Source organism: Ipomoea nil, unplaced genomic scaffold (assembly GCF_001879475.1).
Source record: "Ipomoea nil cultivar Tokyo-kokei standard unplaced genomic scaffold, Asagao_1.1 scaffold1652, whole genome shotgun sequence".
NCBI lineage: Eukaryota > Viridiplantae > Streptophyta > Magnoliopsida > Solanales > Convolvulaceae > Ipomoea > Ipomoea nil.
The window spans coordinates 399,293-471,381 of record NW_017618080.1 but is presented as its reverse complement, the minus strand read 5'-3'; the positions used below and the strand labels follow the sequence as shown (position 1 = coordinate 471,381).

At 36.5% G+C, this 72,089-nt stretch overlaps 2 protein-coding genes, 2 long non-coding RNA genes and 1 pseudogene across 8 annotated transcripts in view; 2 read left to right on the top strand and 3 right to left on the bottom strand.

Moving 5' to 3' along the window:
• Positions 1 to 1,487, top strand: part of LOC109191494 — a 1,556-nt gene extending 69 nt beyond the window's left edge. The window contains exons 2-4 of one of the 2 annotated variants that reach the window (XR_002055928.1): positions 931 to 1,054; positions 1,137 to 1,224; positions 1,420 to 1,485. This is a non-coding gene — a long non-coding RNA (uncharacterized LOC109191494). Of the gene's footprint in view, positions 1 to 930; positions 1,055 to 1,136 lie in introns of both variants that reach the window. The other variant, XR_002055927.1, reaches the window with a different exon arrangement.
• Positions 1,488 to 10,720: 9,233 nt separating this feature from the next.
• Positions 10,721 to 11,485, top strand: LOC109191492. Its single transcript, XM_019342150.1, has 2 exons — positions 10,721 to 10,906; positions 11,096 to 11,485. Exons 1-2 carry the CDS (start codon positions 10,721 to 10,723, stop codon positions 11,483 to 11,485), a joined length of 576 nt encoding a protein of 191 aa, XP_019197695.1.
• Positions 11,486 to 18,395: 6,910 nt separating this feature from the next.
• Positions 18,396 to 39,739, bottom strand: LOC109191503. The gene is made up of 3 exons (XR_002055930.1): positions 39,559 to 39,739; positions 21,902 to 21,905; positions 18,396 to 18,409 (listed from the first exon to the last, which is right to left on the bottom strand). It is a non-coding gene; the product is annotated as an uncharacterized LOC109191503 (long non-coding RNA).
• Positions 31,046 to 38,880, bottom strand: LOC109191502 (nucleolar MIF4G domain-containing protein 1-like). Of its 4 annotated transcripts, none has more exons than XM_019342160.1 (14): positions 38,173 to 38,880; positions 37,061 to 37,095; positions 36,797 to 36,891; positions 35,575 to 36,631; positions 35,414 to 35,481; positions 34,634 to 34,716; positions 33,988 to 34,087; positions 33,762 to 33,847; positions 33,316 to 33,398; positions 32,970 to 33,097; positions 32,758 to 32,859; positions 31,894 to 32,193; positions 31,691 to 31,813; positions 31,046 to 31,617 (listed from the first exon to the last, which is right to left on the bottom strand). In XM_019342160.1, the coding sequence occupies exons 2-14, from the start codon at positions 37,062 to 37,064 to the stop codon at positions 31,237 to 31,239; spliced, it is 2,610 nt and encodes an 869-aa protein (XP_019197705.1). In that variant the 5' UTR covers positions 37,065 to 37,095; positions 38,173 to 38,880; the 3' UTR covers positions 31,046 to 31,236. The 4 variants fall into 4 exon arrangements, with proteins under 4 accessions (XP_019197705.1, XP_019197708.1, XP_019197704.1 ...); XM_019342163.1 differs by having other exon boundaries at positions 36,797 to 36,888; XM_019342159.1 differs by lacking the exon at positions 38,173 to 38,880 and adding an exon at positions 37,388 to 37,574.
• A 207-nt stretch (positions 39,740 to 39,946) lies between the features above and the next one.
• On the bottom strand, positions 39,947 to 40,856 carry LOC109191490 (annotated as a pseudogene).
• Positions 40,857 to 72,089: the final 31,233 nt, after the last annotated feature.

The following is a 72,089-nucleotide window of genomic DNA, read 5'->3' as shown; positions in this document are numbered from 1 at the left end:
TTCGATAAAAAAGAAAGTTTTGCATCGTCTACAGATTAAATTGAACGCTAATCGTTTGACTAAAAAAAACATTTTTCTGAAGAGGTGGACTGGGTTGAAACACTGAATTATTTGTTGTTTAGAGTCACATGAATTATTTAAGCTATTGGTAATGTGACCTCTGCAATTATAGTTTCATTTTACAAGTCTCAAGCTTTTTACAGTTTCAGAAGTTTAAGTTTAAGTTTAAATATGAATATGTGAGTTCTAACTTCCCTATTGACAGTAGGACACTTTCAATTAATATTTGGAAATGTAGCTTGCCAGGAATCATCTTGTAGAACCTTAGGGCACTGAGGATCCTAGAATCATGTCAACTACTTAGATCATTAAGGCTTTTCCGTAGAAAGAAAGGGAATTTTCTCTCTTTGGATCAGTTATGTGGATTTATTTGTTAGGATTGACAGTTTACTTGTGGAACTTTGTATGTTATTCCTTTTAGAGTTTTCCTAGAGGGAAATTGATGTACTAGCTCTTGATTGAGGGTTTGGTTAGAACCAAGACATTATTTTAGGTTTTAGGATCCTATATAATTTCCATTGGAAAGGAAGAATATGGAAACAATTTCAAGTTTTCAGTTGAGCAAACAATCTGCAGGACTGGAGACTAGCATTATAGACAACTCTGTGCCCCTTTCCTGTCTTTTCTTTTTGTCATAATTTGGCTGTTATCCAACAATGCAAGTCGAAAACTGAATTAATGGCCAATGCTGTATGGGATTAAGTAATTTTGCATCCTTTGTTGTCGTTTACTACATGATTTTCAGTATATTGCATTGCCAGGTGTTACTAAAGGAAACATGTTCTTCCTATTTGCTTTTCAGCATTTATCTTTCCCAACAACATTAATTAACTGCTTCATCTGCAACTGTTTGCTCCTTTCTTTACATAGACTCTAAAATTTTGAAAGAAGAGAAGATGGAAGAGTTGTTTGAAGAACTGAAGACTAATGGTTCAATAGGATGGGCTGTTGATGTCATAGATCCTAGAGATCTATCTGCCAAAATGTTGAAGAAGTACCGTCTATCTCCTGCCACTTCATATACTCTTAATGACGTCAATTTTTTTTTTATATTTACCTTTTTCAACTGTCAACAGGAATAAAATAAACCTTAATGAGATATGGCATGAATCTGCCATGGGCCTGGTCAGGAGGGCATTGGGCATGGGTGTTTTATTATCAGAGGTAAATTTATAGAGTATAAATTTGACACAATATGCATGCATATGGAAACTTGTGTTGAGTTCTCAAAGTCCAGCTAATGATGTATAGTTCACTTTACATACAAGGAAATCATTTATGCTTCTTTTTCTTCTTCATACATATGCTCATCTTTTCATTATTTGCTTCAAACTTTTTCTGTTTATTATAAATGCTTAGATTGGGTAGCTCAAAGCTAACATTCCTAGGGGAAGCAGGATGATGGTGAAAAACTATCTATCCAGTGCATGTATTGGGAATGGTGTGAAGGTTCAATATCAAATATTTTTCTGCTCTTCTCCTCTTTTTGCTTTTAAAAACTTGGCCATTAATCTAGTGAACAAGTGTGCTCAATCTTCCTCTGCACGTGTAACATAAAGAAGCAACTAACTTGACTCTTGATTTTTTCAGATCATTAACAGTGAAAATGTTCAAGAAGCAGCTAGGGAAACTGAAGGATATTTCATTAAAAGTGGAATCGTCACAATCATCAAGGATGCATTGATTCCTAGTGGAACCATCATGTAGAAGTATTTGAAAATCATGTGTACATGATTACTGTAATGTAGTCGTTAGAGAGACTAATGATGCATCCTGTTAAACCTTTCGTTTTAGTTTTGAAATTTTAAATAATAAAGCATCATCGTATCTCTATGTTGTTTTTTTCCCAGCCTAAGGCGTTAAATTGCTATTATTGAGATATAGGACATTAAGATATTTTAAAAACATTTATTACTATTTAAAATCACAATTTTATTTTAAAATAATTCAAAAACGCGACAAAATATTTGTTGCAAATGATGTGGCGGAATTATGGTGGGAAACATTTCCGTTGCGAAATGGGCGACGGAAAAGATAATATTGCGATGGAATAATCGATTCAGAAATAACGACAGATTTGCGACGGAAACAGTTCCGTTGCGAAATGGGCGACGGAATATTTCCGTCGCTATTTGGCGACGGAAATATTCCGTCGCTAAGTCCGTCGCCAAAAGTTGCGACGGAATTATTCCGTCGTCTATCAAAATACGACAAGGCGATAGACGACGGAATAAATTCCGTCGCCATTCCGTCGCGAAACGCGATTCGCGACGGAATATTGCCCATTCGCGACGGAAAAATTCCGTCGCGATTCGCGATTTTTCTTGTAGTGTTAGAAAGTGTAAGGGAAGAATGAAGGTGGTCTACTAGGTTAGGTTACAATACTAACACCAAATGAAAGGTCAAGAATACCCTTACTAACATAAGGAAGTGTAAGGAACAAGGGAACTCCTTACAAAGCTCAAGGTACAACTTTGACTTTGGGGTTGACTAGTCAATTACTAGTCCCCAACTATTAAATTTTAGGAATTTAAGGAATTAAATTACAAATTGAAATAGGATTAATTACTTAATTAATCCCTTAAATGAATTTGGATTTCGGGGTGTCACATATATGCTCCTACGTACCTATGCATTTATCTAATATATATATATATATATATATATATATATATATATATATATATATATATATATATATATATATATATATATATAACTAGGAAATAATCCAACATTCATGTTTAAGTATAGATTGTTATTCACATATTAAACACATAAGGAATCATCAAGGAACACATACAAGCGCACAATGGATCAATAAAACGAGAAGTCAAGGAATCAACACACCGTACCAGTGGGAACGCGGTGGGCGGTCGACCGCCTGCCAGGGTCCCACTGGAACGTGACAATGGGCACGCGGTGGGAGGTCGACCTCCTACCAGGGTCTCACTGGAACGTAACTGTGAAGAAGGAATCACTTCGGGAAAAGTCCCAAGAATGCACAAATTCAAGTCCAAACAATTTCACACTCGTATGAACAACAAAAGGGACTTAAATACATGGTAAACATCAAGGAATAACATTATTATGATATCAACAAGGAACACGGGAGATTTAAACGAAAGTTCAAGACATCATAAGGATCACACATCACATTCCTCCCCTCCTAAAGAATAAAGCTACGTTCCCACAACTTTCAGGCAAAGTCATGCAAGTACTTATCAAGCTCTAAGTAGGTTAACCATCAAAATAATCGAACAATCACAATTAAAAAAAAAAGTGAGCAATTATCGGTCAAATAAAGTCGCCAATTGCAAGTCCCAAAATATTCCATCAAATAACAAATATCCAAATAATGCATATTGGATGAATGAATGAATTAATTAGGAAAATATCCAAATAAGCAATAATATGCAAGTCCCTAGCCGATATATTAATGAATTAATTAGGAAAATAACACAACTTTCATGCTTAAGCAAATAACCAAGTCCAACATTTATTAAGAAACAGAATCAATAGCATGTCAAGGTAAATCATTAATAATCAAAGAATGATATGTGACAAAGCATGTAAAAGTATGCAAGGATATCATAACTTTAGAGCAAGCGTAGGAAACAAGAAACAAGTATGGGGAACTTAACAGAAAGCGATAAATAAACTCATAGTCTCACCGCGTGTCCTAAGATTCTTATATCCTAAGAACTTAAACGCCTAGAGTTCAAGCTTAATGACCTAAAGTCTTGTCTTAAGGGCTTTATCCTAGGGTCGAACTTAGCCTCTGATACCAACTGTAAAACCCCTAATTTTTAAAACTTTTAAAGCTTATGGGATAAAGGCAAATCTATTATTAATTCCCAAACAGAGCATAAACTAAACATAATAGTTGGGGTGCTATGCCACATCTGAGTTAGAAAACTCAGATGCACAGGCTAAACTATCTAACAAAGCATAAACCACGATTAGTATCTAAGTATAAGTCAAGGCATGCAGGCCATCTCATCAAGGCTAGAAATATCTAAACTAAGTCCACGAATCCAACTAGCGCGCTCCGAAGCTAATCAACTATTCCTGAAAAACATTCGGTGTAACAACCGTCAGCGAATAATGCTGGTAACCCACTCCAACGCGTTAAGTACAATATAGGTAGATATAAGAAATCATTAAGAAACCGGAATACATATATACTTATGAGACTCTAATTTAAATCCAAGATCAAGACTCAAGACACAACAATAGACCCGACAATATAGAATAATCACAAAGGCTAGCATGCGTCCTAAGAACACGTTGCAAGACATAACAGACAGATAAGCATATAAATAGAAAATAGAGACAACAAAGGCATTCAAGACAATCAGTTAGCAAGCAATCATCAAAGCACACAATTCATCTTACAATCTTATACCAAGTTCCAACCTTGTAGCTCCCCTCCGTCCTTATATCAGTTCCAACCTGAACCTCCAATCCACCCTTATATCGCCTCCCTTATTCCTCCAGGCAACTACATGCCCCCCACCGACAAACCACCTATCAACCACCAAATATCAAGATAGCGCGGCAGTGTCATTCGCATGATCCGCACCTCTAGTGCCAATATCAAGGGGTCAGCGCATATAGCCCTGACATGACACCGCAGCACTTATAACATGACCCATGCTCAACGACAAGCTAGTCGAAGGTGGGTTTGTGCCTTTAGCACAGTAACCGCTAGGCTTGTACCTTTGGTACAATGACCGGGCACAAGTGGTGCCAACCGCCAACAATTCATTTCCACCAATCACAATCTCATCATCGTCATCATTAGTCACACCGGCCATTGCGCAATGACCACGATACCCATCACCATTCAATCAATCAACACATAATCAATCAATAACAATCAAGACATAACAATAATGACACGTACTACACATAAATTCCTAGAACGGTATTCAAAACATCAAACGAGACTTGTACATGACAAACGGGGTACAACGGGACACGGGGAAACATCAAATGGGGAAAAACACCAAGACCCATAACCACTTTCCAGCGGGTAGGTGGCGGGTGGAGGACCACCCGCCGGCGGCCACTTGCTATTCCAGCGGGTGGCCGGCGGGCAGACCACCGACCGCCGGCTGCCCACTGGAACAGTGCCTTCGGGCAGCGGGTAGGTGGCGAGTACCCGTGCCCCCACCTACCCCCCACTGATACTCAGGCAACTTTTTGGTCTCGGGATCTCTCGTGGAACCCGAAACCATGTCCAGACACATTCAAACACGTAACAACAACACCACGTATTCATTTAACGGGATTAAATCAAGAATCACACCAAATACGTTCTAACAGGATTTCTAAACATGCCAAGACTCAACATTAATCATATAATGGTTCAGGAGCACCCGGAACCACAGGAACATCAAGAAATCTATATGCAAAAGTCCTAAAGACAAATCTTATGCTAGACTCAACACCCGATCATGCATAAACCCACCCAAATATACCAAGAACATCACACAACGAGATTCACGATATAAACCCTAGGGCTCTAGACATGATTAAAATACTAGATCACACATATAATCAATCCACAACATCAAGATTATCAAATAAACACAATGTAAACCCTAGGTAAAGCTCAATCAAGACTCAATCACAGAATCACGCATCAAAGGAGCCAATAGATAAGATATATCAAGGAAAGTAGGTTTTGTCGAGACATGGGTTACTTGGTAGTTTTAATTAAAACTCCTTACAACTTCCTAAGGTCTTTCCTCAATCGATCCTCCCTAAGCTTGGTGATGGGGAATTCCTTGGCCTGGAGGGAATTTCGTGTGGGGAGAGGGAGATATGGGTGATAGGGTTCTAATGCCTTCTAATCCCCCCTTTATATAGGTTACGATCCCTAATACGAATCTACTAGGTAAGAGGTTTAGGATTCCTAATTAGACTCTGATTAATAATGGGCCCTCTTTCTTTATTCCTAACAGATATATAGGTCTAGGATTCCTAATTAGAATCTGAATAGTAAAAGGTCTACTTTCTTTATTCCTAACCGGATTAAAGGCTTAATTAGAGATAAGGGTCCATGGTCCATTATGGACCACATTAATTAATCAAGGGAATTCTAACCAACCTAAATTCTTTTTAATTATTTGTTAATGGAATTAATCTCATAATTAATTCGGATTTGAAAGCCGTAACATGGGGTGTTTACATAAACCCCGGTGTCCAGCACCATAAAAAACATAGGGTAGTCAACTACAAGTCTCAAAAGAGTAAATCATCATCAAGAGTTTAGACTACAAAAACTACTAATGCTAATCTAGTCTAACCCGTACTCTCTCTCACGAACTGGGCCCACCTGAAAGGGGTTAACAAACAACAAGTAGAAAAAAAAAAACCGTTAGCACGAAGCTAAGTAAAACTCCACTCAACCCTGTAAAGTACTATTGTATATACTTTTGGAAAACATTTGTTTCACATACTAAGATCAAACATTCTCAATCACTCAACAACAGTTTATCATGCTCAACAGGGTTTCTAAATGCTTGCAACCTGATCACCAAATAGGCATGCTTTCACTATTATCTAGCTTCATCAAGCTCATATTATCACATACTTAACTTATCGATAATCTCCAGTCTATCTAATATCTCAGTAGCAATCTCATGCTAACACATAACTCAATAAGCAATCTTGTGCTATCATATAACCTTGAGTCAATCTCATGCTATCATATACTCATCATGCAATCTCATGCAATCATATACTCGATATGCAATCTAGTGCAATTATACTCATTATGCAATCTAGTACAATCATACTCATTATACAATCATTCATATACTCATCATGCAATCAGGTCCAATCATACTCATTATGCAATCTAGTGAAATCATACTCTTTATACAATCATTCATATACTCATCATGCAATCTAGTGCAATCATACTCATTATACAATCATTCATATACTCATCATGCAATCTAGTGCAATCATACTCATTATGCAATCTAGTACAATCATACTCATTATGCAATCTTGTCCAATCATACTTGATTCATGCAATCTCGTGCAATCATACTCATTATGAAATCTCGTGCAATCATACTTGACCATGCTATAAAAATGAACACGATGTTTTTAGTATAAGTATAGATAGATATACATAAACAATCTTTTGTAAAAGAATACTTTTTCTTGTGGAGGTTTCTTAGAGTCACAATGACTCGCTTTCTTTTTCTTGAGTCTCTTGACTCGATTGCTTTCTTATTCATAGGCGAGGTAGGACTTCACCATAAGGTGGATATACCTATCTGGGCTCGGCGTCTAGCCGTCCTAATACTCATCTCGCCAATAGAACCACTCTCTTGGTTCTTTTCTCAAACCCTGTGGAATCAGGTATCGAACTATCAGCGTGCACACCCCCTGACCAGGATTCCGAGCCTAGCGGGCAGTTTCCAACCTAGTAACTCGGGAATATCTACCTCGTTACTTCATATCGGATCGCAATGTCCGTTTATTGCTTTGCTTTCTTTCTTTCAATATTACCGGTTTTTAACCGAACTTGCTCTTTTATTCCGAAAGGACATAGTCCTAACGGGCCTCCAAAATAATATTTGCCTCACAATACATAGCATATATATCTCATGCAATTTCTTTACTTATGCAACTTATGCACATAACTTCTCAACAATTTCTCAATGCAACAAAAAAATGACTTTCTAAAATAGATGTGAGTCTTTGAAAATAATGTTTAGGCTCACTTTGGCCATTTATGCATTTTAAAACATGATATGGTCAAATATGCATTTCACTGTAGAATGAACTTCAATTATCTTTTCACTGTGAATTCTCGACAATTCTATAAACATGCTCATAAATCATAATTTAGCAAATCTTCATTTGGCAAACACTTAGAAAGTAATCAACATGCTCTTGAACTCAAAATGATCAACATATTCTTATTTACTGTAAACATGCTCTGTAAACTGTAATATTCTTGGCAATAATCTCAACAAGTCAGTTAGACATCTAGGCATGCTTTTATAGCAAAACTTAGCAAATATTGATCATATTTCATTATCTAACATTCATATAATTTTCATGATTCTCAAATAAATAGCCAAAACCAACACTTAGCAATTTCCTTCACTGTAATCATTCACAAACAACTTCTGTAGCATTCTTATTCACAATTTCTATCACAAAATGCTCAATTCTACTCCAAATTCCATGAAATCAATTTCTAAACGTGCGTCGTGACCACCCCGAGTGTCCGAGCCTCAAGGGCCCGCGAGTCCCGGTTCGAAACGATACATAGCTGAGCCACAAGGGCCTGACCACTGCACTGTAATCTGCTAGGCAAGGCTTGTGGCAGGGCTTGAGGAGCCCCGCCGCCTGGAGCCGCCAAGCGGAGGCCTAGGGCCATGACTCTTGCCTAGAGCCGTGCCCTAGGGCCACTCCTCCACGGTCCTAGCCAACGGCTCCCTCCTAGGATCATTGGCTAGTCCCGCCTCTCATCTGGTGCACACTGTGTTGTGCACCAGTGAGCTTCTTCTTCACCTGTAAGACATTTTCAGGCAGATAACCACTCCTAAAACATCACCAACACATATAATCTCAGCAATAGCACATTCTACTAGCTCAAACACACATTATTCTAACATTTCTACTCATTTCTAAACACAAACAATGACTTCACAGAGTCAAAAATAGATTTGGGAGTCCATGGGGTTATACCTTTGTAGATTCCTCCTCTTGGCTGGGATTCCACCTTCTTCCCAAGCTAGCTACACCCTCCTTCACCTCCTAAAAAACTCAAAAAAAACCACACAACCACTTAATACTAAGCTTCTCAGAGATGGAAGGATAGAAGGATTGTAGAGAAGGGAAACTATGAGAAATGGAATGCTCAGACATGAAGAAAACTTAATGTGCATTCCTTTGGATTTCTACAGAGCTCTTTGGGGAAGACAAGGTTGGGAATCAAGAGGCAATAGTCTGGAAATGGTTCATTATATAGTCGCAAAAAACCCTAGGAAGATACTCAATGATTGGTGGATGACAAAAGAGTAAATTGTTGTTTGTTCTAAAAGCATCAGGCAAGAATTTTGGAGTAGAGTGGTTCACCATGCTTCATGGACCATGGTCCAAAATCAGGATTTTAAAAGTATTTTGGGGTTGAAAATGAATTTCCCAAAAATGATTTCTAAATAGACACTTGCTTTAGGTTTCTCTAATCTCTCTCGGTCTCACTCAAATGAAATTTTCAGTTCAAAACTTAGCACGCAATGTACCCAAGAATTTAGGATTTTTGTTCCAAATCACGTTCCGGTGTTGTACTTATTTAAAAGTGGCTCAAAATATTTTATTCTAACACTGATTTTATCACAAAAATTTTTATGGAGTGAAAAATGACTATTTTGGAATTTCTTAAAACTGAATTTATAAAATTAAATTTTGGGTTGTCACAGTTACCGTTCTTCAAAACCTTGAGGAAAGTCAGTGGTTTTACATGGGATGATGAATGTCGGATAGCGTTTAACGACCTCAAAGAGTACTTAATGTCTCCCGTTGTTCTTTCTAAGCCTGAGCCTAGAGAAGATCTCGAGTTGTATCTGGCGGTTACCGATCTGGCCGTTAGTGCAGTGCTGTGCCGGACGGACGCCGAAGGTATTCAACGACCGGTGTATTACGTTAGTCATGCACTCTAAGGGCCCAGCTCAGATATTCTCGTTTAAAGAAGGTCATTTTTGCCCTCTATACAGCGGCCAAGAAGTTGACGCCGTATTTTCAAGGGAGAACCGTCCGAGTGCTTACAGATTAGCCGATCAACGCTATTCTTCGCATGACTACGTCGTCAGGACGGTTAATTAAGTAGGCCATGATGTTAACACAATTTGCGATCGAGTATAAGCCTCGACCGGCAATTAAAGGTCAAGCCTTGGCAGATTTCGTTGTGGAATGCACAGCCAGAGACTCTCAGGCGTCGGTCGTGACTGACCCGAACGCCTCTTGGTGGGGGGTAGCCACCGATAGATCCAGTAGTAAGCACGGCTCGGGTGGCAGAGTTGTAATCACCAGCCCAGAAGGCTTTAAGGTCTACTATGCACTCATATACCAGTTCTCGCCAACCAACAATGAAGCCGAGTATGAAGCATTTATTGAAAGCTTGCAGCACGTCAAAGATCTCAGTGCCGATTACATTCGAGTCCAGACCGACTCCTCATTGGTTGTAGGAAAAGTACTGGGAGATTATGAAATCAATGGTGAGCGTTTGTACCAGTATAGAAATTTGGCTTTGGAAAAGTTGACCGGGTTCAAGGCGTATGCAGTAAAGCACGTCCCTCGATTAGACAACGCTGATGCTGACATCCTTTCGAAACTCGTGCAAGAAGCCCCTGAGCACATCTCCAAAATCGTTCGGGTCTTGGTGTTCCCTGCCCCAAGCATTGATCGGTTAGAAGTTTCCCCGATTCAAGATGTACAAGAGGATTGGATATCGGATATCATGACCTACCTTCGGGAGGACTGTTTGCCAGAAGATGCTGACAGAGCTTGCAAAGTCAAACTCCGGGCACCAAGATTTCAGGTCGTTGATGGTTTACTGTACCGACGGTCTTATGGTGGACCTTTGATGCGTTGCCTCACGGATTTCGAAGCATAGATAGTCATGACGGAGCTGCACTCAGGTCTTTGTTCATCTCACCAATGGGGTAGATCATTGGTTTGTAGGATAATGGTGATCAGCTACTATTGGCCTTCTATTCAACTTGACTGTGAGAAGCTTGCTAAGGAATGCGAAGCGTGTCAGTTATTTGCGAAGATGCCCGGACGGCCGGCAACTTTCTACCAACCGGTTAGTACTGCCATTCCATTTGCTTGGTGGGGCATAGACATTATTGGCCCTTTCCCTCAGCTATCCGGTTGACTACGATTCATTATCGTCGTCATCGACTATTTCTCCAAATGGGGCGAAACCGAGCCGCTAGCAACCATAACGTCTCAGCAATGTGCACGTTTCCTCTGGAGGAATGTGGTCTCTCAGTTCGGAGTGCCGGTTCAATTGATCATGGATAATGGCAAACAGTTTGAAGGCCAATATTTTCAGAACTTCCTCGCAACGATAAGAACAAAGTCGTTGCGTTCGACCGTGGCCTACCCTCAGGGAAATGGCCAAGTTGAGAACGCTAACCGCACTATACTTGATGGTTTAAAGAAGAAGCTATACATGTTTGGGCGCAGTTGGGCTGACGAGCTCCCCTTCATCTTATGGACATATCGCACGACTCCGAGGGAAGCGACCCGAGAGACTTTGTTTGCCTTAGTCTATGGTGTAGAAGCTAGACTACCCATTGAAGCTTGGATCCCGACCGCACTGGAGAAAAATTATGACCCTGAGGGGAATGAGAGCTTATTGGCGATCTGGATTGCCTAGAAGAAAAGAGAGAGCTAGCGGCCCTACGGGCAGCGGATTATCAGAAGAGAATAAAAGCTAGTCGAGATGTACACGTCAGACCGTGGTATTTTCAAGTAGGCGATTACGTGTTGCGGCGACGTGAGGCTAGTCAACCACAAGAGAGTGGCAAATTCACCCAGAGTTGGGAAGGCTCATATGTTGCTTCAGCAATTGTCCGACCGGGGACATACCGATTGGAAACCACGACCGGTCGACCGATCGAACGAACATGGAATTCTGAAAATTTGGTGTTGTTCCGTCATTAGACGTACCTTAACGGCTAAGAGTAGTCTATTTTTCTTTATCTAGATGGAGGTCGGGAGTTGTCGTTAGATGGTATGTACCCGACCCCTAAATGTGTAATCTATTATATGTCGAATGTAAGTGTTTCACTAACATTTGATGAGCGCCCAGCCACCAAGCAATTAGTGTGTTATATGTTCATATTTTGAGGTAATTTTAATCGACCTAACTCACCCCTATTTGTACTCGAACCCGGTTGGATATGATCCCGACCTACGACCGCAATATCGATAAACTTTAAGTCCCGGTTCCATACCGATGAGGACAAGGCTCCGACCTATGACCGCAATGTCGCGTAAACTTTATTCCGGTTCCATACCGATGAGGACAAGGCTCCGATCTACGGCCCCAATGTCGAGAAACATTAAGTTCTAGTTCTATACCGATGAGGACAAGGCTCCAATTTATCGTTGGGTCCCGAGTACGAATGAAAAGGGGGAGGAAACTAGTCAAAGTATAGATTTGTCAAGATTTAACCGCATTTGTGCGGCTTAGCCCGATCACTTCGGTCGGGAACCTTGTGGGCCAGGCATCTGAAGACCTTCAAGTCGAATCCTCCACTCGGTCTCAAGCTTTTAACCGCATCCATGCAGCTTAGCCCAATCACTTCGGTCGGGAACCTTGTGGGGCAAGCATCTAATCTGAAGACCTTTGGGTCGGATCCTCCACTCGGTCTAAGATCGGTCTTCCGATCTCGCATTGTCTTAAGTGACATAGGATGAAGAAATTGGCCGGGACTTTGTGGCCAAAAGTATGAATATGGTAGCTCGGCACCAATTATGTGTGCCCCTTACCGATCTCACAACATTTTAGTAAGCCACCGTAAGAGTCTCAATCCCGATCGACTAAACTAGCCATCGGTACAACTCTCTTAGATGGCACTTTGCAACTAAGAGAGTGGGGGGCTAGGAGGCTGTATATATCATACGCATCGTGTTAGGGCGCTAAGGGCCCTAAAAGTTAGAAGTAAAATGAAAAGATAGAAGTAAAACGAGCAGGCAAAGTTAACAAGCAAAAGGGTACATGTTAAACAGTCGCTCGGTACAAAGACCGAGCTCCCTCAAAACAAAAGCGAGAAAAGACAGAGCGTATCATAGAGTTTTCAGAGCTTAAGGGTCCGGATTAAGTTGATTCCGGTCGACCTGAATAGGCTCTGGGTCGGAGGTCGGTTGATCAGCGTAGGGGTTGGGCCCCGAGTCAGCCACCTCGTCCGGGAGATTAGCCAGAATGGTCTTCAGGTCTTCGCCTTCGAAGACCTCGGAAAGAGACGCCTGGACGTCTCGGAACATAGTGCGTTAGCCCGAGGCAAAGGCCTAGTCGCCAAACACCCAAGCCAACTCTTCGCCGGTTTTGTGCGTTAAGAACGCTCGAAAGAACCACTCGGCCATGGCCCAGTTGTTGCAAAGAAACTCGGCCAGCTTCTCCAAGTTGTCCAGCCTTTGCTTTAGCTCGTCGGTCTCTTTCCGAGCTGCATCCGCTTCTTTGATCGCCTTTTGGGCTAGGGTCACGGCAGTGGTCAGAGCCTCCTCCGCGGTCATTTTTCCGTCCTGTGCTACCTTAAGACGACGCTTGAGCTCTTTGTTTTCCTTCTTCAAGGCATCAGTCTCGGCGTTAGCCTGGGAACGATAGTATAGAGCAGTCAAGATCCGAGTGATCTGCAAGAAAACGCCTTAGGCTACCCGGATACAAATGAAAACGGACAAGGGTTGGTTGTGTACGAACATTAATTAGCTCCTGGGCGCCCGCCTCAGAAATTTGCTCGGGCGTCCAGTCCAGCATGTCCTCATCGGAGGGAAAGAGAGCGTTGATTTCGTTCAAGAGTGATGGATGGTGCACCCCACCCCGGACAGTGTCGCCCGGGGAAGGAGGTTTGCGAGTTTTTTCTAGGGGGCTATCTCTTCCACCTCGGATTCGCCCACCTTCTCCATTCCCCTCTTACCGGCTGCTCAGACGACCTGCACCTCGGGGTCATGCTCACTTGTGATGGCAAGTGCATCCGTTGCCGTGGTTGTGACCATGGGGACTGCGGTCGGGACAGTCTCTTCTAGACTGGCAGCACTCGAGTCGCTTGGTCCCACTACTTTCTTCCCCCCTAGCGCCACCTTGTATCGGGGTGCACGGGTACCAGCGCTACCACTTGGAAATCCTCGGCTTGATTTCATATATGCATAATGGAAGCATTAAACGATTAGTAGGGTAAAAGAGACCAGAGCTAAAGTCTCAGGAGTCAGATAAATTGTCTCGGTCAAGTGACCTTTGTTGGAAGGTCCCGGCCTAGGACGAAGGGTAGCGATCGTAATCTCTACCGGCCGAGGAGTGTATTTCCTATCAAGGTCATATCTTGGAGGTGGGAGATGAGCGTTGGTGTAAGCTTCTACCGACCGGAAGAACTTGTAATTGTGGAATTCTACAGAAATTCTTGTAGTAGCTTCTTGTAGTTCGTCCGTCGGGTCACGCTGGACGTTTTCTGTGAAATGCGTCGCCCAGGTCCGCTCGACGGGAAGAGGCCATGTGTACTCAACTGAGAAAATTCGATCTTTCCACCCTTTGTTATTGGCTGGAAGGTGAGCGATGGAGCAGAGATTCTCTCGGGATTGAACCATTAAGAAGTCCCCTCCATGATTAGCAGGGAGTTTCTTAACCTGGTAGATGAAGTTGAACAGCTCTATATTACATGGTGCTTCAAGCTGAGGGCAAATTTGCGGAAAACACGCTATTATCCGGTGAGCGTTCGGGCATATTTAGCCAGGTAGGACTTTGTAATAACTCAAAAAGGACAGCAAAAACGGCATGAAAGGGAAAGATATTGGCACTTTTAGAGAGTCGAGGTGCATCCCGATCCAATCGCCGCTTGTTTGATCTACTACGTTCCCGAACGACCGGTTTGTATCAAACCTAACCTGCCCGGATAGCAGAGTTGCGATTTCAGCCATCTCCTTCCGTTTGAGAAGGCAGTCGTGTTGTTTCACTACTTCGCTGTTCATAAAGATCATCTTGGGACCTTCGGGTATTGGCCTTGCAGCTTCGCCGATTACAGGCTCGGTTAAGCGCGCTAAAGATTGAGGAGAAAGGTCGGGTTTCAAGGCAGCAATAAGTGTTCGGGGGGATTTCCCGCACCCGTGTTTAATCTCCGATTCCTAGTCGTGATCGGCTGTCCTGGTCCTTGTTTCCCCCGGTCGCTCCTCTGCAGACCCGATCGTTTTCTCTTCCCAAGCGGTCTCCTCGCCGCTACGAGAAGTCTCGTCTTTACCCGATCTGTCCTCGACCTCGATCTCATCAGTATCCGTGTGGTCGGTCAGCTCCTCTACCTCGTTATCGTAATCAGCGAACGAGGGGTTTTCACTGTCGGAGCTAGTCATATATCCTTCAAAGATGATGAGGGGTATTTAGTGCGGACCCGGGTAGGTTTCCCCGGGCGAGGGTGCCGCATGGCACATTAAGATGAACGCGTAAAGAAAGAAAAGTGAAGTAGCGATAGGGGGAGCTTACCGGTTGTATGAGTCCCCGGGCGGAAAATCTTTAGATGGGCTAGAAAGCAACTAGAGTAGTAGCTCGGGAGTATCCAATCGCAAGAGCAAGAGAAGATGCACAAATGAGCTTCCATGAGAGGCCTTATATAGGACACAGAAATGGCGGGAAGACTAAGTGTCTTTTAGAAGTCTGGTGCGGATCCCCAAGATAATCAAGAAGTTGATAAATGCGCCTCCACGCTTTCGAATGGCCCGCGGTAGATCTTATAGTGCACCCGCATTGCACGGAAGCGGGGCCGATGTCAATGAAACGGTAGTTAAGCCCGATTTTTTTCAAAGAACCACTTAAGCCCGAGCCCTTCCTCGTGAAATTCTCGTCAGGAACACGGGCTGGGGGATCTTGGTAGTCACATACCCCGCCATACTCGGGTCGGGTGTACATCATGACGGTATGTTCGGTTGCCAATCTATGTCCGCATCCAAAATCGACCGTGTCTGAGCGCTGAAACCTATGAGTATCTTCCCTGTAAACACAAAAAAAAATAAACTTTGTATATATTCCACAAAATTCCTTGTACAGTGTATGTATAATTCAATATGCAGGTACAAAATCTCTGTCTAGTCCTCTGATTCTTCACTGACGTTATCTATTTAAGTGCCTCCGGGATTCAAATAGCGTAGCCTCCGGGATTCAATTGGCGCGTGCCTCCGGGATTCAAGTGGCGTAGCTTCCAGGATTCAATTGGCGTGACTTTCAACAACGAACGTCAAGAATTTAGAAATAATCAACCCTGCAAACTTTCAAAACACATGCAATGGATTCAAGTCGCCTTAAGATCCTCAAATGCCTTCAAAAGACTTCAAGATCTTCGAGACAATCAATTCTGCAAAGCTCCAAAGTACCTGCAATGGATTCAAATTGCCTGCAAAATATTCAAAAGATGCCTTCAAGCGTTCTTCAATGCCTTCAAGCTCTTCAAATGCTCTCAACTCCTCAAGTCTTTTAAGTTGTTCAATGTCTTCAAGCTCTCAAGCCTTCAAGTTGTGTTTTGGAATGAAAGTGAAGGCTCTATTTATAGTAAGAGCCTAACCAACATTCCTCAACAAACTCCCCCTTTAATTAATTAATTAATTAATTAATTATTCTAGAAAATGAACCTTACCCAGAATCAAGTCCAGGTTCATTATTGTATAATTTAATTCAAATTCAAATTAAATTATAATTATCTAATTCAAATATAATAAAATTATATTATATTTAAATTATAATTATAATTCAAATTCAAATATGAAATGGGCTTGGGCCAATTAATTAATTAATTCAATAGCCCAAACCAAGTTTAATTGGACTAATCAAATTAAATTAATTTCTATGATCCAATTAATTAAATTGGCTCAATAATTAATCTCGACGTCGGTCCAATAACCATTTATCAGTCCATTTGTTAGATTCAAATTTTTCGTGTCTACAAATTACCCCCTCGTGACGTGTCGGAACATGCTACTTATAATGGTTGGAACGAGAAAGTCTCGAACATTTAAAATTTCAATACGCCCCCAACCAATAGGTCAGAATAATATATCAAACTTTAATTAGCACATTTCCGTAGAATGCATCCATGATTCATGTTCAGGCCAATTTGCTTGATAAGCCCATTATTCAAAATTTCATTGCATTATGCCCCAGTCAAATTGTGATAAGATTAGGCATTAACTCCAGAAACAAACAAATGACTATGCGCAATTCCTGGCAGCTTCAAATCCAATCCTCATCGTTCAACCATAACAAAATCAGGAGTGTAGAATCATAGTTCAACTCTAACACCTCCTCGTACACTATATATATGATCTCAATCATCCCCACATTCCACAACAATCAACGACACAGAGACCAAAGAACAACTCTACTTCTCAATCAGGTAATTCCTCAACTTCGTATCCTTCTTTTCCCATATATATTTTTTATTTGCAGGAATGGGAATACATACGGCTGCAATACAAAAGTGAGAAGGAACGGAGCAACATGAACGATGCCGGAAAAGTAACCTGGCAGCTGTTCACTGAAGGACGCCGGAGTGGAGTCGCGGTGCTGGAGAGGATTATTGCTTAACTGTTGATGTCGTTCGCCGCGGACCGTTCTTCGTTGAAGTCACCGGAGGTTTTTTTGTTTTTTTTTAGGAGGTTACAGGACTGCTGCCCGCCTGAGTTCTTCACAGAAGTCACCGGTCGTAAATCGCAGTTGTTGGAGATTTCTACCGTGTCGCAAACCGTCGAAGCCCGTTGCCAATGCTGCTGCTGGAGGTTCTTCGCAAAAGTCACCACTCACCAGAGACTACCGGAGCTGCTACGTCTACTGGAAGTTAACCGGAGCCGGCTGGTGGGTGTAGCTGGAGATCGGCGCTGCCAGGAGTGGATCGTCGCACCACCGTCGTTGCCGCTTACCGGAGTTCGCTACTGGAGATAGTTTGGAGCTTGTCACTGGAGCCTTGTTTTCTTGTTGTTTTTTTTTTTCATGTCACTGGAAACTAATGCTGCGAGACCAGGAACCATGGATGTTGATCTCTGCTACTGCCGGATGCCGATCGTCGCCGCTGCCGGAGTTGCCGAAGGTCGCCGGACTGCTGAAGTTTCTCGCATAACTCTATTCTCTTTCGTGGGTAGATGTCGCTTGTCTCTGTTTCTCACAGCTGCTACTGGAAGCAGTCGTTACTCTCAGTATGATGAAAGAAGAACCACTGCTTTTATTCTTTGGAGAGACGAAGAAGGAAAAAAAACTAGTGACCAAACTACATACGTGGCACTTTGTCCTCTGCTCTCTTTCTTTTAAAGCGCTCCCTTAAACCATATTAGCTGGAGGTCTGAAAGCACTCTGACCATTCTCCTATATACATAGAATGCATATTCCACTATCAACTTTTACTTAGGCAAGTTGGAGATGGGATATGTGGTTGATTGATGGTGACAGCACATGCAGCCAGGACCCAACATTTCTCCCTTTTACTTTCTTCCTCTTTTTGTTGTTTTCCTTTTCATTTTTTTTTTTCTTGTTTCTTTACTTCTTCTTGTTTCGTTTTTTTTTTTCACTTGTTTCTTTACTTCTTCTTTTCACACCTTTTGTTTTTTCAATATTCTAATAATAATAATAATAATAATAATAATAATAATAATAATAATAATAATAATAATAATAATAATAATAACAAACTAACATTGTGTATATATGTACATGATATATATAATCAACATGTAGTGATGTGAATGTGTATATACATATGGCATATATATATACGTACGTACATAATATATCATTATTATTTTTTCCAGCGACTTCTTCAATTGGACATAGTTCAAAATGGTGCACTTTCAAGATAAACGACCATGGTGATGTCCAGCAACAAGGACATACCAATTAATTCGACACCTCTAGTACAACATCCATTGCAGTGCTTGAAATTCATGACCAAAAACCACACTTGAAGCTGAACTATCAAAGTAACTTAGTCTTGTAATTTAATATAATAAAACCTCCTTTCATTACCACTGAACTTGAAAACAAACAATGTCAACTACAAATGAATTGTATCCTTGAAATATTCAAATAAAATTTGAACATGAGCAACTATGGACAGATTCGTGGCCTCATTTCGCCTCAATGTTTGACCCATTAAATCTCAAACTCAAACTTTGATGTCTTCAAGAGAGTTTTAACTTTGTAAATTATCTTTCCAAAGACACTTAAATTGCATTAATCGGACCACTGTAGACCAAGATAAAATCAGAATGCTAAGCGAAACTGCTACGGGAGTGCATGCCTTGATAGTTGTCTTGTAATAATTTCTACACTTTTTCCCCATCTTTTCCATGTCAATAATTGACGTGACCTTAACTTAATCACAACATCACCATTATACGCAACGTGAACGAAACTTTTTTTGTTATGACTGAACTTAGAAAAAGAAGGTGTTTCTAAGCTGCTTACGTACTCCCACGAAGGAGATCAGGTCAAACGTAGTTCAAATGATTTTTTTTTTTTAAGTAGAGCCGTTCACAGTTTAGGCTCATGCGAGCCAGGAGCGTCTATGACTTAGGCCCACCCATAGACAAGCGAGATGCATTAGCAGTTTAACCACGTGCTCATTTTTGGTGGATCATCAAGTAGTCTCGTTTACTTAATAGGGCAAACTTGTGCATCATTTCCATCAACCAAGTTGTACATGCCCCCCTCAATCGGGATCTTATTATGTCAATTAATGTGGAATGAAGACGCCTCCTCATCTTGGGTTGGTGTCGCTTCATAACCTGAATCAAGGTCTTCTTCCTTTCTTTCACGGGTGTATATAATGGTCTTTGGCTGGACCTTCAAGACTTCGCTACATGAAACATGGAAATCAACTTCTCATCTCATGCGAGAGGGAACTATACTTCTAAGACTTTTTTAAGACTCTATTTCAATAGAAGTATTGGTGTGTTCTTTTAAAACTTGAGCAGCTCCGAGTCTGTCATGTATGGACTTCCTCTTAGCAGGTTTGGGATTTGACCCAAGCCTATAAAAGGCTGACCGTTGTGGTTCTACCTCGCTGATCCTATCAAAGACTGGTTGCCTCTTGTGGTGTTCCTCCTCATCGATAGACGTGATGCAATTACTTGCGGCTCTGTTTATGAAGATTCGCACTGGTTTAGGGAGCACATAGCCCAATCTTTTACGTTCATGCGGTCCCGGCTGATTTGACTTGCCTTTACCGCTGGCTTCTGGGATGAGCTTCCCCAACTTCTGCGGCTCCTTGGGGTTGTAGCCAACTTTAGCTAGAAGTTTATAAGCATTGGGGTCGAAGCCATTAGTGCGCTTAGCGGGCAACAATTCATTTATTCCATCTCGAGCGTCGTTATCTTTGGTTTCTTCTCCAAGCGGTTTGGCTGGGGGAGCTTTCAATGGTTCAATTCTTGTAAGCGAGAAAACAAGTTCCTTATTGCAATGAGCTTGGTCTACGACTTGTTTGCCTTTCCACTTTGGATCGGGAGGTGTGTCAACATTGATTTTGTCAATCTCTTCAACAATAACTTGTTTCTTCAAGTAAAATTTTGCATCTACAAAGTACGACTCTGCTTCGGTGAATGGACTTTCATCAGCGACCACCTTTTCTATCACACTGCCTTTTTCAAACATGAGGCACTGGTGCCATGATGAGGGGACTACTCTGTTCTCATGAATCCAAGGTCGACCTAGCAACAAATTGTAAGACGTCCTTGCATCTATCACATAACATAGTGTATTTGAGTTCAACGTTCCAACCCTGAGATTGAGTCTGATGGTACCTAGTGCCCTTTGCCCACCTTGATTAAAACCTTGAATCATCAGGCGGCTTTGAGAGAGCTCGTCGGTAGAGATGTCAAGTTCTTTCATAGATCGGAGTGACAGAATGTTCACAGCCGATCCTTGATCAATCAAAATCATTTTGATTCTTTGCTCGCAGGTATAGCCTTCTACAAACAACGGACGATTATGTGGTATACCGCCAAGCAATAGATCTTCATCTTTGAAAATTATCTCTGTAGTGTAAGACGCGACTTTGCGAGTGCAGACCTCGTTGCTTCCTTCAATCAAGGGGAATGAAGATTCTCCCACTTCAACATGTTCTTCATTGGTATTCAAGCAAGTTCCAAGAATGTATGTGGGAAGTCCTTTCTTCTTCGAGTCATGGACGGGGTCCCTTGCCGACTTCTTCTCAACCCATTGCCTTGTCATTTTCTTTAATGGTCTAATATGACTAGCAGGATCAACTTGTGATGGTTTTAAATACTGGACGCCAGCATGCTTTACTCTAAATGGAAGTGTGCATTTATGTTGCTTGCCCCCATTATTCTCCTCATCTTCTATAAGTAATGGAGCAAACGTCCCACATGAAAATTGATTTGTGTTTGCGCTAGCATCCACAAGCTCTATCTTTCCATCACGAGCAAGCCCCATCACTTTATCCTTAAAGACGAAGCATTTTTCAATCGGGTGTCCGAGGAGACGATGATACTTGCAATAGTTGAGGTCATCCACCCTAAAAGCTTCTTCGGGGCGCTTCATCTTAGGCAACTCAATTAATTTGAGTTTCAGCAACTCGTCAAACATAGGAGAAACATCAGAATCCAAGAATGGATATTGTTTCTCCTGCCACTCTTCAACAATTGTTTTTTTAGCTCCCATTGATGGGCCAGGGAATGATCTTTGCTTGGGCTTCTCATCCACTTTGGTGAAAACCCGCATTGGTCCTGTCATCACGTTCATCGTCTCTTTCTTCTCTTGGTTTGGAAAGAACTTACTCCATTTGTTGACATCTTGGTTTGCAGGTGCCTTTGATGAACTAGGCATACTTGACATGCTTAGTCCCCCATTAGCTTCAATACTCAATTCCATGTCATGAGCACGACTAGATAGTTCTTCAAACGTTTTAGGCTTGATTCCCTGCAAGATGTAAGAGAGCTCAAAGTGCATGCCTTGGATACACATTTCAATTGCGGAGCTTTGGGATATCCTCTCTTTACAGTTGAGACACAACTCCCTCCATCTATCGATGAAAGCGCCTGCAAGTTCACCCTTCCATTGGTGGGTAGTGGTGAGCTCCAAGAAGCTGACAGTCCTTCTTGTGCTGTAGAAGCGGGTCAAGAACTCGCGCTCCATATCATTCCAGCTATCAATGCAACCATGCTCCAGGTCGGTGTACCAATCAAAGGCAGTGCCCTTCAGAGAGCGGACGAACTACTTGACGAGGAGATCTCCATATGTTCCTGCATCATTACAGGTTTCAGTGAAGTGGGCGATGTGCTGCCTTGGGTTGCCTTTTCCATCAAACTGCTGGAACTTGGGAGGTTGATAGCCCGGCGGCATCTTCATTTCTTCAATCCTCTGAGTATAGGGCTTAGTGTAAGTGTATGAAGATTGTCCTCCCTCAAGCTTCCCTTTGATCACTCCCATGATGTAGTCATTCAACTAGTCTACAGGTATCATGCCTTCAGAAATTGGGATACTTTTCTCAGCGGGTGTTGGACGAGAGATTGTCTCTTCCATTCTTGGCCTACTTTGATGACGCGGTGACTCGACATCAGTCTCATCTTCTTGGGTTTGAGGATGCTTCCCGAAAGCTCGACTTGTTTCGCCGTTTCTTCCGCTTTCAACTTTTTCACTGAGCTCATTGATCGTCCTTTCTTGGTCATGCATGAGCATAGTTATTCCCTCGAGAGATTTGGCGGTGTTGGCTAGTTGTTTCTCCACCGAAGCCGCGTTCGTTGTCGTAGCGGGCATGATTGTGTATATGTGATTCCATTCTGGTGAGGTTCTCCGCAGAAGTGATGACTGTGATGAGCTTCCACTGCTTGGGGTTTTATTCGAGAGAGTAGGGCTCGCAGGACTCTTGTGCTGGGAGCTCCTTCGCTTGTAGGATTCTTGTTGCCAACAACCTCCATTGTAGCGGATGACCCCTTGTTACGTATAGCTCTTCGTGACATGGTGAAGCTTCTGTCAATCCTTCGAATGATGTGGCGAGCGATGTCCTGGGCCCCGTGCAGCTGCACTCCCAGGTTCCTCACTCGGCTCCGAGTCATTGCTCCATCCACATTTTGGCTGTCACCGGAACCGGCCACAGATGATGCCTTGGAGCGGTTAGCTTGAGCGTAGGTCATCTTGGAGGAGGGATTTCTTGAGCCATTTGGATTCCTCTTGTATAGAGCCCGCGAATCAACAGTGAAGAGATGAGAAGCAGAGTTGTCCCACTAGGCGTGCCAAAATCTGTAAACATAAAAAAAGTAAAGTTTGTATATATTCCACAAAATTCCTTGTACATTGTATGTATAATTCAATATGCAGGTACAAAATCTCTATCTAGTCCTCTGATTCTTCAATGACGTTATCTATTTAAGTGCCTCCGGGATTCAGATAGCGTAGCCTCCGGGATTCAATTGGCGCGTGCTGCCGGGATTCAAGTGGCGTAGCTTCCGGGATTCAATTGGCGTGACTTTCAACAACAAACGTCAAGAATTTAGAAATAATCAACCCTGCAAAGTTTCAAAACACATGCAATGGATTCAAGTCGCTTTAAGATCCTCAAATGCCTTCAAAAGACTTCAAGATCTTCGAGACAGTCAATTCTGCAAAGCTCCAAAGTACCTGCAATGGATTCAAATTGCCTGCAAAATATTCAAAAGATGCCTTCAAGCGTTCTTCAATGCCTTCAAGCTCTTCAAATGCTCTCAACTCCTCAAGTCTTTTAAGTTGTTCAATGCCTTCAAGCTCTCAAGCCTTCAAGTTGTGTTTTGGAATGAAAGTGAAGGATCTATTTATAGTAAGAGCCTAACCAACATTCCTCAACAAACTCCCCCTTAATTAATTAATTAATTAATTAATTAATTATTCTAGAAAATGAACCTTTCCCAGAATCAAGTCCAGGTTCATTATTGTATAATTTAATTCAAATTCAAATTAAATTATAATTATCTAATTCAAATATAATAAAATTATATTATATTAAAATTACAATTATAATTCAAATTCAAATATGAAATGGGCTTGGGCCAATTAATTAATTAATTCAATAGCCCAAACCAAGTTTAATTGGACTAATCAAATTAAATTAATTTCTATGATCCAATTAATTAAATTGGCCCAATAATTAATCTCGACGTCGGTCCAATAACCATTTATCAGTCCATTTGTTGGATTCAAATTTTTCGTGTCTACATTCCCGACCGCATATCCCGAGTTTAGCAACGGATAACATTGGGACATTCGTGGCACGTGTAGATGATTCCTCGGATAGAGTGCCGACAGTGCATATAGACCACGTGTCCAGCATGCCAGGGGCCCAGAAAGTGTCCCCCTACCCCCTATAAATACCCGCATTTATTGCTGGGAAGGGGACTTTTGGAGATTTCAAGGCTAGAAGGGAACTTCCCGACCGACTGTCGTCTGGTCCCGAGCTCTAATAGTATACGAGCCCGTAGTGTAGGACAAAACATCGTATTTACACTATCAATGTGTATCGTAGGATCATGTGAAAGTATTGAACAAAATATTAATATTTATTATATTTGTATAAAATACTTGATAAATATATATATATATATATATATATATATATATATATATATATATATATATATATATATATATATATATATATATATATATATAACATATTTTGTATGATAACTTTGATATTTAATTACAAGATTATTTTATTTTATTTTATTTTAAAAAAAAAAAAAAAAAAAAGAAGACAATGGACAATGTATAGAATATAATAGATATGAATGTAAAGAATCTTTGAATTGTAGAAAATAAAGATAATATAATTAATGAAATTATATCTCTTTTTAATTTACCAGGACTATGTGGTCTAATGGTATCCGGGTTGGACTTCCATTTGGAAGATTGTAATTTCGAGCCTCAGTGGAGGCATTATTGGCTCTTTGTGTTTCAGTAGGTTGAGAAAGTATATGAACAGATACTACATTGTAATAGAGCTAGTAGCATTCAAAAAAATATCTCTTTTTAATTTTTTTATAATGAATATTTTTTTAAAATAAAAGCATATAGACATCTAATTTTAAATTAATTAAATGCATATATATTAATTTTTGTTGTAGCTACTAATTTATTTCTACAAATCTAATAAGAGCCAATAATGTTAGGCTTTTAACTGGAACAAAAAAAAATGTCGGTATAATTGTTTCTTAAAATGAATGATTCATATTATTTTGATTTTAGTATTATTTAATGATTTTCCTTATTTATCATCTATTATAATATTTTCTTCCCTTAAATAACCATAAATTCTGTTAGTATAAATTTTAGTAACGGAATATTCTGTTAACTATTTATTATTCTTAACTTACTCATTAATTTCTATAAAAAAAAATAAAAAAAAAAGTCTTAGGTTCGAACTCCATCCCAATTAGAGTTGGAATAATTGTTAAACATATACTACAAATATGTTAAAACGAATTAATATATATATATATATATATATATATATATATATATATATATATATATATATATATATATATATATATATATATATATATATATATATATATAATTTAACATAAACTTTGGTCAAATAATTAGCCCAACTAAATACATAGCATTCAAAGTTAAGCATCAAATATTATAAATCAGAAACTTTAAAAATATTTTTATTTTTTTGAATTTAAAAAAAAAAACAAATTTAAGTTAACTTTTCTTTTCCGTTTAATTAATCTTCTTTTTATTATTTAAAACAAAACTTAATATTTCAATTATGCTTTTGCATTATTAGAATGATTTTTAGGTCATTATGGTATTAATATTTTTTGTATGTATTTAAATAATGGTGCAATTGTACATTATTTGTCTATTGTTATAAGTTTACACATCAGAATATTATCAATGCATGAAAACTTCTAAAGAAATTTGTAAGTTAATTTAATTTTTACTATATCATTATTACAATATCTATTGTGACCATATATTTTGAATTATTTATTATCATTTGACAATAATTGTAGCAATTGTCATTGACAAACTCTCAAAACAATTTGTCTCTGAATGGAAATTATAAAAAATAAAAAAATAAAAAAATAAAAATAAAAAAAAAATCAATGATTTCATTATTGTTTATGAAAAGTATGTGTGCCACTTTATTACTCTTACAGCACGTTTGGTTCACGGAATAAATTTTGAGGTAATAGGAATCACATTCCATAAGGAATGGAATAGGCAAGGAATAGAATAGGAATTGTATTTTATTGTTTGGTTCGCGGAAGGAATAGACTTTAGGAATTATATTACACTGTTTGGCTGATTTAAGGAATAGAAATGAAATATGTTTTAAAAGACATAAATATCCTTATAAAAATATGTGATGGTGGCGATGGTGGTGGTGGTGGTGGCGGTGGTGGTGGTGGTGGTGGTGGGGTGGTAGTGGTGGTGGTGGCGGTGGCAGTGGTGGGGGCAACGGTGGTGGTGGTGACGGTGACGGTTGTGGCAGTGGTGGTGGGGGCGGCGACGGTTGTCGCGGTGGTTGTGGTGGTGGTGGCGGTGGTGCTGCTGGGTGGTGGTTCTGGTGGCCATGGTGGTTCTGGTGGCGGTGGTGGTAATGGCGGCGTCGGCGGCGATGGTGGTGGCGGTGGTGGTGATGGTGGTGGTGGCGGTGGTGGTGCTGGGGTGGTAGTGGTGGTGGTGGCGGTGGCAGTGGTGGGGGCGGTGGCGATGGCAGTGGTGGGGGCGGTGGCGACGACGGTGGTGAAATAGGATAAATTTATATATAGGATAAAAAAAATTAGGTTAAAGAAAGGGGTAAAAAAGAAAATAGATTCTAAAATCTATTCCTGAGCGTTCACTAATAGGCTAATACCAGGGGGCCCTTAGTAATAGTTATTACCTTATTTGAGTTAATAGGCTATTACCAGGAATATTATTCCTGGTAATAGAAATGGTTACCAAACAAAGGAATAGGCCTATTACTGGGAATGTTATGCCATTCCCGGCCTATTCCGTGAACCAAACGGGCCATTATTTAATTAAATAAATTTGTAGCTACAACAAAAAATAATACATATGCATTTAATTAATTTAGAATTAATTGTTCATTGTCTTCTTTTTACATTGTCTTGTAATTAAATATCCAAGTTATAATACTTTTTTTTTAAAGCTATCAAAGTTATAATACAAAATATGTTATATTTATTTATTTACCAAGTATTTTATACAAATATAATAAATATTAATATTTTGTTCAATACTTTCACATGATAACCTACGATACACATCTTACAACACATGAAACATATAGGGGAAAAACTATCACTACCAAATATCAATAGGTGCTTGTAAGATAAAGAGTTCATAGTACAACTAAAATCGCAGTCATATACACAGCAAGGAAAATCTAAAGCTTCCTACACTATAATCTCATTGCACGATGTATCCCTCTATGGTACCACTAGTAACCCAATTGCACGTGACACACTACCGATAAAAAAAAAAACAAAAAAACAAAAAAAACAAAAAACAAAAAACAAAAAAACAAAACAAAAAAAGAGGACATATACTAAAGATGAAGATAATGATAATGATACCCAAAAGAGAATTAAGAATAATGAGAGAAATTTAAATCAAAAGTAATATTTATTTAGAATATCGCTTTTAGACTAATTATTTAGACTATCGTTATTTCAAAGTTGCAAACATTTATTTTAGTGACAATTATAATCAATCTCTCATATATTATCTTGCATTTATATACTTTAAATTACCAATTTAAATAAACAAATTCGACATTTATTTACCTATACATGAACGTCTCATATATAATATTGCATTGATATACTTTAAAATACTTATTTAAAAATAATTATTGGGCATTATTCCATTCGCGTAAAGCGCGTAAAAAAACTAGTAATTTAATAAGAGTAATAAAGTGGCGTACATACTTTTCATCAACAATAACGAAATCATTGATTTTTTAAATTTCCATTTGTTATTGAGACAAATTGTTTTGAGAGTTTGTCAATGACAATTGCTACAATTGCTAATAAATAATTCAAAATATATGGTCACAATAGATATAGTTATAATGATATAGTAAAAATTAAATTAACTAACAAATTTTTTTAGAAGTTTTCATGCATTCATAATATTCTGATGTGTAAACTTATTCAATTGGGGCCTGGGATGTCAACATTGTCAATTGTTTGAAAAATGGTCGTACCATTTTAGAGTTCATGTGTAATTGTATTTATGATCAACAAATTTGTAGTTAGGTCGCGCAGGTCTGACAATGATGTAAGAATAATTTTGTCCGATAAAAAAAATAATAGTATAATATTTGTAAGGTAATGTACAATTGTACTATTATAAAAATACATACAAAAAATATTAATACCATAATGACATAAATCATTCCAATAATGCAAAAGCATAATTGAAATATTACGTTTTGTTCTAAATAATCAAAAGAAGATTAATTAAACGAAAAAAGAAAAAAAATTAACCTAAATTTGTTTTTTTTTTAATGCAAAAAAATCAAATGATTTTTAAAGTTCCTGATTTATAATCTTTGATGCTCAACTTTGAATGCTATGTATTTAGTCGGGATAATTATTTGACCAAAGTTTATGTTAAATTTTATATTATATATATATATATATATATATATATATATATATATATATATATATATATATATATATATATATATATATATATATTAATACGTTTTAATATATTCATAGTATATGTTTAACAATTATGTCAACTCTAATTGGGATGTGGTTCGAATCTGAGACATTTTTTTATAGAAATTATTGTGTAAGTTAAGAATAATAAATAGTTAACGGAATATTCCGTTACTAAAGTTTACACTAACGGAATTTAGGGTTATTTAAGGGAAGAAAATAATATAATAGAGTGTAAATAAGGAAAATCATTAAATAATACTAAATTCAAAATAATATGAACCATTCATTTTAAGAAACAATTACACCGACATTTTTTTTTGTTTCAGTTAAGGGCATAACATTATTGGCTCTTATTAGATTTATATAGATATTGAAACTTACTATTTTAAAAATTATAAAAGTCTTTATTAAATGCATCCCCTAGTCCCATGTGGAAACACCTAATAAATGTCAAAATATTAATAAGAATAAGGGTCAAGTAGGCTACTCAACTGCTCACCAAAATGCAATTAGGTCACCGAACTCAAAAGCAAGACTGTTCCAATAAAATGGGGGTCCTGTGCGACATCGTAATTTGAGCCCCTTTTCAACTATTTCATATATATAAATAATAAATAGTTGTTCAATTGTATAAATACGTTGCACTACTCTAAAGGATCGAATCTCTTACTTTGCCACAACTATTTGCAATATCACCATAATCGGTGGTCTAGGCGGCTGGCAGGCTAGGCGGCTGACTAGGCCGCCTAAGTGCCACCTCAGCCTCCTAGGCGCCGACAAAACCGCCTAATCGACCAATTAGCTATTATTTCATTCCTTTTAAATAAGTTATTTCACTCAAAACGACATCGTTTTGAGCGAAATAATCGTAAATTGTTCAAACTCATCTTTTTAAAATTAATATTTAATATTTTAGTATTAACTATTAAAGTATTAAATAGTTTATAATTATCTAGTTTTAAAAAATTTAAGAAATTTAAAAATTTTAAACAAATTTTAAAAAAATAAAATATAAAATACATGAACATCGATGTTCCCTAGACGCTAGGCTCCCCCGAGTGCTTGAAGAATGCCTAGTGATTTTTTCAATCATGTATATAAGTATACAATTTTTTTTTTACAATTGTGCTCCCAAATAAAAAAAAATTTATATATATAACTCATATAATATATGTATATAAGTTTTTGTTTTTTTTTTTTACAATTCTGCCCCCAAATTTGGGGGCCAATTGTAAAAAGAAATAATAAAAAAATTATATATATACACATACTATACAGCAAGCAGCACTGCCTGCTGTATAGTATATGTATATATGTTTTGTAATTGGGCCCCCAAATTTTGGGGGCCCTGTGCAAGGTTCCTGGGCAAACATGCCCAGGGACGGCCCTGCTCAAAAGAGATGCAATTAGTTTCCTGAACAAATACAAAATTATGCACTTAGATCTAAAATGACCTGTTTACCTGAAATTGTAGATTACCGATTTTAAAAATAATTTTTAAAACTAATTTTAAATAAAATAATTAATTAAAATTTAAAAAAAAAAAAAAAAAAAAAAAAAAAAAACACACACACACACACTAAACTGAACCTGCCAGAGACAGGCTTCGTCTCTATGGCCATGGAGACGAAGGTCTCTTTGTCTCCATGGCCGGAGACCATCCGGAACCTTCGTCTCCGACGTCTCCGGCCTTCGTCTCTATGGCCAGGGAGACCAACCTTCGTCTCCTGGCCATGGAGACGAAGGTCTTCGTCTCTGGCCATGGAGACGAATTGTCTCCGGCAGGTTTTTTTTTTTTTAATTAATTATTTTATTTAAAATTAGTTTTAAAAATTATTTTTAAAAATGGTAAGCTACAATTTTAGATAAGCGGGTCATTTTGGACCTAATTGCATAATTTTATATTGTTCAGGGACCTAATTATACCTTTTTTTTTTAGTTCGATGGTCTAATTGCACTTTGGTGTGCAGTTGGGTGGCCTATTTAACTCTTATTCCTATATAATAATTAATTATAAGAGTATCCACATCAATTTGATTTTTGCACAATTTTTTAGAAGTCAAAAAGGCAATCGTTATACACTTCACCACGACGCGCGCAGCACTGTGCGCCCCGTGCCTCCCAAAACGACGTCGTTTTGGGAGGCGCGGAAGGAAGTTGACGTGATTATGTGTATTTGTTTATATATACAATTATGTGTATTTTTTATACAGTTATGTGTGTTTATTTATACAATTATGTATATTTGTTTATACAGTTATGTAAAACGACGTCATTTTGCATCAGGGCACACAATGCAATGCGCGCTCTAGTGCACGATATAAATTGCCAAAGGAAAGCGATGAGGAAAAGAGAAAATGTTAAGGTAAAAAAACAAGAGAAAAATTATTAGGTAAAAAAAAAATGAAACTAGTGATTTGCGTGCTAGGCGTGTGCAGTACACACCTCTCCTGCGCTCAACGCGCAAAAAATGCACAGATTTTAAAATTTCTCCTCCTGAATTCCAAAAAAAAAAAAATGAAAAAAAAACTAGTGTGGATGCTCCAAATCATCATATCTCTCTAAAAAATAAATTCTTTCTAAAAATAAATTTCTCCTCTCTCCAAATCATCATCTCTCTCTTCTTTGTCATCCAAAAAAACTAGTGTGGATGCTCTAAAGCAAGCAGTATAGTGTACCAAAAATGTACCTCAACTAAACTTAACAAAATTTTGCTATTACATATATAAATAAATATAATCTCATCAGCAGCGCTCACATTAGTACTCCTTCAACATTGTTAATGGCCTTCTTGGCAATCTTGAATTTACCTGCTAGAGACTTGTTACCATTTGCAACATATTCTCGTATAAAGATGACAATCCCGTTACAAAGGGACTCATGCTCTGGCAAAGCAATTCGAGTAAAAATGTTCCATACTAGTTTATCTGGGAACTCAAAGATAGCTTCGAAAAGCATACGGAAATGCATAATCCTTTTTGGAGTTAATTGTGTGACATCACCTAGATCAACCACCTTTAAGACCGAAAGGGAAAGAGTATAAGATGCGAGCATCTCTGCAATGAATTTTGAGAGGTGCATTGATCTCATCAGTTCCATCGATTCCACTTCCTTGAAATGGTCCCAAAGGCAATACTGCATAACAACAAAAGGAGGATGAATACAACTTCAACATCAATTACATACTTAACTCTTGTTCTTCCCATACCTGCAGAGTAAACTTATGGTTCTTATCGTGGCCGCATAACTTAGATGCTAGTGCACAATAATACTTATTAAATACTTTCTCCTGTAAGCAGCATTCTAACAGAACTCGCATTATCTCCCTATCCTGCACAACGGAATAATATGTTGAGAAGCTAAATCAAGTTGGTTGCTATTTAACTGTAAAGTGGAGGAATCCTGACCCACCTGCTTCCCAGGCAAGTCCAATCTTAGAAGCTTCTCAAATGCATCAATGTAGTCCTCACCGCTCATTATTACACAGAAAATTGCTCTCCTCGCATCTGTGTTCATCCTCTGTGTGGCAGCAAGCTGGAGCATTTTTTGAGTCTCAACGACCTCCATGTCAATTGTGTTTGCAACCTCCCTAATATTGTTTTGATTGGAATTCACATTGAAATCCCCAGACAACCACCACTGACCTCTCTTATCTGGATCAACAAGCTTGCTCCACCTTAATCCTCGAAGTAGAATATCATCCACTCTGAGCTGTAATCAAAAGAAAAATTAAGATAGGGATTTAACAAGTGGAAATCATTACAGATACAGAGATAGACTTCTGTGGTAAGATGATTTGACAAAAGGAATTACAACTGTCACTACATCAAACTTCAGTTGATAACTTGTGTTTCTCCAAATAAAAAGGTTTGCTCAGAACAGTAACACATGTAAGATAATCCAATGCATACTTAAGCAAGTGGTAGAAAACATAGAAATGATTATCACCTTAATATCACTGTAAAGCAAGAAACATAATGAGAAAATGAGTTTTGGTTGCAACAAAGTTCCACCAAATAATGAAGCTAGCTTTCTCTAAGAGTGTTTACATGTCTACCCAAGATAAAGAGGATGGTAGAAACATTAACCACATCAAAATGATGGCAGCACTAAATACCTTTCAAAATACTCAGTTATCATTTATGTAAACATAAAGATTTCATGCATTGCACAGCTGGTGCTTAACTGAATCCAGTGCACCAGATCTCTTTTTCTGCAGCATATATAGCATTATAGCATACTTTCTGAATAACTGATATAACAATAGATGCACACCTTCTGTAGCCATTTTTTTATTCGGGTAAGCTGCATGGTTTCCTCCTTGGGCCTCTTCTTATTGTTTTTTATATCACATATTGTCTCAAGCATGAACTCCATCTGCAGCAACACAATTAAATATATATACTCAGATAAATACATAGAAAAAATATGTCTTACAAAGAAAGACACCATAATGGTAGTATAATAAGAGCAGATTGCAAGTATACCCTTTTGCTGTCAAGACTGGATTGTGCATCTCTAGATAAGGTTTTCAATTCATTAACCCTGTTCTGAATGCTAATTATAAAGTTCTTCATTCCAACAGGATCATCACCTCTCAACTTCATACCACAAGCTGTTCAGTCACCCGCCAAAAAGGATAAAAAGTGAGAACTGTTTCCATACCAACTAGCCCATTAGTGGGAAATTTTTGCTAGAGACAACTGTTTTCAACAAATTGAATACAACAATAAAAAAGATAAAAGTGATTTATTATGAGTAACACTACTCTAATAATAATAAAACAGAGTAATAATAAAAATAAAAATAATGATAATAATAATAATAACTTACATTGTAAGACTGCTAAAATTGTAGAAACATCAGCTTCTGTCAGTCTCTTACTCAGAATTACCAAGAAGTCATACATTAAGTCACTGCAAAGCATAATAAGTAGCTTCAAACATTGGTCAAATAGCCAGGGATAAGAAAATATTTATAACCAAACTGAATCATAGATAAGTCGATGAAAATCCAGCATCGATTACATTTCTGAACAATACATAACATGCTAAAATGTTGGTTTAATTTGCATGGACATGGGATTCTACTAAAGAAAGGTTGTCATCCATCTTTGTTGGTTTGTACATTAGACTAATAACAAGCACAATGAACCATGAGTGAGCCAATCCACTAGAAAGCAACAAAAATAATGTAAAAGTAAATATGTGACTTGCAGGATTCTAGGCTCCATTTATACCTGTAAATGGAAGAAATGAGGATTCAAAATTTTCACTCACCTAGAGAAAACGCCAAATGTGTACAAATATGAAAATAGAAGAGTCAGATTCCGCAATGACATAGTGTCTTCTTTCAGGTACTCATCCTATATACAAAGAACACAACACAAAAGAAGAACAGATAAGAGTTTAAAAGTGCTTATAGGTTATACACACACACTGGAATTTTTGCTGTTTAACAAACAATTTATAATTAAAAAAAAATACTTGTTAACATGTCATGCACCTCAAAATTTCTTGCCAGAGAAGCTAGAAGCTTGGCACTGAAGTCAATACCAACTAAGCTAGCCATGCCAGCAACAAAAGCTGCAAATACTGCTGCATATCTGTCAACATCAGGAAACCACGATAAATGTAAAATTAAAACAAAGGTGCAATAATGTTAAAAAGAAAGGGAATAAAACATTATTTAATTGCAGGACCGCACCCACAAAAAGGAACATTGAGATATCAAGGTGCCTAAAGAATACAGAGATATCAAACAACTATGCAATCCATGGACAAACTTAACTAATTGTAGTTACTACAATTGTCCAGAAGCATTGTGCACTAGCTAATGCTAATGTTGGTGATACAAATCACCATGGATTCATCCTACTATTTATTAGGAAACTTTATACATTAAATTGGCCAATGATGGCATATCAAATTCCTCCCATTTTTTACTTCAACAGTTTAGAACACAAAAGATGGAAAGAGTTTGGTTCTGCATTTATCAAAATATTATCCTCTATTAAGAAAGAATAAACTACATGAAAATCAACCTGATATTTTTTGCATGCATAAATAAGATAGGAAAGATATGCAACCAGACAGACAAGCTACATCATGAAAATTTTGAAAAGAAAAACACAAAGAGTTGCATTCTTAACTGTTCATTGCCGCGTGGACCTCCGGAACATGATGCCAAAACCTCTTCAATTATAATTAATGAACGAAGACTGCAATCAACCGTCTGCAAGTTCAAGAGACAAGGGAGTTCAGGTACAAATTTGAATTTCCCGTGAATGATGAAAGACCAATCTACACAGAAGACATGAGCTAAGTTCAAGACATAGAAAAGCTTTTAAGTATTCTATACTATTAAAATGAATGTCAGTTCGGGAAAACACCAAGTCACCAATACTGAAAGGACATATACAGAGAATGACAATTGTGTTTAGCTCTCATAAATGATTGCATGAGTAAATGACAGGTCAGAAAAATCATCTTGTGACACTTGGAAGCCACTAAAACCGAAGGAAATACCTGGACAAAACCTGTGTAATCTATCAGTACTGGAAAAAATTAACCATTTTTATCCTGCCTAACAATACATTTGCAGGAAAGGTCTATTGGAACTCTAATACATTAACAAATTCTTTTTAGCCAATCATAAACTAAATAGTATACACACAGATCTCATCCTATAATAGAACTACATTTTAAATGAGACCATCATTTAGAGACATGAGGTGCAACTCTTTTTTATTAATAACACATACCATCACACTTGCCCAACATCCATGCACTCCAAAATACACTACTACCTTACTTTCTGGGCACACACATAATAAATTAGCAATTTTTTACTCTCAATTCTAATAAAGACAATATATTCTTTTGCCTAAATTTAGTGTCAAGTCAATTGTGTGAAGGGTTTAGTAACTTACATGGAAGATTGTAGACATATCACCAGTAATTGATTCCACATTAGATTCAGAGAGCCTATTCAAAAGACCTAGAAGAAGTTGAGTTAGGGCACCAGAAATCCGAATAACAGGAACAAACATGTATTGTGCAAAATACCGAAACAGTTCCTAAGACCCCATACCTCGGATTCGTCTACGAATTTGAGCATGGTCTTGTGATTCATTTCCCATATGAGATCTCAAGTGTGGGGCAATATATTTTGTATTTCCTCCAAATGCAGCTTGAGCAAGTCTTCCCAGTCCCATCTCAATACCTGAAGACGTTGCTGGGTAAGATGCTCTAAGTGCTTTATCAGTTGTCTTTACAGACACCTGATCCTGATCTTGCTCTCCTTTTATGACTTGCTTTTGTTTGACTGACTTCAAGCTTTTAGATTTTATATGCAATGTTTCATCCAAGATCTTTCGAGGACCTTGGAGTTTTTCACCCTCAAACAATTCAAGAGCAGAAGGAATGCCATCAAATAACATATTAATACCATCATCATCTCGATTTAATTTCCCTCCCTTAACCTTGAGCTTCTTCACAAGCTTTTTCTCCAAAGCTAGATCCTCCTCAGCTGAACTTGTGCCATTTTCCAATTCAAGGTACTTTTCAAAATTTGTTTTTTTCTTTTTTGGCTTATCTAATTCTTTTAACCCATCAAATTCCTCTATATGATTATAGCCATCGCAGCTAGCAGATATAGAATCAGATTTTCTAACCCTTTTATCAACTACTTCACCCACTACATTCACATCCACATCCACTAATTTCTTCTTCGTGCCTGAAGTGCGACTCTTTTTACCCTTTGAAAATTCTTGTACTTCACCAACAGAGTTAAGAATAGACGGAATTCCTTCAAATAACATATTAATATCATCACCACCACTCAGTTTCCCATCCTTGACTCTGAGTTTCTTTGCAAGTTTCCTTTCCAGTCTCATATCATCCTCTGCAGAATTAACCCCTCCTGTCATCTCCATTTCCAGATATTCATTGAACCTTGTGTTTGAACTTAAGTCACGTTTCCTTTTCAAATTGTTTGTCTTAACTTCTGTGTTTTCCACTACTGGAGAAAGCTCAATGTTATGTTCTGCTTCACTATCAGAATCCTTGGACATAGCCTCACTACTTTTTGGGCCTACAATCCCCTGCTGTATTTTTGCATGCTTTGACTTCAAAACTGGCAATGATTTCTGCAATTTATTGATGTAGGAATAGAAGACTAAAATCAATATTTGCAATCTGTGAAAAAGATTATTTAAGAAACTGCTAGAAAATGATTCTGCATAACCCAATGAGTTTCTCCAAAGTCCAAACCAGCCTAAAGGACTCCTATGTTATTCCAATAAGCATCTTACATGATGATGTTGAAGCCATGAATCAAACTTCTTCTTGTTCATCGATAAACGAGCTTCCTTCCTGCGTTCTCTTCTAGATCTATTATCTTCATCTGCTAGAAAAAGGATACAAAAAGGTTTTTTTTTAAACAAATTTTTTATTTAAAAAAAAAAAAAAAAAAAAAAAAAAAAAAAGATAAATGAAAAGCCAAAAATGCTATGAAGTAGTTGTTTTCATTTCTTTTATAGGCAGTAAACTAATTGGGAAATCCAAGAAAACCTTACCCATTATCTAGTATCTGCTCAGAAATGAATATCAACTGCCAAAAATCACAGAACAGAAAGGCCAAAATTAATTAAGAAAACCAGAAATATGAAGATTATCTGAAAAATGTGACTTGTTAAAAAGACATAAAATTGGGTTACTCCAATTCAGTGCATAATGTTTAAGCTTGAACTAACATAATCCTTGTGCATATCTGAAACACAATTAGTCCAAAAACTAACAGCCAGACATGTATAATATAATATATTATACATAACCACACATTGACAGAATTTGTGAGCAAACAACTACATAAAGGCCGGGAGATGGTGGGCTACTGGGCTTACTCTGACGTCCTGAGGCCAAGAGTAGTCGCGGCTGGCCAGGTGAGGCAAGTCAGGCAACACTGGTCGCTGGCAAGGATATGAGAAGTTGTCAGCGACCGGTGATGCTGGCAGACGGAGACTGAGCCGATGAGATTTCAAAAAACCAGAACAGTGGATGGCATACATGGCAAGGGTTCTGTTGCAGTCTGCGATAGGGGTGGGCATTTCGGGATTCGGTTCGGTTTTTCGGTGTTTCGGTATTTAAAAAAAAAATGATACCATTGGGTTCGGTTTGAAAAAGTTCGGTTTTGGTTCAGGATTAATTCAGTTCGGTATTCACATAGTCCAAATTCAAAGTCACAAAATAACAATCCAAAGTTGAAACATTTTACTAAGTACTAACTACCAAACATAACATAGTTCAAATTCCAACACATGGTCGTGTCAATTGTCAAATATGGAATAACATTAGAATTGTTACTGAAAACTGGAATGAAATTCCAGTGAACCAGTTTACTGGAATTAAACTGGTTTACTGGAATTTAATTCCAGTAGACTGGTAGTAAACTGGTGGGAACCAGTAAACTAAACTGGTTCCAGTAAACTGGAACTAGTTTACTGGAAGTTAACATGGAATTGTGAGTTCTTGAGTTCTTCAGTAGGCAATTAGGCATTGCTAACAGGTTAACCACCAAATTCAGCCAAAATTAAACAGAAGCAAAAATTTAAGATACCCATGGTAACAAACAATTAAAAGGGGGGAAAAGGTACAAGTTGTAGAAAATAAAAAGAAAGTATCCCCATACCTCTGTCTGTGGTTGCAAGTCGGTCTTCAACAGTGGTAAATGACAGTGAGGCTACAGCGTTCAGACTTCAGGGCTCAGGCTACGGTGGTCGGTGGCGAGGAGAGTAAGTGAGTGGCTGCGTGAAGTGCCGGCTGCGGGCTAGGTATGGAGGTATAGACTATGCCAGTAAGGTGTTGGAGTATGCGATTAGGATTCTAATTTCTATATATTAACCTGTGAAACTCTATTGCATTCTTCAATCTATGACTTAAAATATTATCTATCTACACCACTCCTTAAAATAATTAAGCAGCACAGTAGTGACAGTACGCAGCAAGCCAGCACAGTACGCAACACACCACCAAAATATATTACAAATAATTGTGGGAATGAAGAACTAATATATATATTAAAATAAATATATTAAGCAGCACAGCACTGTAATATTAAACAGAGGACTGAGGAGTAGTCGACCTACGCAACAAATTTGTGAGAGTGAAGACGGAGGACGGAGGAGTAGTCGACCTACGCAGGTTGCAGAGTGGGCAGCGAGGCGCCGAGGCCAGACTGCGGAGGGCGTGCGGCAACTCGGTGAGTGAGGCTTGGCGTCGTTGACTGTGGGGCGTGGGCTGTCGGCTACGTCGGGGTGGGAGAAGAGAAACGAGGAAGTGAGAAACGGAGAGGACAGAGGAGTAGTCTGTGACTCTGTGTAGAAGACCTAGGGTTAACAAGACATAAGATTTAAGTTTGTTTTTAAATTATATATATATATATATATATATATATATATATATATATATATATATATATATATATATATATATATATATATATATATATATATATATATATATATATATATATATATATATTTTGAATCCTGTGCACACCCCCTAGTCAGCCGAGCCCGTGAGCACACTCCCTGATAGTTGATTTTAATTTTTTGACGATTCATATTGATTACCACTTGGATCCCATGTTATACTGATTTTAGATGAAGCATGGGTTTTTTTGTCCTTAAGCACTATATTTATTACTTTTCATTTCATTTATTTCCATGTTTATAAAGACTAGTATTGTACTCGTGCGATGCACGGATATTACTTATACATAAATAAGTTAAGTATTTTTAACATTAAAGTTATTTTTCATAAAAGTTAATGATTGTGAAAATTTAATTTACATGTAAGAATAAGAGAGTATGTATTGCTAAAAGGAAAAGTTGGTTAAAGTTGAATTAAAATTACAAATTATTGAACACTTCATGATAAACAACATTTGTAGTTGAAGTGCAACTCATAGCACCTTCGTTGCCAATCAAGATCTTTAAACCATTCGGGTTGCTAACTCTTGAAGCAGCAACATACAATTGACCATGTACAAAAACAGGTTTCTTCAGCAGCATACCAACATGAGATAGCGTCTGTCCTTGGCTTTTATTAATGGTCATTGCATATGACAGCATAAGCGGAAATTGCCTTCTTTGAAATTTGAAAGGCAATCTTATATCAGTCGGAGTCATCGACATCCTTGGTATCAACACCCTAGTCCCGCAATTGTTACCAGAAACTATCTTTGCTTCTACAACATGCTCCGCTAATTTGGTAATGACCAACCTAGTACCATTGCATAACCCCATCGAGTGATCGATATTTCGCAATAACATTGCAGGAGAACCCACCTTAAGTGTTAGAGCATGGTTGGGGATACCAGATGCTCGCAACCCATTTAGAAACTCTGGAGTATGCACATCTGCAAGGATACCGTCACTTGAGTCAGACTTACAAACTGTGTCTCAACTGAAGTATGTCTTACTCTCAACTACATGCAAATGACTCATATACTCGTTGATGGAGTTAACCACATCAAGAGTTGGGGCCAATATTGAGCGACTTTCTAGATACTTATGATCGCATCCACCATTTTTGAACATAGGAAATGTACTATCTACAGTTGTGGCTATGTGGTCACCTGTAGAGGGCAACAACATTTCCGGTGGGATGTTAACATTTGCATAACCATCATTCGGTCCACCCATTGTTCCATCTCCGATGGATGCAATCCATTTTGCAAAATCTTCAACTTGTTGTAGATCAACACCAGGCTCCATCCTATTCAATCTTAGATTCTTTGTTAATCTAAGAACTTTACATGTATCCCAAAGATAAGAAGAATTTATAATAGCTCCTACAATGTCTTGTCTAGTACCTTTAGGTATTACAGGCAAGATTTGTCTAAAGTCACCCCCAAAGACAACAGTCTTACCACCAAAAGTTTTATCATAACTCAATGGATCATTGAATCACATCAAATCCCTCAGTGTTCTATCTAAGGCCTCAAAGCAATGTTTGTGCATCATTGGTGCTTCATTCCAAATTATTAACTTTGTTTGCAAAATTAGTTCTGCAAGGTGGCTACCTTGACTGATAATTACATGTTGAATCTTCATTCAAAGAGATCGGTATTGCAAATCTAGAGTGTGCAGTTCTGCCTCCATGCAGAAGTAATGATGCTATGCCACTTGAAGCAACATTGATAACTATATCACCTTTAGAACGCAATTTTGCAGACAACGCCCTCCAAAGAAATGTCTTCCCGGTACCCCCGTAGCCATATACAAAGAACAAACCACCATTGTTCAACCAGACATCGCCCAAGATTGTTTCATATACTTTCCTTTGTTCATCAGTCAATTGTTTTTCCATACTTTGACTCTCTACATGTAGAGCTGCACGATTATAAGCTTAATAGTTTTTATTAAATATAAATATTTATGTGCTTAATATATATATATATATATATATATATATATATATATATATATATATATATATATGTTAAATATTACTTACTGTCTTGGTTAGAACACAGCTTTTTTATTGAGTGTTAATTGATTAAACTCTTTTTAACAGGTCATTTTTTAAATTACAGTATTAATACATATGTTGTTCTACTGCTCTAAGGTTCTGGCTTCCACTTCATAGTAGGTATGTGTGAATTCTTATTTCAATTCAATATTTATTTGTTTGTGTTTAATATTAGTTAAGAGTGTCAATTGATTGCCCGGTTGATAAATGTAGCTTGACACTTTTTGTTTGCATGACTGGAAGTGAATTAGATATTTTTAATCATTACATATCTCTATGGCCTAATACAGGGACCATAAAGTTTCTTTCAATCCAAACAATGTTGGTTTGTTGGCAGAAAATAATTGTAAAAAATTCTATACAACAGTAAAATTATTACATTAGGATAGGTACTAACTAAATAGGTCATTTTAAAAACTTATTCTATGAACAGTGTTGTTAAGCCATTCTGCCAGCCTTTCTTGTCTAATATTACTTGACTTTTGGGAAGATAGGAATATTCTTCAAATGTGTTCAGTACTTTGATTCTAATATTTTTCTTTTTCCTGCAAAACGAAAAAGAAAAGAATACATGACATTGAGCGACAACATACTAAACAGTCTTCAAGCCCCTGACTGGTACATGTGAATCTGCCAAGCATTCTTGGTTCCTGCAAAAAGCCATAGCAAAAGATATAAAAATATCTATTGTAAACCAAAACTCTTACAGTTCAAGAACACGATTGCCATAATGCAAAATTGTTCAACAACTAAACCACCACTTTGAAACAATGTTTTTTAAGAGACAGTTTGCAATACATCAACCAAACCATTACTCTTTCTTTTCAACTTTGACACTACTTTCTTTTATCTTCTAAGCCATCTTGGATGATGAGAACTCATTTAGCAGACAACTCTTGACAGTTTGTAAAATCTGTACAAAAATCTTTGAAGAAAAAATAATAAGAAAAAACAATAACGATTACCATTCAAAATGTTCTTGAAATATTTTGTTCTTGAAATCTCGTCATGAAAACATAACCATGCTTGATAATTTCATAACTGCAAACTGAAAAAACTTATTTACCTTCATTGCGCTTCTTGTTTTGAAGGTTGACAAATCACGTCCCAGAATGAAGAGAACCATGATGGAATAGAAGACTGAATCTTACAATTAGCTACTGGGAATGCGATTGTTTGTATTCAAACCTTCATTGCGCTTCTGTAATCTGTAATATATAGACTTTAGTGTGTACCAACTCAAGAGTTGCTTCTGGATACGCTTCCCAGAAGCTTTAAATCGATTCATCGCCTCGTTAAACGGAATAGTTGCCATAATTATTTGGACTGCTCAATTAATATTTTTATAAACCCAATGTTTAAAGAAATCAGATTTTCAATAAGTGGAATACCCATTGCTAACGCTGTCGTTTTACTTAGGCGGGAATTTTTGCAATAGTCATTAACTGCTTCTTATTGCTATTTTATATTAGAGGATTTGTAGCGTTATTTCAGCTCTCCTTAATCAATATTTTTCTCTCTCTCTCTCTCTTAGTAATTTTCTTTGGAATTTTACGGCGGTGTGTGCGTGGGTGTGGAATGGTGTGTGCGTTTTACTGTAACAGGGCTCGTACACCATGGCGTGCTGATTTTTTCATAAAATTATGCGTTTTGGTATGTGCGTTTCGTGATATAGGCATGCTCATTTTGGTTTGGGTTTTACTAGTTTCGGGCGTGTGTGAAACGTAGATATAGTATTGGGCTTGTTTTTTGTTTTGTTTTTTTTTTTTTTTTAATTGTGGGGAATTTTGCGATGGTGTGTGCGGTTTTCTGTAACAGGAGGTGTACACCATGACAAACTATAAAATGCACACCACCATTCCACACACACACACCGCCGTAAAATTTCTCATAATTTAAAATTTCAGATGTACAAAATATAATTAATTATTACCATTGATAGGTCCCTAATAATTTAAAATATCAATTTCCATTCATAATCTCCCTAATATAATGCTTAAGATTCCAATTGAATTATATCCATAATTAAACATATATCTACAATTACTATTTAATCATTTTGATATATATATATATATATATATATATATATATATATATATATATATATATATATATATATATATATATATATATATATATATATATATATATATATATATATATACTAGTTTTTTATGAGTATTGCGCGATTGAGATAATACCCTTTTTTATTATAAAAAAATACTCATTTTTTTAAATAAGTACTTTAAAGTTTATCCAGGCAAGATTATATTGGAATGTTCATGCATATAGATAATTGAATGTTGAATTTGCGTATTTAAATAGGTAATTCTAAGTTTACAAATGCAAGATAACAGTGTCAAGATTGATTATAATTGTCAATAAAATAATTGTATAGGTATGATTGAAACCAAATACGGGAAATGAAGGAGAGCAAATAAAAATTAGGGCATAAAATATTAAATATATACTAATATTGAATAGCTAACTGCTGATTGCCAAACAAGGACATTGCGAGGTAGTTTCCAACTTCAATTTGTTGTGTGATTTGAATACTCTTTTTGTCCATAAACCCCCATGTATTTAATATGATTCGCTTAATTATATTTTTTTATTTTTTTTAAAACAATTATTATTATTAAATATATGTATACCCTTAGGTCATTTTACATGTTAATCTTTTTTTTTTTTTTTTTGAATGCTACTAGCTCTATTACATTGTAGTATCTGTTCATATACTTTCTCAACCTACTGAAACACAAAGAGAGGCTCGAACTCACAACCTTCCAAATGGAAGTCCAACCCGGATACCATTGGACCACATAGTCCTGGTATGTTAATCTAAACAACTAATTTTTTCAAATATCTTTTTACCAACTGTTGATATAATTCACATGTCAAATCCGCTAGTATTATCCGTTAATGCTAACCGCTAAATGCTGATTGTCAAACAAGGACATTGCAAGATAGTTCTCACTTCAATTTGTTGTGTGATTTAAATACTTTATTTGTCAACAAATTAATCAAGTAGTTAATATGATTGGCTTTATTAATTATATTTTTAAAAGTTTTTCATAGTATTAATAAAATACTTGGTAAATAAATATATTGCATTATTTTGTATTATAATTTTGATATTTAATAAATAAATAAAAATAGTGCTAGGTGAACTTAATACCAGGTAGAAACCAAGTGGGGTCTGGAATAGGGGAACTAGGGTCTAGTTGCGACGAGGTGGAACAAAGTGGGGCTAGGAACAGGAAAACCAGGGTCCAGGTGCTACGAGGGGGAACAAAGTGGGGTCATGAACTGGGGAACCAGTTTCTAGGTGCAAGGAACCAAGACTAGCCAAGTGGAACCAGGAACCCAAAAAAAATACATTGCACAAAAAATATAATAGACAATGTAGTGAATATAATCAATTAATGAATTTGAATGTAAAGAATTTTTACATTGGAGAAAAATAAAGACAATATAACTAATAAAATTATTTCTCTTAATTAATTTATTGATAATGAAATTTTTTCTTAAAAAAAAAATAATGATAATTATTATCTTTTTCATTATCTTTTTTTTTTTAAAGGAAAAAATTTCATTATCAATAAATTAATTAAGAGAAATAATTTTATTAGTTATATTGTCTTTATTTTTCTCCAATATACAAATTCCTTACATTGTCCCTACAATGTCTTTATTAAAAAAAATTATTCATTATCAATAAATTAATTAAGAAAAATAATTTTATTAGTTATATTGTCTTTATTTTTCTCCAATGTACATAACAATTCTTTACATTCAAATTTATCAATTGATAATATTCACTACATTGTCTTTTTTTTTTTTGTGCACTATTTTTTAATTAAATATCAAAGTTGTAATACAAAATAATACTATATATTTATTTACCAAGTATTTTATTAATGCCATGAAAAAATTAAAAAAAATATAATTAATAAAGTCAATCATATTAACTACTTGAGGGATTTGTTGACAAAGAGAGTATTTAAATCACATAACAAATTGAAGTGAGAACTATCTCGCAATATTATTGTTTGACAATCAGCAGTTAGCGGATAGCGTCAGCGGATTATATTAACGGATTTGACCTGCGAATTATATCAACAATTGGTAAAAAGATATTTGAAAAAATTAACTGTTTAGATTAACATGTAAAATGACCGAAGGGTATACATATATTTAATAATAATAATAATAATAATAATAATAATAATAATAATAATAATAATAATAATAATAATAATTGTTTTTAAAAAATATAAAAATGCGAATCATATTAACTACTTGGGGGTTTATTGACAAAAAGAGTATTCAAATCACACAACAAATTGAAGTGAGAAACTACCACGCAATGTCCTTGTTTGACAATCAACAGTTAGCTTTTCAGTATTAGTATATATTTAATATTTTATGCCCTAATTTTTATTTGCTCCCCCTTATGTCCCGTATTTGGTTTCAACCATACCTATACAATTATTTTATTGACAATTATAATCAATCTTGACTATATTATCTTGCATTTGTAAACTTAGAATTACTTATTTAAATACGCAAATTCAATATTCAATTATCTTTGCATGAACAATTTCGATATAATCTTGCCTTGATATACTTTAAAGTACTTATTTAAAAAAAAAAAACATTAAGCATTATCACAATCGCGCAATGCGCGTAAAAAACTAGTATATATATATATATATATATATATATATATATATATATATATATATATATATATATATATATATATATATATATATATATATATATATATATATATATATATATATATATATATATATATATATATATATATATATATATATATATATATACTAATAAGAGCCCAAGAGAGTTAGGCCTATAATTGGTAGAAAAAATGACAGTCAAATTTTTTTAATTAAATGAATGACTCAGATTGATCAAATTTTATTTTTTCCTTAAGATTTCTTAATTTATCCTTAATGAATATGATTTTCCGTTAACTTTTGCGTTAAATATTATCTTTTCCCTCAATTTCTGTTAGTTCACTGTTAACTTATTGATTTCAATAAGAAAGGTCTTAGGTTCGAACCACATCCCAATCAAAGTTGGCATAATTAGTACTCTATTTTACTCTTATTAAATTAAAATAATAATTTAGTAGCTACAACATAAAATAATACATATGTGTTTCTTTAATTTAGAATTATGTGTCTACAACGTCTTTATTTAAAAAAAATATTCATTATCAATAAATTAAATAAGAGAAATAATTTCATTAGTTATATTGTCTTTATTTTTCTCCAATATAAAAATTGTTTACATTCAAATTCATCAATTGATTATATTCGCTACATTGTCCATACAATGTCTTTATTAAAAAAAATTATTCATTATCAACAAATTAATTAAGAAAAATAATTTTATTAGTTATATTGTCTTTATATTTCTTCAATTTAAAAATTCTTTACATTCAAATTTATCAATTGATTATATTCACTACATTGTCTATTATCTTTTTGTGTGTACTATTTTTTAACGGAAAATCGCACTTTTGGTCCCTTAATTGTTGTCCGATCTGCAATGTGATCCTTCACTGTCAATTGGGTCCCTCAAATCTTTATTTCGTAGTCAATTTGGTCCTCTGGTAAGATTTCTCTCAAACCAGGTGTAGACACAGAAAATTTGAAGTCGACAAATGGACTCGTTCATAAGTTTTGGGCTTCGTTGGATGAAATTGGACCAATTATTGATTTATTTGGATTAATTAAATTGGCCAAATTCCCCGAATTAAATATAAATTGAAGACTAGTGGACTCAGATTATAAGGATGGACTGATCCATATTTGGCCCAGCAAGAAGACATTTAAATTAATTATTTAATTTGAATATGTGATAAGATATTCATATATTTAAATTAGTTAGTTATTTAATTTGAATATGTGATGAGATATTCATATATTTAAATTAATTAATTGTTTAATTTGAACATGTGATAAGGTTATGAACCTGGATACAATGGTGGCTAGATACATTGTGGATAAATGTTCATATTATCCTAAAATATTAAGTGATAATATAAGGATAATATTGAAGAGTTTGGGTTCTATTGAAAGTCTCTCATATTCTTCCCTATAAATAGATCTCTTCATTCATTCCAAAGAACACACTTGAAGACTTAAGGAATACTTGAAGAATTGAAGAAAAGCTCTGAAGCTAGAGGATTGAAAATCAAATCAAGCTAGGTGGATTGAAGATCAAATATTTCAACCATTCAAGCAAAGCTAAAGTGGACTGAAGATCAAGCCAATTAAAGACCGGAGGCCCTTCAACGAAGATTAAGCAACAAAGCCCTTCATTGAAGAACAAGCGGCGTTCCGGAGGCCCTTCAGCCAAATTTTCAAATCAAGTAAACCCAAGTGAAGAATCAGAGGACTTTTTTATAGAGATCTTGTACCCGCGCAATTTTGAAATTTGAATATATATATCTGTACAACTTTTCTTGTTCACAGATTTTGGCACGCCCAGTGGGACATTTCTACCTCTCATCTCTTCACAAGAATCCAAGTGGCATCAAGAATTCCCACGTCCAAGATGACTTACGCTCAAGCTACCCGCTCCAGGGCATCGTCCGTGGCCAGTTCTGATGATAGTCGCGAGATGCAAGGTGCATTGACCCGGAGTCGAGCAAGGAACATGGGAGTGCAAGTAGCTGAAACTCAGAGCATGGTGCGCAATATCATCCGAAGGATCGAAAGCAAGCCTACCGCTTCAAAGAAAGCTACACACGATGAGGGTTCATCTTCTACAACGGGGACTGCTTGTGACAAGATTCCTACTCCTTCAAATAAAGCTACTGGAAGTGGAAATCCTTCGCTTACTTCTTCAAGAGGAACTGCTAGCAGTGGAAGCTCATCCCCTATACCCCAATCACCGCCTTCGTGGAAAACGACACCGGAATGGACTCACGTTTGCACAGTCATGCCTGCTATGACAACCAACGCAGCTTCGGTGGAGGAGCAACTAGCAAACATCACAAAATCTCTCGAGGGTGTGACGATGCTTCTTCATAACCAAGATAGGAGGATAAATGACCTAACCGAAAAGGTGAAGAGCATGAGGAACGGCGAAACGAGTCGAGCTTCTGGGAAGCAGCCCCAAACTCAAATGGAAGAAATTGATGTGGAGTTACCACCCCATGGCGATAGGCTTGTTGCAGGGATGAAAGAAGCAGCATCCCGCCCACCACTTGCTGAGAAAAGCGTTCCAATTTCCGGGGGCACGATTCCTGTGGAGCAACTAAATGACTACATCATGGGAGCTATCAAAGAGAAGCTAGTAGGACAACGCTCTTATACATATGCCAAGCCTTACACTCAAAGGATCGAGGAGCTAAGGATGCTGCCTAGGTATCAGCCACCTAAATTCCAGCAGTTTGATGGGAAGGGGAATCCTCGACAACACGTAGCCCATTTCGTGGAAACCTGCAATGAAGCTGGGACATATGGGGACTACCTAGTGAAGCAATTTGTTAGCTCGTTGAAAGGAACAGCTTTTGACTGGTACACTGATCTTGAGCCAAGCTGTATCGATAGTTGGCACGACATGGAGCGTGAATTTCTGGATCGTTTCTACAGCACAACAAGAACTGTCAGTTTTCTGGAACTCACAACTACCCGTCAATGGAAAGGGGAGCCTTCCGTTGAATACATTGAAAGGTGGAGAAATGCATACTTGAATTGTCAAGAGAGGATATCGCAACGTGCTGCTATCGACATGTATATTCAAGGAATGCGATTTGAGCTGTCTTACATCCTGCAAGGGATTAAGCCTAAAACATTCGTGGAACTATCTACCCGAGCTCATGACATGGAATTAAATATCGCAGTTGGTGGTGGATTAAGTGCGTTCAATGTGCCAAGCTCTTCCAAGGATAACGCAAGGCAAGATTTTAAGAAAGGGGGCAAACCCTTTCCAAAGCAAGAAAAAGAAGAAACGATGAATGTAAAAGCTGGAGCTATTAAGGTTTTCACTAAAGCATCTGAAACCCCAAAGCCTAGGCCATTTTATGGTCCACCGAGTGGAAACAGGATAATGACCATAGAGGAGAGACAAGAAAAGCAATATCCGTTTCTAGAGTCGGATGTCTCCCCTATGTTTGATGAGTTGCTTAAGCTTAAGCTGATTGAGCTGCCAGAAATGAAGCGTCCCGAGGAAGCTTCTAAAGTTGAAGACCCAAATTATTGCAAATACCATCGCCTCATTAGTCATCCTATTGAAAAGTGCTTTGTTTTCAAGGATAGAGTCATGGCGTTAGCACGGAGTAGAAATATTGAACTGGCCGATGCTACTGTAAGTACTTCTTGAGGAGGGTCTTGAGAAAAGGAGAGGAGTAGAACAAAAGCGTCCACTCTAATTCGTCGTTAAAACTACTGCTCAAGCAAAGTTGCAACAAGTTGTTGATACCTCTAGGAGTGGTTGGGTAACTATTACCCGCAGGAGGCACAAGTAGGCGGTAAGATCACCAAGACAAGTGACAAGGAAATGGTTTGAGAAGGATTCGTCCAAAGGTCTTACATACAAGCAGGAGATGAAGAAGCATCTTAACGAACCACGAACCCCTATGACATTGGCTCAATACATGCCAAAGGGGTTTGATTTGAAAAGTGTAAGCATATCTACCTCATGTATGAACACTAATGATACGATAGTTGAAACGGGAGAATGCTCGTCCCATGTGGAAAATGAAAGCGAGGAAGTCCAAATGTATAGAGCCACCTCTTATTCGGCTGAGATCACATTCAGCGATAAAGATTTGATGCTTGGTGGTACACCCCATAATCGTCCGTTGTTTGTCGAGGGCTATGCATGTGGGAAGAAACTTAAAAGGATTCTAATTGATCAAGGGTCAGCTGTCAATATCTTGTCGCAGTGAGCTTTGAGAGACTTTGGTATTTCTATAGATGATATTACCCAAAGCCGCCTAATGATCCAAGGATTTAATCAAGGGGGGCAAAAAACATTGGGTATCATTCGACTTGATTTAACAGTCGGGAAATTAAGTTCAAGCACACTATGTTATGTTATAGATGCAAGGACATCTTATAGCTTGCTACTAGGACGACCATGGATACATGAGAATGGGGTCGTTCCATCTTCATGGCACCAATGCTTTATGTACAAGAAAAATGGAATAGTGGAAAAAGTAGTAGCTGATGAGAGCCCGTTCACTGAGGCTGAGTCCTATTTCGCTGATGCGAAATTCTATATGAAAAAGCAAATCGTAGTGGAAGAGATTGACGGAAGTGGAGCCAATGCACCTCTTGAGCCAAAGTGGAAAGGGAAACAAGTTGTTGAGGAACATCAAACAAGCAAGGAACTTGTCTTTCCTCTTACAAGGATTGACACACTTAAGGCACATAGAGATGAAACAAATCAAGTATTGCCCACGCAACGCATGGAGGGCTTTGACCCAAATGCTTATAAACTTCTAGCCAAGTCAGGTTATGATCCTAAGGAGCCGCAAAGGTTAGGAAAGCTCGTCCCGCAAGCAGGTGGCAAAGGTATTTCAATTCAACAAAGCGTTTATTCGCGCAAAGGGTTAGGGTATGTTCCACCAAAACCCGTGAAGATATTCATAAACCGAGCTGCAAGTAATCACATTACAATCGAGGAGCAAAGTCAAGACAAGAAACAATCTGTTTTTGATAGGATCGGACAAGTGAAGTCACGCCAATCAGTCTTTGACAGGCTCGGGTCAAGTCCTAAGGAAGCCAAGAGAAAGTCTGTGCATGAGAGACTCAGACCTGTCCCGATCATTAAGAAGCATACCAAATCCTCTCCAGGGGAAGAATTATCAAAGGAAATCAAGAGTGCAATCCCTTCTCGTATGAGACGAGAAGTCGCGGTCGATATTTCGTGTGGCGAAGTTTTAAAGGTTCAACCAAAAACTATCGTGCACACTTCCATTGAAGAAGAAAATGAAGAAAGTATGGGATCAAATTATGCAACATATCAAGATGGTCAAGATGTGAAGGCACCACAAGAGTTGGAGGGTGATCACATGGCCATGGTACGTTGATGAAAGGAAAGTCCACCAAAATGTTGCACGTGGTTAAACTGCTAGACATCTCGCTTGTCTATGAGTGGGCCCAATTCATAGTCACTCCTGACCCGCATGAGTTTAAACTGCGTACGGTGAGCTCCTGGCCCACAAGAGTTAAAACTGTGTACGGCATCAACAATTCAAAAAGTTATTTGAACTACGTTTGACTTGATCTCCTTCACGGGAGTACGTAGGCAGCTTAGAAATTTTATTGTCTAAGTTCAGTCATAACAAAAGAAAAATCCTATTCGTGTCCAAGATAGTGATTCTATCATAATTCAAGTTAAGCATACATTAAGTATTGGCATGGAAAGAAGAAGAAGAAGAAGCGTATCAAGTATTGCAAGTCTTGGAGTTGAAGAGAATTGTTACGGCATGCATTCCCGCAACAGCTAGCCACTGTTTGGTATTTTGGTCATATCTCGGTCTATAATGATCCGATTGAGGTGATCTAGGCATCGTTGGAAAGCTAACTTATAGAGCTACAACTTTCATGAAGACATCTAAGCTTTAATATGACTTTTGTAGGGTCAAAATTTGAGGGAAAGTGAAGGCGCGAATCTGTCCAGAATTTTATGTGCTAAAATTTCATGGTTTGTAAATCAAATTGTTTGCTGCTCCATGCACGTACATTAGCACATGTATTACATATATATTATATGTGGGTATGTATATATTATATATATGTGTACGTGTGCCGTGTGTTGTGTAAAGGAAACAAACAAGAAAATCAAAAGCAAAGTTAGGGTAATTCAAGCCAAGCTTTGATAAGGGAAATTTCAAACACACATGCTGTAGGATTGTGTTGTTTATCAGGCATTAAAGAATTCGTACAAGCAAAATATTGAAATAGCAAGGCAAGGCCACAAATTAAATATCAACAGATGTATATGAACTTGTCAGAACTAATCAGAACCTTGTTTCCCATATGCAAATGCGGCCTCTGTATCCTCTCATATTTCTTTTCCCTCTCCAAGACAGCAAGCCACGGCCCCGGTGGTAACCCACAGCGGTAGCGAGTCGCTCTCGTGAGAAGGCACAATAATGGTGATCCATTCTAAAGACAAATCGCTGCAGAGCAGCCAAAGAGAATGATGAGCACGGGTTTATGCTCTTGGATCCCATGACAAATTTCCCTGTATGCTCTTTGAGCAGGGTTCATGTGTTAGATAATAAATTTAGACTAACATGAACTATAGTAAACGAGTAACCTGCCTCGTTGCAGCGGAAGCTTTAGGATCGCCCGAATATCCCCAGCCATAGTTGTTGGTATTGTCTCTGGGATGGTAAACCTGCAGAATGGACATTAGTGTTTTGTCTACCACTTCTCTCCCGAATACGTGATGGTGCGTGTCCTGAACCCGGGAGCTGTGGGAGGACTGTTTTGCTTAGAAGCCTACATGCCATCAACATAGGCAGATATTCAGTTAAAGCTTAACTGAATATCCTGAGTTGCATAACAGATTAAGTCACTAATTGACTCAATCTCCTACTTGCACCACAGCCACCCAATAATACAATATATTATAATATATTGTATTTAGGGAAAATACTTACATTCTCCCACTTGGTGCAAGTACTGGCACAACCTTCATTAAAGAACAAAATACAAGAACCATAGTAATACGTCATCTACTAATCAAGTGAGTAGTATCTACTATGATCACATGCATTTAAATTCTCTAACTTAGGTTCTTTATGAACAAACCCTACGTTTATTCTTAGTCCCTTAATGGATGTTTCTCAAAATATATTATGTGCACAACTGAAGGAAGAAACCATCCAAATTCACTGTATGATCCCCAAAATCTTAGAAGCATGCCTTAAGTAGAGATCTCTTAATGTTAGCATAATGCTAACTATATTCTATGACTTGTTTATAAGTTAACATAAACACTACCTCTAACGGCTAAGAGCTTGGAGTTGACACGTCTGTCACTCCCACTCATTAAGATAGCCCAAAAGATAGTCAAGTCACAGAAACATTCCAATAACATAAACCATAAGGTCTAAGTCAATAATTTGGAATCTTAAACAGACACCAATTTCCCAAATAATCTCAAGGTCCACCTCGAAATTAATTGAACATTACGAGTCTTATTATGTCTTACAAAATTGTTTTGAGCCTTACAAACCAAAAATGGCCCAGGATCAATTTTGAAGAAACTAAAGACTATGTTAATTGCTACTAAAGAATTTATTAATTGGCAGTGCACCACAAGTTAAATGTTTTCATTCTAATAAATTCATTAATATTGTTACAACATTTTCATAAATATGTTGTACAACCAAACGTTCAATGAAATGAACTTATGAATTATAAGAACAAAAGACTAAATTAATACTTGTGAAAACTTTTGGACTTATTGCTAGACGCACAATCCAATTTGGAATGTATGAAAACAATTAAATCTATCAACTTTAGTGGAGTATCTTAATGATCTTTTCTAAATGAACACTCCCACTGATTAAGATATTCTTTAGCCAAATTAATGATATAACACTCATAATGGATTTGACCAACTAAATAATGAAGATATAATTCCCCACCATTAGTTGGGCATACTAAATAATCAATATTTGGTTCCAATTATAGTCCAACTAAATGAATAATTAATGAGGACATGATTCTCCACCATAGTTGGACATACTAAAATAATAAAATACGCCTTCCAAAACCAAGTTAGAATTCGGCTCAGAAGATATATTTTATTATTGGAATCCAAAAGAAGTATATCATACCACGCAACTTACTATAGTTAATCCAAATAACCAAGTAAGCTTTGTGAAAAATAATTAATAAAAGATGTATCTAAATTTTGGGAAGTGACTAAATACATGTTTTGCCAATGCAAACCATGAAACTTAGAATTATAATTGAACTAAATTTATAAATTCTAAGAAATTGGGATAAAGTTATTATCTAATGGTTTGATGAATTTATTGACATAAAACTTGCCTGTGGGCTAAAGTTTTAATTCTATTAAATTCAATTAAACACTTATGATAGTATTTTTATCTCAATTACTAAATAGTCAGAAGAATCTAGTGACATAAAACTTGCCTGTGGGCTAAAGTTCTACTCAATTAGATCCAACTGAAATTTTATGATGAAACAAGTAGCAAATGAGTTGAAGAATCAAGTGACATAAAACTTGCCTGTGGGCTAAAGTTTTAATTCAATTAGATTCATTACAACCATTATGACAAAAAACTTAAGAGATCATGTTCCTTATCTTAATCCCTGTGGGCAAATTAAGATATATGACCTAAAGTTTACATCATAAAATTAAACTTCATGATAGAGGTGAATCTTTATTCCTATCATCACTGATAAAACTGCTAAACTACATCCCGATACATAATTGCCTGTGGGCTAAATTATGATCATAGTTCAGTATTTCATCCTAATTAATCATACAAATATAACGAAATTGCCTGTGGGCTAAATTCCATCATATTACATACAATTAATCACAATTGATATGTCTAAAACTTTATGTGACCCTAACATCTCAATATATAATTTTAACTGATTAAGGATGCTGTGGCTACTCCCCAACTAATTAAAATTATAAGATCACTAGACATTTATCAAATTTTATGTGACCCAACAACTCAATATATAATTTTAACTAATTAAGGATGCTGTGGCTACTCCCCAACTAATTAAAATTATAGGACCACTAGGCATTTATCATTGCCATCTTTATGTGATTTGAACTTTAGACAATTTTTAGTAAATTAAAGATGCTGTGGCTACTCTTTAATTAATCTAGAAATTGTAATCACTTGGCAAAGGGGAAGTTAAAGCCTAACAAACAAATTAAACCAACACATGATAGCCAATTATTAGGTATACTCCCAGGAAAGTTGGTCGAGACGAAGCTCGGTTAAATACCAACTCCTTAGACAGAGTAGCGTCGCAAGGGGACTAGTAGCAACAAGGCTTTTAAGCCAGGGCCATAGAACTAGTATTCCTCCCCAAGAAACTTCCCTAAGTCATGTGTTCTCATGTTTGAAGTAAAATCGTTTGGGAGATCTATTCAATTGTAGATTCACTTATGGATAAGGCTTTAAATTGATGAACTAAATTAGCGGACTAAACGTTCTTAAATTCAGGCACTACCGCAGCTAAAGTTTATGCATAGGTCCAACTTAATAAGGAACTAATATAATTCCATCCTAAAGTATGCATTTCTAAAGGCATAGTAAAATTGCATAATTTAAAAAAAAACATAATATTATGCGGTGGACAAGTATGCATAAAATCGAACATTAAACCCATATATTCTAAATAAATTGCATAAATGAAAACAATTTTAATATGAGCAATAACCTCAAGTATACAATTAATATCCAAAACAAGTATGACTTCTAACCAAAAGAAATCCAAAATTTGAATAATAATATAATAGATATATACTTTGAAAGGTTAAAAACTAGCCCACGTGAAAATGTTTTAATTGCATAAAATCAAATTTGTGAGAAGCAGGCTGAATTCACAAATATCAAGCCATAGTATATGTTTATTCGTAAATAAAAAACTCACAAATCCTAATGCATAATTAAACTTAATGTTATGCACTTAATGTGATTAAAGGCATAAAACAATCTAAAAGTATGAAAAAACATCAAATGTGTATTCAATTATTCATACTTAACTAAATGTGGGCAATGGCATCTAAAATCATAATTCAAATACTAAATAAATTGCCAAGAAAACATGTTTTTCCAAAATCTGAATTGATTAAAAAATCACTCTCCAAAACTCAATTAATAATATTATTAATGGCATAAAATTGCAAATAACCAAAAAAGCAATAAATAGCCATAATAATAGTATTATGTTAATTTGGAGACTAAATATGAAAAACAATAGTTAAAACTTGTTAACCTTTAAAACATTTTTGGATATCACTTCAAAATTTAATAAAACTGAAGTCCGAAAATAAATGCCACATAAATCAATTTGGAAACAATTCATGACTTAATACCATAAAAATGATGTTATCATTAAATAAAATATTAATAGTAATAAGGAGCATTATAATCACTATGAACATTTTTAATAATGACAAACATGGTAATACATATCTTAATGTTTCCATATTCTTAAGGATAAAATGTGACTAGTTCAAAATGGTTAACAGCTATAACAGTAGTTACCAATAATAATAGTAAAATGTAATTAATGATTTGCGTACCTCAATATGATGCAAACTGCATCTATCGATAGCACTAACAGCGATAGCGAAGAAAGCCTCCAAAATCTCCCATCTTCACGGAGAGTTTAGTTGAATCGCCCAATGGTACGCAACAGTTTATTGGTAAGAAAATAAAGTGACATGGGTAATCTTACCAATGTACCAAATATAGTAGATTACCATGAATTAATAATTATTATGAAAGGTAATAAATGAGATTAGCCCCTCAACTTAATATAACAGTAATCATTAATGTAAATTAACAATAACCACAATAAATGTAAAACTGTAATTAAGGGATGCTAAATACTAATCTCAATTTACCACATAATAATTAATCAATACAGTAATGAGTCGGAGATTAAAATTAAGGTATAACCAAATTACCAAAAAAATGTAAAGACAACATAACTATGTACATTGCTTACCATTAAGAAAACAGAATATTATTGTTAAAGCCCTTAAAACTATTAATAGATTAAAACATAATCAGCTTAAATAACAGTTATAATTCTTAATGGCCAAGACAATAATTATAATTCTTAATAGCTTCAAATGGTAATTGTAATCCTTAAACCCTTAATGACTCAAAATCACGCAATGATAATAATTATAGCACAAAATTGCTTAAGTCAGGCCCATAAACCTTAATGTCCCAAGTTAATTATAACATGAATGATAAATGTTCTAATATGGAAATAGATCCAAACATTATATTATCACCAACAATAAATACCGTTAACAAAATACGGTAGTTAGTGATAATTGAAACTAAATAAACATGTTATAATCAAAATAAAAAGAATGTGCTACAATTATTATTAAAATATCAATCAAATAATAGTAGGACCCATACTGACCAAGATAGGTCCTAAATAGCTTGTTCAAAATAGGTTTTAAAGTCCCAAGTAAAAAATTAGGACTAAAATATGCTCAAAATTAAATGAGAAACCAAACAAGCTCTCTTAATAATAGGTTATAATGTCCAAAATTAACCTAAGGATCCAAAATTGAACATATTTAACATAAAATCTATGAGTTAATAATATGCTATATCCAACCTTAATATATGCTTTTCTAAATGTACAATTATAATAAAATAATTTAAAAAAATATACAGAGCATGTTTGGATTTTGCAAATTAATATATTATTAACTCATAAATACTAAATAAATTGCAATAATTCAAGCAATTTTAATATGCACATTAATATTAAATTAAAATTCAAGTAGCAAATTCAATACTTAATATTTGATCAAAATTGAATAACAATTTAATTGTGACAAGAATTACTATAATTGAACTAATAGCGGCAATAATTCAATCACAAATAATGTCACAATTAACCTGATCTCAATTTGAAATTTTTAATGCCAAAATTAAAGAAAAAAAAAACTAAAGGGCATTATTATTTCAAACCAAGCAATTACCATTTAATTTACCATTTACCAAAAATAATTTACAATATTAATTAAGATAAATATTAATATGGCAATATTAAATCCTAATATAATTACCATTTACCAAAATTAATATGTAATTATTAAATATAAGGCAAATATTAAATATGGTAAATAAAAGGATAATTGCATGTAAATAGGAGACTAGCGTACCTTCATCCTCTTCTAAAGAAGAGCCGGAAAACCAGCGATGAAGAAGCGATCTCCATCCACGGAAGGCGTCGTCTGAAGGAGGAAACCGTCGCCGACCTTAATAACAGCGCGCAGATGGAGCAGCGGCAGCACGGAGCCAGCGTCATCTGAAGCAAGGACGTCGCCGGAAAACCCAGCCTCCTCTGCCGTATCTTCTCTGCGCCGCCATCTGTCTTCCGCGCCACCTAAAGGAAGCAGTGACATCCCTCCGGAAAACAGCCCGTTTCCGCCGTCTCACCTCGCAGCAGCGCTGGTCTACCAACGCCGCCACATCCCAACGGCCAATGCCCGGCGTCTTCCACGCATGCTTGAGGAGCAGCGACAATACGTCGCCGGAAAGTGGAGCGGAAATCGGACGTCGCCGGAAGAAAGCCTCCGTGGACTCTCATCATCGCAGCCCAAAGCTTGAGGAGCAGCAAAAACCGACGCCGCCGTTGTCCGCCATCCGCGACTCCAAGTCGCATCCTCAACAGCGTCACACTGCGTTCTTCATGTCGTTGTCCATGTATGCTTGTAGTTGCCCTCGTCAACGACGATCGGAGTCAAAATCACCGGCGACAAATTCCAGGCAGTAGGTATTACCATGCAAAATTTCGAAAATAAATCATGTATAGAAAATTCATATACATAAACTTAATATTAATTTTTCGAAATAATTTTGTATCTAAAGCAATACAACAAATTAGGCAGAGATTTTGAGGGCTGTGATACCAAATGTTAGATAATAAATTTAGACTAACATGAACTGTAGTAAACGAGTAACCTGCCTCGTTGCAGCGGAAGCTTTAGGATCGCCCGAATATCCCCAGCCATAGTTGTTGGTATTGTCTCTGGGATGGTAAACCTGCAGAATGGACATTAGTGTTTTGTCTACCACTTCTCTCCCGAATACGTGATGGTGCGTGTCCTGAACCCGGGAGCTGTGGGAGGACTGTTTTGCTTAGAAGCCTACATGCCATCAACATAGGCAGATATTCAGTTAAAGCTTAACTGAATATCCTGAGTTGCATAACAGATTAAGTCACTAATTGACTCAATCTCCTACTTGCACCACAGCCACCCAATAATACAATATATTATAATATATTGTATTTAGGGAAAATACTTACATCATGTTCTTGGGTTCCATGGCAGATTTCCCGTTCACTCCCTCCCCTCCGGCGAGACTTCGATAAAAATGGCGTACGAGAAAGGTCTCCAGTGACGCAGCGGCCGGTGAAGCAAATTCCGACAAAAAAAATCGCAAGTCCAAAACAGTAGCGGTAGAGGATGATGTGAGCAGGAATTCATGCACTTGGGTCCCATGGCAGACATTCCTTACGCTCGTTGAGCAAGGATTTATGCGCTTCGGTACTGTGCAACTTTTCCATTTGCCCTCTTATCTCCTCTGGCCTCCTCCAGCGAACCGTGCGAGGCAAGAAGATGATTTTCGACGACAAATGACAGTATACAAGGAGGTTATTGCGGTGAAATAATCATGAACAAAGGCACGCTGCAAGGAAAACTTTGAAGAGGAAAAGTGTATCAAGTAAGCTTACCTTATGCGAAGATTGATCTTGAATGCAGGTCTTGATTTCGCCTGTGTTCCAAGAATCCTTCGATTTGCTTGTGAAATTGGCGGTGTTGAATGTTCGCATCTCTTGGCTACGTAATATGAGTTAGATTAGAATTCGAAGTCAATGGGATTTGAAGTTTGATTGGGATTTAAAGTTCAATTAAAGATTGAAGTTTGGGTCAATAGAGCCTCCAAGGCTCCAACAGCTCAAAAGCCTAGTACGCTGCCATGGGATTCAAGCAAAAAATAAATAAAAATGTAGAAAGGAGGGCATTTTAAAGTGTAGAGAATGGTCCACCAGCCCACTTAAGAAGACGCCATAGTCTAACTACACTCTAATTTGTTTCCATCAGCTCACAACAGGTCGGTCGAAACACAATCAAAATGAATTATGGTCCAAACTTTTGGATTAATGCATGCAAATGGGATTAATGGATTGAAACAAGAATGGGTTTATACATAATTACAGTGGCAGTTGATGGCGACAGATTAAATTTCGAGACTTCCTCGCTCCAAGCACATTAAGCAACATGTCCCGACAAGTTTCGAGGGGGCAATTTGTAGACACAGAAAATTTGAAGTTGACAAATGGACTCGTTCATAAGTTTTGGGCTTCGTTGGATGAAATTGGATCAATTATTGATTTATTTGGATTAATTAAATTGGCCAAATTCCCCGAATTAAATATAAATTGAAGACTAGTGGACTCAGATTATAAGGATGGACTGATCCATATTTGGTCCAGCAAGAAGACATTTAAATTAATTATTTAATTTGAATATGTGATAAGATATTCATATATTTAAATTAATTAGTTATTTAATTTGAATATGTGATGAGATATTCATATATTTAAATTAATTAATTGTTTAATTTGAACATGTGATAAGGTTATGAACCTGGATACAATGGTAGCTAGATACATTGTGGATAAATGTTCATATTATCCTAAAATATTAAGTGATAATATAAGGATGATATTGAAGAGTTTGGGTTCTATTGAAAGTCTCTCATATTCTTCCCTATAAATAGAGCTCTTCATTCATTCCAAAGAACACACTTGAAGACTTAAGGAATACTTGAAGAATTGAAGAAAAGCTCTGAAGCTAGAGGATTGAAGATCAAATCAAGCTAGGTGGATTGAAGATCAAATATTTCAATCATTCTAGCAAAGCTAAAGTGGACTGAAGATCAAGCCAATTAAAGACCGGAGGCCCTTCAACGAAGATTAAGCAACAAAGCCCTTCACTAAAGAACAAGCGGCGTTCCGGAGGCCCTTCAGCCAAATTTTCAAATCAAGTAAACCCAAGTGAAGAATCAGAGGACTTTTTGATAGAGATATTGTACCCGCGCAATTTTGAAATTTGAATATATATATATGTACAACTTTTCTTGTTCACACCAGGATTAATACCATGGATAAAAGGGTAATTACGCTTTAGCTTCTTTAACCAATTTTTCAACCACGCAATTTACCCCATTCTTTACCCCCATTATCCTCAATCTGCGTGTCTCCCAAAGTCATCAACACCACCGTGACTTCATGAACGTGGTGCAGCGCCTCATCGGGCAATCTTCTATGTCCGGCGAGTCCTCCGTCGCAGCCGGCAAATTCGGTGCGCTATCTCTGGCGACGAGGCTGACGTCAATAGAGAAAATGAGTCCGTCGGAGAGGGAGCGAGAGAGGCATACAGAAATAACAACTTCTGACGCGACTGATGTTGTAGAAATAGTTGGAAATTCTACGGTTGAAATGGGTAAGTTTTCGGGAATATTATCGTCAGTGCCGACAAACTTGCTGCCAGCTCGCCGCCGGGACTATTCTCTACAGCGTCAGAACCGTTGATGTTCATCAACAACATGCGACCGAAATAGCAAGAACATTTTGTTTTCTATGGTCGCGGGAGTGCAATGGAGTAAATTCTTTTGAGAGAATTATAAAATTTTTACTGTAAACTGATAGTATTAGGAAGCTTTAATAGTATTAATTTTTACTTTAATTAATAAATATATGGTAAAAGTTAGATGGTATCTGCAACACATTCACCACCAGGGATCGATCTTCTTGCTGCCAGTGAAGCAGCATTCCAGCCGCATTGGTTTCAGTGATGGTTTCTTGTACTTCTACTCCGGCTCGCCCAATCCTAACGTTCTCGTCGGAGCCATCGTCGGCAGCCCTGATAATTGGGATAACTTCGCCGATAATCGGAATAACTATTAACCGAGCCGACAACCTACATCAATGTTCCCCTTGTTGGAGCTATGACTTTCTTTTTCGCGAGATCTTAATTGAACAATCTACTCTTCTTAGCTTGTTTTCTCATAGATCTTTAGTTTATCCTTAATGGATTGGTCTGATTTCTCATAGATCTTTAGTTTATCCTTAATGGATTGGTCTGATCTTCCACTAAGAAAGATTGCATATGTATGGAAGCAAGAGAATTTACTCCATTGCACTTCGACGACCAGAGAAAACAAAATTGCGTGGGAGGAGAATGGGGTAAATCACGACAAAGAAAGAATGGGGTAAAGAGGGTATTGCGAAATTACACTTTTGTCCATGGATTTAACCCTGGTTTGAGAGAAATCTGGCCGGGGGATCAAATTGATTACAATTTAAAGATTTGAGGGACCTAATTGAATGAAATTGACAGTGAGGGACCACATTGCAAATCGGGCAACAATTGAGGGACCAAAAGTGTGATTTTCCCTTTTTTTTTTAATTAAATATCAAAATTATAATACAAAATAATGTTATATGTTTATTTACCAAGTATTTTATTAAACCATGAAAATTTTAAAAATATATAATTAATAAAGTCAATCATATTAACTACTTGAGCGATTTGCTGAGAAAGAGAGTATTCAAATCACACAACAAATTGAAGTGAGAACTACCTCGCAATGTCCTTGTTTGACAATCAACAGTTAGCGGTTAGCGTTAGCGGATTATCTTAGTGAATTTGACCAACGAATTATATCAACGGTTGGTAAAAAGATATTTGAAAAAAATTAGCTGTTTAAATTAACATTTAAAATGACCTAAGGGTGTATATATATATATATATATATATATATATATATATATATATATATATATATATATATATATATAATTATATATATAATAATACTAATAATTGTTTAAAAAAATTAAAAAATTAAAAAATATAATTAAGCCAATGATATTAACTACTTGGGAGATTTATTGACAAAAAGAGTATTCAAATCACACAACAAATTGAAGTGGGAAACTATCTCGCAATATCCTTGTTTGACAATCACCAGTTAGCTCTTAAATATTAGTATACATTTAATATTTTATGCCCTAATTTTTATTTTCTCTCCCTTATGTCCCGTATATTTAGTTTCAACCATACCTATACAATTATTTTATTGACAATTATAATCAATATTGAATATATTATCTTGCATTTCTAAACTTAGAATTGCACATTTAAATATACAAATTTAACATTCAATTATCTATGCATAAACAATTCCAATATAATCTTGTCTTGATATACTTTAAAGTACTTATTTATAAAAAAAAAAAAAAAAACATTAGGCATTATCTCAATCGTGCAATGCGCGTAAAAAACTAGTAATTTAATAAGAGTAAAATAGAGTACTAATTATGTCAACTTTGATTGGGATGAGGTTTGAAGCTAAGATCTTTCTTATTGAAATCAATGAGTAAGTTAATGGTGAACTAACCGAAATTAACGAAAAAAATAATATTTAACGGAAAAGTTAACGGATAATCATATTCATTAAGGATAAATTAGGAAATCATGAAAAATTAAAATCTGATCAATCTGAGCCATTTATTTGATTAAAAAATTTGACCGTCATTTTTTATACCCATTATATACTAGTTTTTTACGTGCATTGCGCGATTGGGATAATACCCAATGTTTTTTTTTTTTAAATAAGTACTTTAAAGTATATCAAGGCAAGATTATATTGAAATTGTTCATGCATAGATCATTGAATGTTGAATTTGCGTATTTAAATAAGTAATTTTAAGTTTACAAATGCAAGATAATATAGTCAAGATCGATTATAATTGTATAGGTATGGTTGAAACGAAATACGGGACATAAAGGAGAGAAAATAAAAATTAGGGCATAAAATATTAAATATATACTAATATTGAAGAGCTAACTGCTGATTGCCAAACAAGGGCATTGCGAGGTAGTTTCCAACTTCAATTTATTGTGTGATTTGAATATTCTTTTTGTCCATAAACCCCCCAGTATTTAATATGATTCCCTTAATCAGATTTTTTTTATTTTTTAAAACAATTATTATTATTATTATTATTATTATTATTATTATTATTATTATTATTATTATTATTATTATTATTATTATTATTATTATTATTATTATTATTATTATTATTATTATTATTATTATTATGTACACCCTTAGGTCATTTTACATGTAAATCTAAACAACTAATTTTTTCAAATTCCTTTGTATCAACCATTGATATAATTCGCTGGTCAAATCCGGTAATATAATCCGCTAACGCTAACCGCTAACTGTTGATTATCAAACAAGGACATTACGAAGTAGTTCTCACTTCAATTTGTTGTGTGATTTGAATACTCACTTTGTCAACAAATCTCTCTAGTAGTTGATATGATTGACTTTATTAATTATATTTTTTTTAAATTTTTCATGGTATTAATAAAATACTTGGTAGATAAATATATATAATTATTTTGTATTATAATATTGCTATTTAATTATAAAATATTGCACAAAAAAAAGATAATAGATAATGTAGTGAATATAATCAATTGATGAATTTGAATGTAAAGAAATTTTACATTGGAGAATATAAAGACAATATAACTAATAAAATTATTTCTCTTAATTAATTTATTAATAATGAATAATTTTTTTTAATAAAGACATTGTAAGGACAATGTAGCGAATATAATCAATTTGTTACGTTTTGGCATATCAACTCGTTGGTTCTCGCGTGATGATTGCACTGTAGTTTGCCCGAAGTTTCGTATATATATGCTTGTGTGTTTGTATACGTAAAGAGCGGAAAAAGAGAGAAGAAGAAGAACACCAAAGTTTAGAGCATAACAACTATGTAGGTCACTTATCATTTAGCTTTCACCCACTTATATAATGATTCATACAACCCTTCAACTACATAACATAACTAATGTAATCAATGGAAAGCAAATGAAGAGCCTTCACATTTTAAAGGCCATGAGTATAATAATTATAACACAATTGATGAATTTTTAGTTTTATTTTTGAAAGCATCAATTGATGAATTTGAATGTAATAAAGAATTTTTATATTGGAGAAAAATAAAGACAATATAACTAATAAAATTATTTCTCTTAATTAATTTATTGATAATGCATATTTTTTTTTAATAAAAACATTGTAGGGACAATATAGCAAATATAATCGAATTTGAATTTGAATGTAAAGAATTTTTATATTGGAGAAAAATAAAGACAATATAACTAATGAAATTATTTGTCTTATTTAATTTATTGATAATGAATAATTTTTGTTGAATAAAGGCATTATAGACACATAATTCTAAATTAAAGAAATGCATATGTATTATTTTTTGTTGTAGCTACTAAATTATTATTTAATTTAATAAGAGTAAAATAGAGTACTAATTATGTCAACTTTGGCTGAGATGTGGTTCGAACCTACGACCTTTCTTACTAAAATCAATGAGTAAGTTAACGGTGAACTAACAGAAATTAACAGAAAAGATAATATTTATCGGATAATCATATTCATTAAGGATAAATTAGAAAATTTCAGGGAAAAATTAAAATTTGATTAATCTGAACCATTCATTTGATTAAAAAATTTGACCACTATTTTTCTACTTGGGCTCTTATTAGTGTGTGTGTGTGTGTGTGTGTATATATATATATATATATATATATTATAATATTAATTATTAAACGGGGATCGGGGCGGGGAATGCCTTCCCCGTCCCCAGGGAGGAATGAGAAATTCCCCCATCCCCGCCCCCTCTCCACGGATAAAAATCCCCGAACCCGCCTCGTCGAGAGCGGGGATCGATTTTTCTCGACAAGGGCGGGTTGAATTGCCATCCCTAGATTAGGGACTAGGGTTGTGAATTATTATTATTATTATTATATTAATTATTAAACGGGGATCGGGGATCGGGACGGGGAATGCCTTCCCCGTCCCCAGGGAGGAATGGGAAATTCCCCCATCCCCGCCCCCGCTCCACGAAAAAAAATCCCCGAACCCGCCTCGTCGGGAGCGGGGATCGATTTTTCTTGGCGAGGGCGGGTTTAATTTCCATCCCTAGATTAGGGACTAGGGTTGTGAATTATTATTATTATTATTATTATTATTATTATTATTATTATTATTATTATTATTATTATTATTATTATTGTTATTGTTATTGCTATTGCTATTGCTATTGCTATTGCTATTGCTATTGTTATTGCTATTGTTATTATTATTATTATTGATATTATTATTATTATTATTATTATTATTATTATTATTATTAATCACCCAGTAGATTAACACCCGACATGCATAACACAAGAGAGTAAGGACACAACCAATGGCAACACATGCCTTTGTGACATCACACGTCACAAACAGAGAAATACACAACAACGGCTACACAAGCCTTCGTGATATCACCTATCACGAATTGATATGTCTTCCTTATGCCCGATTCCAACCTTTACCTCCAGGACCCCTGTACAACCAAGTCCAAACTTATTCCCCCGGGAACCGTCATTCCCCCTCCGACAGTCCCTCCAACAAAACCACCGATTTCATAGTACACGAGGATACCGATCACACATGGCAACACATGCCCTGGATAACACATGTTATCCAAGAAATAAATACGTGAACCTTACACGAAGGTCACAAACTCCATATTCGCGCCATGGCCACCACGAGGACCACTGCCGTACCTTGGTGACCAGTGTCCCATACCACTAATCGTGCAATCCAGGTACAACCACACACACCACACCACAAGAGGAATCAATCAACGGATCACAACGAAGATATGAAACCATACTCAATCAAGGAATGGATCACAGTCCAACAACAACGATGAATAACACAAGTCATCATCAACAATAGGAAGGTACAAACAACACACATGCTAGCATTTAAACACCGAACTAGCATGCTCATCAAACGGGTAAACCAAACGTAGTTCCAAAGAACACACAAGACCCATCACAGTTCAACGAATCACAATGTTGAACACTTAACACGATTCAAGACACCAAAACCTACATGGATTCCTACCATATTCTAGACATACGAAACATTAAGAAGACGCTCAAATAGTTCCACAAAAGAACATCGGGAAGTCAAAAGACCAAATACCGAGTCAAAAGAATCACGGGGTGTTGGTCCCAAAAGAGGTAAGGTGAAAGTCTAGAGGGGGGGGGGGGGGGGGTGAATAGACTTTCAAACTTTTTAGCACAATACAACAGTTGCAGAGGCAAAAGAGAAACCAAAACTCTTAACTAGATTGTTAGAGTCCAGTGCACAACGGAAATAATAAACGATACGGTGTGTGTGTAGATTGTGTCAAGATTATTCTCGTGAGAAGCAAGCAAGAGCAATAAGTAAAGAAAGTAGTAAAGAACACAAGGCAACTTATAGTGGTTCGCGAGGTGATGTAATCCTCCTACTCCACTTGCTCTTATCTCCAAGAGCAATTCACTATATCCACCACTTCTTGGTTCCAAGATACAATGAATTTCCGTGATCTAGTGCTTTGATCACCAAGCCCACACTAATCACGCCCAGTGCCTCCAACACTGCTGCTTCGAGTTTCACGTCGCCGCGTTACTTTCCCAGGATTTCACAACTCCGTGTTACTTTCCCCCCGTCTTCTACGCTCCGGTAGAAACGTATCCTTCCGTGATCTAGTGCTTTGATCACAAAGCCCGCACAAATCACGCCCAATGTCTTCCGACACTGCTGCTTCGAATCTCACAACTCTGTGTGACAATCCAGGATTTCACAACTCCGTGTTACTTTCCTACTTTCCCTTGTTTTGCTCCAAAACAAGTTTTGCCTTGCTTCCAACTTTGAGACTCTGTAGATGATCTTCAATGGTGCGCTGAGTCTCTTGTAGTTGATGAAGATTCTAACACTCTTGGATATTTCTTTTTTAAGCTCTGTATCACTCTTGAGTGTTTATCTCACAAAGAATATATCAATTTAAGCTTCTTGAGATGGAAAGCTTTCTTTGAATTTTCGTATGCTCTGTTTAGCTCTGTTCTTTGCTCTTTGTATTCCTGCTTCTTGCTATTTGCTTCTACTTTCCACTGCTTCAATCTTCATCTATTTATAGCTGTTAATGAGAATATTTCCGTTGGAGAGAAACGTTCTCATTTTTGAATTTCATCTAGCTGTATAGCCTTTTCAGAGGATAAGATAATGTTGCAGATATGTCAGAGATTCTCTGCAAGTTGAGCTTGAGATTTTTGCAAAAATGGCGTCCCATAAATCTTCATCTGGTGTAGATCACGCCTCTTGGGATTTTTATCTTCAAAATATAATCCCAAATTTAATCTCATACTAGTTAGACTAGTATTTTTGCTTCTGCAACTACTTCTTATATTTTCCTCTGTACTTCACGTGTCTGGGTTAGTCTACTGCTTCCAGACTTCATCTCTTCAAATGACTTGGGAAATCTCTTCCCATGTGAAACTTCATCCCTTACTATTTTTGGAAATGAAATCTCTATCCCTTGCTAGATTTGTCAATTGAAATCTCATCCCTTGCTTGATTTGGACTTGTAATCTCATCCCTTGCTATTTATATCTCCAATTGAATTGAAGCCCTTTGTAAATCTCATCCTATCAAATTGAAACTTTTGCCCCAAGGGTGAGATACGTGAACTTTATCAATTTTGAACTTCATCCCTTCAAATTGAAATTACATCTCTATATCAATTTGAGATATCAATTTTGAACTTCATCCCTTCAAATTGAAATTACATAAATCTCATCCCATAGTCAATTTGGAAATCTCATCCCTTTGACTTTGCAAATTGCTTCCCTTCGTCCTAGTCAATATGGAAATCTCATCCCATCCCTTCAAATTGAAATTACATAAATCTCATCCCATAGTCAATTTGGAAATCTCATCCCTTTGACTTTGCAAATTGCTTCCTTTCGTCCTAGTCAATATGGAAATCTCATCCCATTGACTTTGCAAATTGCTTCCCTTCGGCCAAACCATCGCCTCACCTTGCATATAATTTTTCAAGCTTCTACCAACTCGTCCGTACAACATTTTAGTCATCATTTTGTTTCACTTGGTGTACTCCTTTCTTTCCAAAGATGCTTGATCTTCAAGATAGCTTCATGCAAACTTCAAGTCACGTTCTTTCTTCTTCGGGATTTCTTGAGGGATTTCTTCTTGAATTTCTTCTTAGGATGATAATCTTCATAATATCATACGCATACATCTTCCTCTTCTGTTTGCCATTTTCACTAGGCAAATTCTTGATTTTAGGCTTTATATCTTCTTCATCCATTTCCTCAACTAATGAATTTATTTTTCCCTTTCTTGGTCTATGACTCGACTAATCTAACCAAAATAAAATTACAATATGGCATATCAAAATCTATTACAATTTATTCCTAACAATTTCTCCCCTTTTGATAATGCCATACATAACCTATACTCAAACATTGGCTTTAAGTCTTTTAATAATAATTTCATTTTTGCTCAATTTTATTTTGACAAAGCCAAGATGAGTTTGACAAAAATAATTCTAGGGAAAATACTTGTGAATTAATTCAGACATGTCCTATACGCATCTTTGATTAATTTTTAATTAATTTTTATCTTTTGCATGCGTTTAACAACTCTTGTCCTTTAATTCACGTACTAATACATGATAGCCAAAATAAATCAAAAACAGACTTAGATTAGACCAAGGGAAATACTTATTCATTTTAGTCGATAGAGGAAATATTATTATATTCAAAATCATTGATATTCAAAACATCATATTTTTGAGGAGTTCATATCTGATTACCTTCTGGGTTTCTTGATTCCCATGTCAGCTTTCAATATATCTTTGATGTGTTCTCTCATCTTGCAGACATCATTCTTGAACTTTTCACATTCAAATCTTTTAGTAACATTTCCAGCCATATAATGTCCAAATGCATCTTTAATGTTGATGCCCGGGAGAACTCCGGCTTCCCACCAAATTATGCATTCTTCAAAGCTTCTTTGGAGTCCCAAATTTTCACCATTAATTTTGGTATGATCTCTAAGCTCGTACCACATCTCGGTTCGCTTTCTTTTTGCTTCTTCTTCATTATTCTTGTCAGATATCCATTGAGCTTAATCAACTTTGGGCCATCTTTTCACCATACTCGGCAGATTCTCGAATGTCCAGACTTTCTGCGGTGTTAAGGTTCCTTTTGAGCATTCGAACCAGTCTCGAGTTTCAGCAACTTTTGATGAGCTTGATCAAAGACTCAGATTTGCAAATTGAGCGAAACCAACTTGGGATTGTTGACCACGTCCTCGGCCTCGACCTAGGCCTTTCGTTGGTGCGGCGGTCAAAACTGGCTGTTGTGGTTGACTTCCAAGGATGAATTCTTGTTGTTGTAAAGCCAGATGATTAAGCATTTCTTCCCCCCTTATGGCATTATCAACCAAAAAGCTAAGGAATTTGGAATCTTGTTCTTGATTGGCTTTAACAAGTTTAACACCATCATGTGTTTTGAGAGAAACATCCTGCAAATCAGATATTTTGTTAGCCATAGAGGATAATTCTACCTCAAGGTGATTTATCCTTGTCTCTTGATCTTGTATGGCCTTTATTTGTCTCAAGTGTCTTTCATTGTTGATCTTCTCGGTAGCTTCCCGTTCCTTCTTCATAAGTTTGATTATCTCCAATAATCCTTCGGTGAGATCTCCTTTCAGATGTCTTTCGGCTCTGTCTATTTTTGTCTGCAAAGTATTTTGATATTCCAATAACTCCTTAAGATTGTTTCGTGTGTCCTCAAAATGTTGCAAAGAGAGATGTCCTTGCTCGGTAAGAGTAGTTCCAATCTTTTGACACACAACATCACTTGTCTCTGTAACTTTTGCAAACAATGATGTTAGAAGATCTTCTTCATCTTCTTCTCGGGTTCGGCTTCCACTCATGTTCAGAGAGTGTAAAGATTTGAACAAATTTCTTCGTGAATCACCAAGAACTGGATTTTCAATGAGTTGCAAATTTTCTTCTGGTGATTCGGTTTCTTCAAGATGATTTTCAAAATCTTCTTCAATAACCTCTGTTCTTGAAATAATCTCTGCATTTAAATTAGCTTCCAGAGAGGTGTTTTGAAGTGACATCATAGGGGTGTTATCGTGCACTGGCGCTTCATACAAATATTCCCCCCAATTGATGGTCTGATTTCACCATCAATTTGGTCCCTTACTTAATCCCTTGTAGGGTCCATTGCATTTATATCAATATTGGTGGGGGTCACATTAGATATCAAAAGTTTAGCACAGTGAACTCTGACAGGAATAGACTCATGTGTTTCAGAGGCTGAAATTTGTACCTCAACAAGTGTACTTCCTTCATTCGCCCTTTCTCCAAAATTTTCAAGAAAATCATTGGCTATATTAATTGAAGTATCACATGGATGTCGATGAGTGTCGGTCAAATATCTATGTAGAGCAATCTGTAGCCTCATTTCATTCTCTTTTTCAAGATCATTAGAAGGGACTTGATTGACATCTTCTTGAGTTGCTGCTACCACTCGTTTTCCTTTACTGTTCTTCTCTTGAAGTTTCAGCTTATAAACTTGATTTGCATCCATGTTTAGTGCTTCAAGCATTGAGTCAGTTCCCAACCATTCAAAGGCCAATTCTTCACTTTATATCAACTCTGAATCAACTTTGGAGATAAAGGAGTGATATTTCTCAAGTCTCCATTCCTTCCATGCTTGAACTCGGTTTAATTCCGTATCGTTCTGTATCAGTTATGTATCGTCTCTGGTTTGTGTTTTGTCGAACACAATGGGTTCAACATTAGCTTCAACTGTAGATTGATTTGAGATTCTCCTTTGTAAATCATTTGAAACTTGCATTTCAACTCCTGCAAACTCCATTCGAGTGGTATCTTCTTCAGCTGGCATCACGGGTATGTCTACTTCATGAGCTTAAGATTCTGCCACTTCCTGAAATGGAATAAGTGCTATAGCCGAGCTTACAGCTTCCTGATCTCTGTTGCTTGGGTTGCTAGAACCCATGTGTGCACTTGCTGCAAATGGAGTTCTACTGTTCCTTTTTCGAGAGCTTTGTGGTGTACTTGTAGAACCACCTCCTTATGATCCTTTCCTTCGATTTGTTTTCTTGCCATAGTCGGGTCCAAATTTTCTGAAAAGTGTTCTGTAGATTCCAACATTTTTGTGTCTTCTAAGAGGCACATTCTTCTTTCTCAAAATTTCTCCAACAATAAGTCCATACCCAACTTTATGGAGAAAATGATTTCCTTC

Bases quoted from the DNA above. Each gene is read 5' to 3' on its own strand.
- LOC109191492 (XM_019342150.1), top strand. From the start codon at position 10,721: ATGACGGAGCTGCACTCAGGTCTTTGTTCATCTCACCAATGGGGTAGA. The intron at 10,907-11,095 runs GTTAGTACTGCC...GTGGTCTCTCAG, and splicing joins CGGCAACTTTCTACCAACCG to TTCGGAGTGCCGGTTCAATT.
- LOC109191502 (XM_019342160.1), bottom strand. The intron at 32,860-32,969 runs GTATACTTGCAA...GTGTTGCTGCAG, and splicing joins CCAGTCTTGACAGCAAAAGG to ATGGAGTTCATGCTTGAGAC. The intron at 31,618-31,690 runs GTATGGGAAGAA...GTTGTTATGCAG, and splicing joins ACCATAAGTTTACTCTGCAG to TATTGCCTTTGGGACCATTT.